We start from the raw sequence: 53,683 nt of genomic DNA, 5'->3' as shown, positions 1-53,683 counted from the left end.
TGAGTATATGGAGGGTGAGCTGAGCTCCCCAATTGAGTATTTACTGTGTTTACAGGTCGGGTGAGTCAAAAACTCCCCGTTGGTAGGCCCACTTTATGGCCGGACTCTGTCCGGTTGATTTCTTGAAATTGGGCCCAAATGGGCCTTAGAGTTAAATTAATGAATAGTTAGGCTTACTACGGGTCTCGGGGGCTTTAGGCTGGCCCAGGTCCTAGTGCCGGTCCGGCCCATAGGTTGGGTCGTGACATAAATATTTTTATTAAATTATTAGTATAATAATATTATATAGGCTTCCTTTAAAATAAATAATCTGCAATGAAAAAAATTTAATTTAATTCTCGCATATCATATATGATTTATATTTTTTTAAATTAAAAAAATTAATTAAATTAAATTCTTATAAAATTTTACCTTCCAAAATAAAAAATTTGTAATTAAACAAATTAAAGAATTTTATCTATAAATTTTAATTAAATAATATTAAAATTATCTATAAAATATAAAATTATGAATTTAATAACAATCAGAATCTTAAAAAAAAAAAAATCCAACCACCCTATCTTCTATAATTTCAAGTGAGAATCAAACCCATGAACACATTCACATGTCATTGGACATCTAATTAATTAAATCCAATATATTTGATGACCTAAATCTTCTTTGATTGATGTTGGAGGGCATGTATGATATGTCCCATGCCTTTGTCTTTGTAAGACAAATTCAGGAATTTCACAAAAGCAATATATATTTGTAATCAAATTTATTATTATTATTATTATTATTATTATTATTTTTTTAATCTCAATAAAATGATGAATTATTTTAAAAAAATGAATGTTAAAATTTAATTTTAAATTATTTTTAATTAATATATTTAAAAAAATATTTTTCTTAACAGCAACTTTAACAATAATACCAAATAGATCTTAAATCTAAGAAAAATTACAATGTAATGAACCCTATCACTATTGATGAATGATTAGGCAAGATGAGAGAGGTTAGCATGTTCAAATAATTAGAGAGTTAGTAATTAAAATTAAAAAATATTAATTAAAATTAGTAAAATTGAATTGAAAAAATGGTCAATCCAATCAATGAATTCTGTTTTGTAATTGATTTATTACTTTTTATTTGATTTCAATTTTTATACATAACAAGTTTTTGTTAACTGAATCAAATATTATTTAATTTGATAATATTTTTCTTATTTTATAGTATTTATAAATATAATTTATTTTTATTTTATTTAGTAACACTATCTCTCCATGTATTTGTAGTTTTTAATTCTTAACAATTGAATTTTATTATAATTAAATGTGATTTATTTTAATTATAGAATATGATTGTATAATATTTTTAGCATTGTAGTTTTTTTGTATTATTATTACTCTATTTTTTTACAATCAATATTATCACATTAAGTTAATCTTTTACAATCAATCTTAATTTGAAGCTTAGACTTAGCCTTTTATAGTCATAATTACTATTATTTTTTTATTAATTTTCCATATAATATAAAAATAAATAAATTATTTTAATTCAATTAGTCAAATAAATTGTTATAAAAATATTTTAAATTAAAAATTTACTAAAATCAAATTAGAATATATTTTTCTTAACTTATAAATTAGTCAAATTTATTTATAAACTCTAAATATAAATTAATTAATTTATTTATAATAATTTTTTAATTTATAAATTAGTTAAAAAAAAGTTAAGGATCCAATTTTTCATTTTAATTTTTATAAACTTATATTATATTAATTTGATTAAATATTTTATTATATTATTTTTATTTAATTTAAAAAATTTTATTATAAATCATATTTAATATTATTTTTAATATTTTAATAATAAATATATTAATAAATTACCTTCTACAAACGCCTAAATTTCTTTTTTTATGAATTTCTTGATTATAAATAAATAAAAAAAGAGAATTTATTTTTTTAAGGAAAAAAATAGAATAATGTGACATCTCAAGTGATAATTAAACGGCGGAGATGCACACGCAACTGTTGTGCACGTACTCATTTATGATCAAATGCTGCTTCCCCTACAGAAAATCTAAGCCCAACAGTCGAAAACACCTGCTATTTGATCTTGGCCATTCCATTCCTGGGGTCCACATTCCGTAATCTAACATTGACACGTCCGCATGCCGAGATCTTCGTACCACCCACTTCGATTCTCTACTAAGCTTCACTTGTTGAATTACATTCTTACTTCACTTTTTTAAATGAAGAAAATATGTCTTTTCTTAGTTCTATTTGTTTTAATAAAATATTTTATTAAAAAATAATATTTATATTTTTTAATACTTGAGATATTTAAAAAAATTATTAATAAAAAATATTTTTAATTAAAAAAATTAAATCATTAAAAAAAATAATTTTCATTTTTAAAAGAAAAAATTATTTTATATTTTTAAAATTTTAATAATTTTATTAAGTGAACACACTTATATATACATGAAATAAACACATATTATGAATTTAATATTACAATTGAATAATAAAAAATATTTTATAAAAAATAAAATATTTTTTAAAAAAATATTTTTCTTAAAAAATATTTTTTAAATATAAATTATTTTTCATGAAAAAAATGAAATTTTAATTAGAAATAAAAAAATATATTATAAGGAATTATTTGAACATTCTTAGTGAATTACTTTAATTAATTATTAATTTTTTAATAAGGAATTGAGAAAATATGACTCAAATTTAAATCTGTCATAATTAATATAATTTTAACTACTGAAATAACTCAACATATATTTTTTTTCTTTTAACTCTTATTATAATAGTGACATATTATTATGTGAGATATATTATGCATATGTTGACATAATAAATATTTATATTTTTTAAAACGTAAAGTTTTAATTTTATTAAAAAATTCTTTTGAACTTTTATTCCTTTTAGTCCAATAACAGTTTTTAAAGTAATATTAAAATAATTTTTTTATTTATTTATAATATTTATATTAATGTTTTGATTAAGGTTAATTAAACAATATTTTTAAATTTAATAATTATTTTTATCAAATATTTTTATTTTAACAGTCAACTATTAACGGTTAATACCTAATAATTAATAGTTAGTGCAACTGTTAGCCGGTATTAAAATAAGTAATATTACTAAACAAACTAAAATTGTCCCTTTTTCACCTAACATCATGCTAATTTCACAGTTAATTAGTTAGTCTTAGCCTAATTAAAAAATAACTATCAACTTTTTTAGAAGAATCATGAACAATTTTATAATAATGTGAAGGGCATGAATGCATATTTTATAATAATGTGAAGCGCATGAATGCATTTTTAAAAAAAATTTACTATATGAATATATTCAGTTTACATAAAATTTGATATAAACGATAAATTGTATAATGAACAAGCAAATAATTAGTGCTGATCAGAGCCTATAAATATTGAGCAGTGATCACTGAACACTTGGATCTTCTCCAGTGGTGCCATGGCCAAGAAAGGTACGCTTACCTAAATCACACTTCCATTCTCTCTTCTTGCCTAGGAGAAAGAAAACAACTCTACTGGAAAAATTACTGTAACCATCCAAGAAAAGAGAGAAAATGTTTGCCGGAGAACATGGTCTACAAGGAGACCCAAGATTGAAGGCCATATCAGATGCCATAAGAGTAGTACCCCATTTCCCTAAGTCAGGTACTGTTTTTTGGTTTTCGGTAGCTTGTTTCTTTTCTTGCAGAAGCAAAAGCATTTTGTTTTTTTGTGCTTCTTTCTTCTTCTAGTTTGTGGGTTCTTATTCTTGTCAGGAATTATGTTTCAAGACATAACCACACTGTTACTTGATCACAAGGCTTATAAAGACACTCTAGATATCTTTGTTGATCGCTATAGAGATATGGGTATCTCTGTTGTTGCTGGTACTCTCTCTCCCTCTCTCTGTCTCTCGCATACACATACACGTACACATTTTATAAATTTATAAAGTTGGTGTAATGGGATCTCCATATTTTGTAGTGGGTGAGATTGGGAATTTTTCCTATGCATATGTGTTTTTATCACTAAGTACACCTGATAAAGTACCTAATTGTTGCTATACGTATATAATGTCAATGCCAAACATCTAATATCAGCAGAAGTTTGAAAAATATTTATCAAAATCAGAATATTATTTGGATATCTCTCAATGAATTATGAACATTACAATGTACCTCTTATTCTTTATTCCATTGATAATAATAAAGCCATGATGATCTCTCGAACTGGATGCTTTGGCTTGTTAGCGTTTCCTTCTAATGTGGAACCAGTAGTGGCCAAATATGATCATCTTTCTGCATATTCCTTGATGTTTGTTACAATGTGAAGATGTTTTTCTAGGAGTGGAAGCCAGAGGTTTTCTGTTTGGCCCTTCAATTGCATTAGCTATTGGTGCTAAGTTTGTTCCTCTGAGTAAACCGAGTAAATTGCCTGGTATGTTATTATATGAATTCTGCTACTATTAAACTAGATGATATAGCAAAATCTGGGGTAGAAGTTCTTGTATATGATTTTGCTAAAATGTGATGAAGATGCCCTTTGTTTAAGAAAAACTTCAGGATTGGATCTGATTCTCTTAGAATTCAGTACATGGAGAAATTCTTAGATGATCTTTGGAATGCATTAGGAATTTGATCTTATTTGTGAATTTAAGAGAGAGAGAGAGAGAATTGTAACCTCCCTTTTAAACTGCTTCAAAGTCTTGCTACTCTGTCTCTCAGAAAACAAGAATGGCCAAATAGGTAGTATAATGGTTGAATGGTGGTGAAGATTGTCCTATTTCATTCTTTGTTATAGAATTAGGGAAATGGGATCATAAAAAAATTGGAAATTTCTTCTCTTCCGTGCCCATTTTCATTAATCGTGTTCAAATGCTCAGTACATTCTGCTTATCATCAAGTTAAACTGTGTTAGACCTTCAGTATTTGAATATCTAGGAGAAGTCATTTCTGAAGAATATGTACTTGAATATGGAAACGATTGTCTTGAGATGCATGTTGGAGCTGTTAAACATGGGGAACGTGCTATAATCATTGATGATTTAGTTGCTACTGGTGGAACACTCTCTGCAGCAATAAGACTATTAGGTAAGCTTTGAAAGTACTGGTAGTTTCTTCTTCAGTTTCTTTTCAACACTTATATTTTTCTGTTAGTGTTCTAGTTCCTGGCTAAATGTTTATATATTTGGATTCGCCATTTACTAGAACGCGTCGGAGCTGAAGTTGTTGAATGCGCGTGTGTTATTGGGCTGCCTGAGTTTAAGGTAATGGCAATAGGTTTTTTACATCGATGTCATTTCAATCTCCTGGCAGAAACTTTGGCTGCTTCTTTTCTTCCCCTTCTAGTGTATGGTTTCCTTATAATTTTGGATGTATTAAGTTAATATCTACGCAGGTGTTCTGTTGGCAAAACAATGGCTGGCAATATTGTTGTGGACATGACTTTTCTGGCTACATATGCTTCAAAGATCTTTCTAGTTACTTCTTATCATGAACTCACCGAAATGGATGTTGTCTTGTTGCAGGGACAGTTCAGGCTAAATGGGAAGCCACTATACATTCTTGTGGAGCCGCGTCAGTAAACGAATTGATCTGGCATATTTCCATGTTTCCTTGATGCAAAAAGCTTAAACCATTAGGATTAAGGCTTAGTTGAATCCAGTAAACATCAACGCTTAAATTTTCTGGATAAATTGCACCAGCCATTATAACTAATGTTCATCCTGATAAATTCACTTTCTTTCTCCAGTTTACAGAATTAATTGTGCACAGTTAAAACTGAAACCCCCCATTATGTGCTCCTCTCCACCGCTTTGAACAAAGCCTACTTGCTTTCTGATAGTTATTTCTTATTCTTCTTCTTCTTTTGGTGTAATTCTCCCTTGATATAACTGTCAAGAAGATGCATTTAGGCTTTCAGTTTTATGCACGTAGTACAGTTTGTGATGTACCTTCCGTTAAATCAAATTGCCAAATTTCAAAATTCACTTCTTCATAAGCAATATTCCTAGGCGGTGACCTAGTATTGAACAGCAAGATGAGATGTGAAACTTGATTAGTTCACTTTATGACGCAACTTGCCGACATGAAAATGTTAAAATAGTTGAAAATTTTTAATTTCTGGTATAATGATTTTTATGAAATCAAATTAAAACTTCGTAAATTTATAAAAGAAATTAAAGTTTAGTAACTTTTACATAAACACTTATAACTGTGTGTGATAATTACTCTAACATGGTCACTTGGAGGATGAAAGTAGTGTACTGCCTGAAAGTGGTAATAGGCTTGTTAAGGAACACCAAAGACTTAAAAATAAATCCAAATTATGAGACAGGTCACCTGGAAATTTAAACTCCTTAACCACAATTAAATATGTATTGAATCTCTTCTGCCAATTTAGGGTTGAATAAAAATACTAGCAATCATATGTCAAAAATTATGATAGAGTTCTTGTACAAAACTCAACTTAATTAAGTCTTTATCTAGAAAGGGTCGGCTATATGAATTCTCTTTTTTCACTCTAAAAGATTTTGGGTTAAACTCTTGTACAAAAGAATGGCTTAAATGGTTTAAATGTAAAAAACCTAGAAATGCAGAGGGTACATTTGAATGCTATCGTCATTTCATTCTACCAGATCAAGTGGCTCATCAATTCCCTCAGCTGACAATGATACAGAGCTCATATTGTCAAAGTGAACCAACATAAGAATTTTTTTCCTTTTACCTCTCAAAAGAATCAATTCTCATGGAAAAATTCGCAACTACAACTCTAAATAGACTTATATAAACAAGTTGACAGAATTCACTGCTTTCTTTCTGATTGTCATCTATACACTGATTTGGAAGAAGGGCAGACATTCTCATCTTCACAGAGTTTGCGCTTTTGACCCTTTATCTGATCATCGTTAAGAAGTATCTTTTACGTCAAACATCAGTGCATAAACAAACCAAACAAAACAATCATATTAAAGCAAGACAAGTTTGAAACATTGATACCTGTAATTCCTTCCGCAATGCCATATAGTTTCTCCAGCTGATTTACTCTGTTCTTCCTGGCTCTAGCTCTCTGTAGAAACTGGCTGTTTTCCTGGTCATAAAAATAAGAAATTATGACATTAATGTAACTGGCCCATCTCACTGCAGGAAAGATTCCATAGATTTCTGATTAACACAATAAACATTCCATTTGAATCAAGAAACATCCTTGTTTTGGGTTGGGGAAGGTCAGTGAATCCTGAAGGAAGAGCTCATCAAGCAAACAAACCATTTCTACTTGGTTAGGTGAGTTAAGGAAGCAAAGTTTTGAGTTGGAAGAAAAAAAAAAAGAAAGACCGGAATTCTTATTAATATCACCATCTTATATTCCCACACTTCAATTCCTAGTTTCATCCCAAGGATTATTTGGGTCCCATCCCATAGAATGCCCTATATTCAATTGAAAGAAGTACAAACAAGAAAATTATTTCACTAATATTTTCCAAAAGAATTCATTCCATTGGCTCATTCTGTCATAAAAGTAAGCTTCAGTAGTTATCTGTTGAATACTTGAATGCTAGAAATGAATGTCCTCCTGCCCTGATTCATTTCTTGCATGCATGAATGAGATCACAACTGAAAACAGGCATAATTATGCAACTTAACATGAGAAATTCAATAAAAATTATTTTTAATTCAACACATTGTGAATCTTATAGAAATGCAACCCATTGCATTCTCCTTTCTAAATCCATGCTAAATACAATCCTTAATAGCAGCTTAAATTAAAACCTTGAGGAGGTGTCAACAATTTGGCAAAAGCTATTGATTTGACATGAGATCAATCCCCCCCTTAATAAAAAAAAAACCTCTCTTCCAGTTGGGGAGGGTTTTGAAGAAAGGGGCAAGGAGGAGGAGGGATGTGTGTGTCTAATGCGAGGGAGAGCGATCTCCAAGCATCAAATTGATTAAATTCTTGAAGTGATCAGTCAGATTGTACATTTTTGTCCTCCTTTGAAAGTGGGATTTATATTTCAATACACAAGTCATTTTTACCTCTTAATGTCACCAGGGACATCCCCAAAAGCAGACACAATTTTATTTTCTGAAGACCATGACTTCAACTCTTTACCTCCCTGCAAGATACACAAATGAACAAAATTAAGAAGCTAACATAGAATTACAGTCATCTAACAACAAAAATTCAAGAAAAGAAACCCGCGGTAATGAATTAGCAAGGGAGAAGTACATTGTGAAAATAAAATATTTTACTACACCAAACAATTAAAATATATCAAGAGAATGATTGCAAAATTTAATCAAGCAGGATTCTCTCGTCTAATCATATTCAACATTGAGTAAAAAAGAGCTAGTTTAGAGAACTTCTAGAACATAAAAAGTTGTAATAAAGCCAATAGTTGCTTGCTGACTCATACCATTATCCACTCCATCCTTTTCATTTCTATAACTGATTTTTCTTGTGAAGTTTTTAACAAAGTCTCAAACATAGGCATGATAAAAAAATCATTCAGCCCCATCCTTACTAATACAACAACAACTAAACCTTAATGCCAAAGTAGTTGGTGTTGGCTACATGGATCTTTTTTCTGCACTATAGCTTTGTTTGAAACCAATTCCCCATCCCTACTAACAATACACATATTTTGTCCAATTCCACGAAATGCAAACACATGCACTTATGTGCATATACACACATAAGAAATGTACATTGCCCATGGATTCACTCAATTAACACATAAGAAACCGATACTGTCACAAATGTATGAAGAGGTGACCTTCCATGGAAAGTGGACCTCACTCAAAAGATGATAATTAAGGATTACATAAAATCACAGATGTGACTGCTCAGTATGTTTATATACACATATATATTATATCAAAGATAAATGCCAAGTAAAGTGAGACAAGCTATCTAAGCAAGGAAAATCGAAAATGGCAAGTACAAGGTAAATTGCACCCAAAAAAAAAAAAAAGATGTTTTTAATTTCTTCTGCTCGCAATAACAAAGTTAGACTTTTAAATTTTGAGCCTCATGAAAGTTCAAGAGTTTAAAACACACCCATGATATGCTGCCCAATCATGTAAACAGCAAAGAAGGAATTGTCATATGATTAAAAATAACTGATAAACATTTTGTTTTCTTTCTTTTTGCGTGAGGTCAATAGAGAATATGACAACGTTCTGACAACAATAAGAGATTAGGAAGGTCAAACCTGTCTCCAACATGGTAAATATGCTTTGTTGATGGCTGACTATCAAGATAGTGCAATGTGGCGGTCAGTTTTTCAATTTTCTGCAATAAAATAACATAATTTTCATCATTGCTATGACATAACAGAAAGTCTTCCAAACCCGAATTATCCTGAATTCCGATATAAAACAGCAATTTTATCAATCACCCACCTTCTTTTCACTTGGCAGTTTCTGAAGAACATACCCAATATCCTTTGTCTTCATCAACATTAGTTCTTCGTGAGTGTATTTATTTGCTTGGCTCCTAAAAGAAAATGGAAAGACCAAGTGAATAAAAAATAAATAAAATAATAAGGAACAAAATGAGAGTAAGTAAATGAGAACAAATGTGAGAGAATATGTCACTCTGGTCTATGAACGCCGTGGACAGTTCTAGTTTTAGTCATCTTGAAGTAAAATTCATCAGAATTCCTGGAAGCAGCCCTCTCCTTGAGCCTCTACAAAACAGGCAAATGCAGAATGAACATAAATCAAATCACAAGCAACAAACAAAAAATTACACAGAGCAAATCTACACTACCCCTAAAGTTTCCTCTTTCTTGTGGAAAACTTTTGCACGTACGACATAGTTCTTGTGTTTCTCAAGGAGTCCATATTTCTTCCTTGAGTGCCTGACATGACATTCAAATTGGAAATCATAAAAAAACGGGGAACAGAAATAGTATCATATGGAGAGAGTAGCCAGAGAATCACCGCAAAAGAGGAAAGGAATTGTCAATGACTCACGGTTGAGATCGCTCCTTGGGAATGATCTAAATCTCCAGTTACCTGAGAAAAAAGTTTTTCTTTTTTTTTGAAGTGAACTTCTTGATTTTGAATTCATCTCTTCCTTATGTACAATTTTATGCTCAAATTTTACTTTTTAATCAAATTTCCTCATATGGATATCACTAAACTATTATGAAATTTTTTCACTTCAAATTCCAGATGTAATCCAATGAGGAACCTCACCAACAACAACATCACCACACGTCTATGAGCAATCATTTCCCCATAGATTTATTGCAAAGATTCACGTCAGCGATTCATAAAAGTATGTAAAGAAACATAAATAGATGTTGTTGAGCTAAGCCTGATCCAAGAGCTACAAAGCTCACTCTATCATCTTCAGTTCCAGATCTCATTAATTAAACCCAGCCAAGAGATAGTAGCAGTGTTGAGTACTAATCTTGTAAGGACTCATTCTTTACCAGCAAAGACAGCAAATGAGGGAAGGAATAGAAATGACATACAAATGCCTAGGATAATGAAATATAAAAGGAAATGATCAGAGAAACAAGGAAATTTGAAGTCGCATAAGGATAGAAATATGGGTTGGGACAGTGGCAGATCTTAAAAAAAAAAATTTCTGACATCAATGTATTAAAAAAATTATGCATATTAAAAATAAATTTTTTAAATAAATTTTTAAGTATTAAGAATTTGATATTTAAAAATTTAATAATGTAAAAATTAGTTAAAGAAGAGAGTATTCATTATTTTGATGTTTATTAAAAGGAATTGAGTATACTTACTATTCAAGGATAAAAACGTCATCGTTTCATGCCCCCGGAATTTGGAAAACCCAAGTACCAGAAAAACACATCCACGCGCCCATCTTGTCCTTTTAAAAAATGCCACCGCTTTTCTTCTTCTTCACCGTCATCAGCGCTATATGTATATACACGCATTGCATACAAAAAATAAAACCCCATTACCCAAAAGCAGAACCAACAGACCTAATCCACAAGCCAAACTCGATCAGCCTACCCTAGAATTTGCCGGAAAATGTCAGCGGTAGTTTGCGGAAGCAAGAGATCCTTTTTTCTGGAGGACCTTCCCTCGCCTTCCGTTCCCAAAAGGCTGCGCTGCAGTTCCTCTTCTACTTCCCCTGTTCGCTTCTCTCCTCCCTCGCCTCTCCATCAGCTCAAAGTTCTTTTCCCGCACCTCGATTCTCTGGTCTCTCTCTCTCTCTCTCTCTCTCTCTCTCTCTCTAGAGAAACCGATAGCGTGAGTATAGTGGATAATCTATGCAGTGTTTTGTTTTCTTATATGTTGGAATCTAGTCTCATGAGTAGAGTGGGTTTATATTGATGAGAGATGGAGAATTTATTGACATAACTTGTATTGTTACATTGTTAGGCTTCTAATTGACATGGTGATTTCTGTTGTAGTTGTGTGTAAAAACTTTATTGGAAATCTATTAGTTTTGGCCCTTTAAATTAAGTTGGATTTCACTCAAGTTTAAGTCTGCCATTTTCTAATATCTTATGAGTTTGAGGGAAATCCAGTGTTAGGTCCTTCTTAGACGGTAGGATAACCCTTCTGGAATTTAAGATTTAACTCCACTTCAAATATGCTCAAGCTTTTATTTTATTTGATCACATAGTTTTTGTAATGTACTGTTATGTCATCTTGCAATTCACATTTATTTGTAGTGATAGCACAAATATTTTTTTCAAATCAGTCGTTTACTCTTTAACTGTTATGGGCTTTGGAGGCAGTGATTGGTGAGGTACTGTTTCATGTCATCTATTTTAGTGGTTGTTGTTGTTGCAATCTCATCTATTGAAATACTGGTACACATGCAGTGCATCTGCGTCCAAACGTCATGTCCAAATTTCATATATTCTTCACTTATGTTTAATATTCATTTTTGTTAATCTTTTTTTTTTTTTTTTTTGGTTTCACTATGATTGACATGATTTTTCCTTCTCCTTTATTGTCTTGTTCAGATATATATAGTCAATTGGGACCTTTTGGTGGCAAAATATCGACATCACTAATAGTGTTATATTATAAACTTGCAGCTTCTTGAGGGGGCACTGGAAGAATCTTGTAATGATTTGGACTCTGCCATCAAGAGCCTGAATGAGCACTGTTTAGAATCTGCTGAGCATAATTCAGGTTCTGCTGAAGAAGCTAGCATAAATGTGGAGCAAGGTATGTTAATTCATTACATGTAGATAGAAAACTGTGCCAACAGTATGAATACAGATTCTTCTCTCTCCCTCTCTCTCTCTCTCTCTCTCTCTCTCTCTCTCTCTTTCATTTGAATCGTTTGCAGTTTAATATGAAGTTATATTTTTGTTGACATCACTTGCATTTGTTAGTAACCACTAACTAGGGATAGGAACTGAATTCATTTTAATTTTCATAAATTCTGGCTTTGTTTTATTCACATGACATGTTTTTAATCCTGTTCATTGTAAAATGGAGTTTGAACATTTTGATATCTTCCATTCAAAGCATGTATCTTGCATGTCTTGTAGGTATATTTTTCTCTGGCTTTACAAATATAATTCTGGGTTTATTTTATTCTCCTAGCAATCTCTCCCTCGGTCAAGGAATATAATTTCACCAAACAATTAGATATATGATTTATTTGTCTCCTATCCTCTCTAAAAGTTGGATTGGCTTGTCGTGGACATGATCAATTTTAGTTGTGTGGCATGCTTGTGAAGATGCATTCTCTTGAACAGTTTATTGTTGTAATAGGAGCTGCATTTGGCTTTGAATGGCATTATCATTGGAGCTGAGTTGTTGCTTACAGTGTCTCCTACATGCTTTATTGTTTAGTTTGTTTAATGTCAAATAAATGAAAAATGAATGTCACAGCTGCTTGCACAATTGCCAGGTACACTGCCCAATGATGGAGATGCTATTGCTTCTGACAATAAATCAATGCCAAGCAACCTTCCTGTGAATGGTGCAGAGTGGGTGGACTTGTTTGTAAGGGAAATGATGAGTGCTACAAGTGTTGATGATGCCAGAGCCCGTGCCTCAAGAGTGCTGGAGATTTTGGAGAGGTCTATCAGTAAGCATGCTGCTGAAGATACAGAACAGAGTGTACAGAAGGTATCTATTTGTGCTACAGACCTTTCTTTTTATAGACATAATGCTCAGTCGTTGATGCTGCACTACTTGAATGCTAAGGTTGGTGATAGTCTTTATTTGCATAATAGCTATAAATATAACTGTGGTGAACTTGCCATTTCTTGACCTCTTTAGTCTTCAACATTTGGTTAATGTGAACAACTTAGAGAAATGCCTATGGGGACCTTAGGATGGCCTTACCTTTTTCATGGATTGAATTGTTTGTCTCATTTCCTTTTTCCAACAAATCAAAAGGATGGTTAAACGAGTTGTTCTTTTTCTCTGTTAATTACCTTCCCCTGCTAAGTACTAGCCAGCATTAACCGTTTACAGTTAGGTACATGTCTACTCTCACCTATGTGCTAGAAAATAACTAGTAGAATAGAAGTGTTATGGTAGTGTTCTTTCATCTTCTTGAAGAAAGTTAAAGGTCAATCCATTGTATTTCTTATGGTTAGCCTGAAATATTTCTTGTGGTTAATATTTCTTATGGTTATGGTGTCATTATCAATATGATTGAGGCAGAAGTATTGAGGAAGGAGGAAAGAGGGAACTTTTAAGTCAGCAGTTGCTAATTGATTTTACTCAGGCTAAAAGTCCAAATTAATAATCCAACCTTGTCACTAAAGTCAATTAGACTCATATTTTTATTTGGCTGTATTAGGTCCTTACAGAGTTTGACATTGAGCAATTAAGCTCTATTTTCTTCAAATCAATGTACAGTTGGCAGTTGAAATGTAGGAATGTTAGCCTAATATAATTTTTATAATCTAAAACAAGCATTAAAGATATATATAAAAAAAAAATCTCCAAATTAAGGTTAATGTTTAAAATTTGAGGATCTTTATTTTCTCCACCTTTAAGATGTGTTATAGATAATGGATGTCATATTGAACCAATTTATGTTGGTTTCACATACCATTTGTGCTGTAATTTAAGGAGAATAGGGCTCAATTGGTTAACCTCGGGCTTTATAAGGTTATAATTGAGCCAAGTTGAAATATGAGATCTTAATTAACTTTTACGGTGAAGTTGGAGGGCTAAATTAGCCTTTTGGCCTTTTATTTGCAATGAATACAAATATTATAATGGGAACATTCTTTCGGAATTCAAATTAAATCATGGTTAGAAGTTAGTAAGTGATATTTTCCTTAGAAGTATAGTTTAGACATTCTTTGTCTAAGAATTCTTTGCTCCTTAGTAGGAGACTCTGTGTATATTTTTGGCATCTTTTTTAATCTTTTAGCCAATTTGTTAACAATTTAGTTTAGAACTGAACAAAAATTTAGTTGACTGAAAGCTTTAAATTGTCACAACTCACAAGTTCTATTGTTGGAGGACTTAGTTATATGAAATTATTGTACAAGTACCACATTATAAAAATGTGTAAAATTGAAGGAAAAATCTTGAATTTGTGTCATTAGACATAGTGTTGTCAAAGGCAAAAAAAGGCGCTAGGTAGGGCGAGGCGAGGTGAGTCCTCCCCGCTGAGATGAGTCAACTTGAAAGAGGCAAGCGCTTGAGAGTGCTGAGGCGAGAGGCGTGGGGCGGCCAAGGTGACGCCTGAGCGAAATAGTGTCAACTTTCCCTTTTCTAAAAAATTTTTTTTTAAACAGAATAAAAAATAAAAATAAAAAACCCTAAACTAACACTTCAACTCACACTACCTTCAGACTTGGAGCATATCAGGTATTTATTCCTTCCTTTCTCTCCTCCTCTCCTCTACTCTTCTTCAATACTTCCTCTACTCTTCTTCAATACTTCTTCTCCCCTCTCACCTGCCCATTCAGTCATGCCATTTTTTCTCCTCTCTTACTTCTTTTCCTGCGTTTTCTTTTTTTTTTTTTTCACTTTTTTTTTTCCTTCTCTTCTTCTCCTCTCTTCTTCTATGCTTTCCTCTCACATACGCTGTCATGCCATTTTTAATTATACAGCAGCAACACTTTTGTTTTTTTTAATTTATTTTTTCATTGTTTTTATACGAGTATTGTATTGTGATATGCAGTTTGTTATTGTCAATTGTGATATGATTGTTATTAAATGGATATTGTGAGTCTCATTTCGAATGGTTATTTAATTTAATTTTAAAATGGTTTAGGTCCTATTAATTGGAGGTTTGATATGCTCCACTTGGTTTAGGATAAACGAGTATTATGTGTTGTCAATTGTGATATGATATTTATTAAATGGGTATTGTGTATTTGCAAGTGGTTATTTAATTTTAAAATGGCTAGCTCCTCTTGGTTTAGGATAAATAGGTATTGTTAATTTTAAAATGGTTAGCTCCTCTTGGTTTAGGATAAATAGGTATTGTCAATTGTGATATGATTTTTATTAAATGAGTATTATGTATTTGCTAATGGTATTTAATTTTAAAATGGTTTAGGTCCTATTAATTGAAGTAGACACAGTGCAAATAATTTTTTTCTTTTTAATGTGTTTTTTTTTTTTTTTACCTATTAAACTAGTTAAAAGTATGAATTTTTATGTTAAAAGAGAGTGTGTGTGTGTGTGTGTAAAATTTCGTCAATTTAAACTATGGTGCCTCGCTTTAAAAAGGCCCTTGCTTCACCTCTTGCCTCTCGCCTAAGGCCCACCTTGTCAGCTTTCACCTTGATAACACTGATTAGACAACATATTTTTCTATGCATATATGAGTACTGCTTTTCTATTTCAGGAAAACTTGATGCTAAAAGAGCATATCGAAGTGCTGATGCAAGAGAACTCCATCCTAAAGAGAGCTGTGGCTATCCAGCATGAACGTCAGAAAGAGTTTGAGGATAAACATCGAGAATTGCAGCAGTTGGCATCACAATATCAACAACAGTTGAAAACTCTTGAGGTCAGAATCAAAACTTTTATAAACCTTTTTTTTTTTTTTGGCTTTCTCTGCTCCATCTCTTGTTATGGCTTTGCCAAGTTTGTTAAGCCTGTACCAGTGGCATGGAAGAGGGGAAAAAAAGATATAGATGCATTAAATTATATGCGGAAAGAAAATTAAGTTCAATTTTTGGTCATCCTAACGAGTCTGCCATTGATGGTTTTGCTTACAGGTGAATAACTATGCATTGATGATGCATTTGAGACAGGCCCAGCAAAGCAGCCCCATCCCAGGACGTTTCCATCCTGATGTCTTTTAGTAAAAGATATAAACCGAAACATGATATGTCTACCAAATACGTGCTTTGTTTCAACTGCATTCTGAGTTGAGTTTGCCATAGGTTGTGATTGTTAAGCAAGTAAAGGTTGCCATATATGTTTCCCAATTCAATGGATATGGAGGGCACTAGCCTAGTATGGCATTTTACAAAGAAAGGCAAAAAAAAATTAATTGGTTTTTCTCAAATTTATTTTTGCAGCAAATAATGAAACAGCACGGTACCTCATAGTTTTTCTTCTATCATGCATCTTTCTATTGTTTTTTTTTTTTTCCTGAAAAATCCTGAATAACAAGCCCTTGAGAGGATCTGAACCTAAATCAGTTCTGTTTATGACTTCTTCTTTTGATTATGTTACCCCACTTCTGGATCCCTCCCAATTACTTGAAACTTGATTTAGAAAGCATAAAAGTGAAAGAAGAAGATTACCAATCTCCTTTTATTGCGCATACGGTCCAACTAGTTAGAAGGGAATCAATATATTTTTTTTCGGGGGCGATTAACCATTTCTAAACGCGGCATGCAATTCTTTGTTGTACTCAGCATACAATTCTTTATTGTACTGTACTCTTCAAGTGTGCTTGTTATCTCTTTCTTTTTTACCATGGCAAATCTTTTTAAAATAATTTCAATGAGAAGAAAAAAAAAAAGGCATTAAGAGATCTTCTTGGCTCTACTTCAGACACTCTAAATTCCTTTTTAAAATCTGCTCACGTTTCGAGTCAAGGGATAGATAAATAGGCACATTTCATTGCACTGATTGGGGACGCTCGTAGTGACTGAAGGGGTTGAAAATTAAGAAGTGAGTTAGTTATTAGTTAAGTATTCTTCTTACAGTTATATTTAATCTCCTGATTCCTGCAGAAAGTAAAAAGAATTTTACCTTAATTGTAATTTTCTCTAAACTTTCAGGAAAAGCTTGAGAAAAAAAAAAAAAGCTCAACTAAGTTTTATAAATTTTAAATAATATTTTAAATGGTAAAAAAATAGTATTTTTCTAAAGAGAAAGTTTGAATCTCAATCTCAATTAGGTTCTAACTTCTAAGCTAATGAAGAGATTAAATTGTTTGCATACGAAATTGAGTTTGACGTTTTGCAAGCGAAATTGAGATTAACCTATCTAACTGACTTGACGTTTTGCAAGCGAAATTGAGATTAACCTATCTAATTAACTTAATATTACAATTATAGAATGTATCCATTTAATTTAAGTTGAATTTTATATGAAAATGAGTTTTTTTAATAATAATTATGTATGTGCTTGAATTTATACATAATTAAATATATGAATAATTAAAGTGTATAAAATGTATTGTAAATGTATGTATTTATATATAAAATTTAATCTAATAATTATTAATTTTTAAAACTCATCTTAATAACTCATTTTCTTTTTTTTTTTAATTAAGTAAAATAAAGGGTAATTTATTTTAATTAAATAGCATTTTATTATAATTGTAACACCCCTGATTTTTTATATATTATTATTGGGCTTCGTGTAGGTATCCTCAATTCGCGGAAATTCGACAGTTGTCCGGATCTGTGAATTTCCGAACATGACTACCACCGGAAAAGTCTCCGAATTGGATCGAGGTTTTGGCTACCCCACCATTGTCAGGCATCCCGAGCGCGTTCCCGAAGTCGGAATCGGCAAAGGTAAACCCGAACCTTGCTTTTTCGTAATTTTCTAGTGCTTAAATATGATTAAAAATTCATAAAATATTCGTGGTAGCTTAGAAAATTACGATTCTTTTTGCAATAGCTTAGTAATATTGCTAAGGACCGCGGGGCAAAGTTTTATAATTTTTAGAGCTTGTTTGGGCAATTTTTGCAAAAATGATCAATTATAAGGACTAAATTAAAATTTTTCCATATTGTGATGAATGATTGATTTGATGGGCCCAGGATGGGCTGTGTGATGTGATTGAGTTGTGGATATATGGATTGTGGATATAGAAGTGTGTTTTGAGCCCTTTTGCAGGTTGGGTAGGTCCTAGGTATAGGGAGACTCACGATTTTCGGCATGACTTAGGACGATTTGGTCTTTTCTTTATTTGTATTGAGTCATTTGTGTTAAATAAATGTAATGTAATTGTCAGTGAGCCATGACCTTCTTCCTCCGCCCAGCCGCCACAGTGATTGTCGTCAAGTCTGTGAGTAAAATATTAATTTTAACTGTAATTTCGATATTATTATATGTTCAGCATGTCCATGCATCACTTATATGCATATATTTATGTAGTTAAACTCTAGGCACGAATTATGTTGCATTGATAACTGTTAATGTGCCATGAGTATTGTTGTGGTAATTTGGAGCAGTGTGCGTGCGTTGGCGTGCGTGTGATGTGGTGTGGACTATGGATAGGACGGGTAGACACGGCTTGAGTTCTTCTGGGACCGGTCCTTCGGGTAGACACGGCTTGAGTTCTTCACTGGGACCCCGATTTGGTATTTAAGTGGAAGTCCGAGTGAGTTCTTCACGCACAGATTGGATTTAAGAGAGTCAGATAGGGGATCAGCACCCATATACTATGAATGATGTTACAGGGTGTGTGAGTGCTCCAAATTACCTTTTTGATGCTATGATGTGAATATGATGTTGATGTTGCATTTCACTCTACAGGTTGCATTAGTTTCAGATAGTTATAGAGATTATAGTTAAGATTGATATTTTACTCTCTGAGTCGAACGCTCACTCCTGTTCAAAAATTTTTACAGGCCGCAGGAGGATATTTTATTCAGATTAACTCGCTTTTATACTTCGCAGGTTGTTTATCAATATTGTGTAATTTTAATTACTCCTAGAATTTCCGCATGTGTTAGCAGTATTTATTTGAATTCGGTCTGTAATATTTTTATCATGTTGAACCTGTAAACTTAAATATATTATGCATGTTGATGGATTGGATGAGGGAGCTGAGCTCCCATTTATTTTATGTTGATGAGTATGTGGAGGGTGAGCTGAGCTCCCCAATTGAGTATTTATTGTGTTTACAGGTCGGGTGAGTCAAAAACTCCCCGTTGGAAAGTCCATTTTATGGCCGGACTCTGTCCGTTTGTTTTCTTGAAATTGGGCCCAAATGGGCCTTAGAGTTGGGTTAATGAATAGTTAAGGCTTACTACGGGCCTCGAGGGCTTTAGGCTGGCCCAGGTCCTAGTGCCGGTCCGGCCCATAGGTTGGGTCGTGACAAATGTGGTATCAGAGCCGGACTCCCTCCAGTACGAGTGGGTGCGAGGACGCCCCCAGCGGAAGCTGGTGGGTTGTAACGGACTGTGGGGACGGCGATACGTAACGCCTGCAGGTGCCGCCCGTCCCACATCGGAAATGGGAGAAGGGAATCTGGGCCATATATGTGGGGTCACCCTAAACTGGTGTGGCGCTTTTGGGAGCGAAACCTCCCAAGGGACAAATCCGTGAGGCCCACGGGCCAAAGCGGACAATACTGACTGGGCTGGGCTGGGTCGTTACAATTGGTATCAGAGCTTAGGCTCCAGATTCTTAGGGAATGTTGTCTAAAGTGTTGGGAAGAGTCTAATAGGAGTCACATGCGGAAATATAGGGTCCACATTCGTCTTGCATTGTCATCTTTGCTTCTAGTTTCTGCTCCATATGTTATGTATAAATATGAGTCTATAGAGCTGTATAATGTGCAGTTTTGAATGTTGTGGGCTAATGCTGCTGAATTTCAGGAAAATGCGTAGAAGCAGGAGAGCTGCCACTGCACCAGAACCAGATGTGCCTGACGAGGTGTCGGCACAGGATGAGGCGCCTGCCCCGAGGAGGCGGGGTAGGAGGCCTAGAGCTGCTCAAGTAGAGGAGCAGCCAACCCCAGTACAGGAACAGTCCTTTATGGCACAGGGTCCCATGGACCCCATGGCAGCTACTCTAGCTGGTCTGCAGAGAACCATCGACATGATGGCTCAGTATATGGTCCATCCTCCACAGCAGATCCACCGCACCAAGAGAGGAATCTTACAAGCATCATCAACTTCAAGAAGTTGGTGCACGTACCTATGATGTGTCGACGATGCATATCGGTTTTGGATTCTCGCAGAGCAGAAATGTAATTACAGATTGGTGATAGAAGACTGATAGAGTGTATGCAGCACGTCATGGGGCCCATGCCTAGACAATGGATGAATGACTACGTGTTACCTCGGATGGAGGGTTTGACATGGGCTCAGTTTGTGGAACTTTTCATCAATCGGTTCGTGCCAGAAAGCTTCAGAGATCAGAAACAGTGGGCCTTTGAGGCCTTAAGACAGAACGGCAGGTCTGTAGATGAATATGCTCTGAAATTTACGAATTGAGCAGATATGCCCCTGCAGCAGTAGCTACAGAAAAGATGAAGGTGAAAAGATTCCTAAAGGGGCTTGACAGGAGGTATGCGAACCTGGCCATGATGTCTGATCAGTCTTTTGATGTGGTGGTGGATCGAGCCAGACAGATTGAGGTTAGCTATGCTGTGGATGACAGCGGAAGAGCAAAGAAAAACAGAGCAGAGGGTTCTTCAGGTGTTCCCCACACGGGTACTATGGATAGTGGTGGCCAAACTACTTACAGAGGAAGAAGCAGAAATAAGAGGAGTGGTTTTAGACACAAATCCCGAGGGTTCAGACCAGGGTACGGATCCAGCAGTGGTAACAGTTCAGGGCAAGGCAGTTCTGGCTCTGGTTCAGGATCCTCTTTGGCACCGTGTGCACAGTGTGGAAGAGGACATTCAGGACCTTGTTTGATGGGGTCAGGAGTATGCTTGTGTGTGGCCAACCGGCCACTTTGCTAGAGATCGCCTGCTTTGGTGAGCCACAGATGGGGTCACAGGGTTCTGTTGCAAATGTTCATCGACACTTGTATCCGGGTGCTTCCAGCATGGCAGGCAGTCAGAACAGTGGCCAACAGGGCCGAGGACCAGGGGGACGTGGATTTGGAGGCGGTCGAGGTAGAAGTCGATCGTGGTTCGCCACTGGGGTAGGGGTCAAGCTCGGGTTTTCACCCTGACCCACCAGGATGCTCAGGCTTCAAATGCAGTTGTGGCAGGTATTCTTCTGGTCTGTTCTTATGAGGCTCGTGTTTTAATAGATCCGGGTGCTACGCACTCATTTGTCTCCCCTGTGTTTGCCATGAGATTGGGTAGAAACCCTACAACTTTAGAGTGCCCTTTGTCAGTAGCTACCCCACTTAGTGACAACATAGAAGTAGACATGGTATTTCCGGGTAGCCCAGTGGTAGTGGATGGAAAGATCCTCCCAGCAGACTTGGTTCCTCTACCAGTAATGGATTTCGATGTAATCCTGGGGATGGACTGGTTGGCAACTCATTATGCCACCTTAGACTGCAGGAACAAAAAGGTGTATTTCCACATACCTGGTGTGGAAGAGTTTAGCTTTGATGGTGACAGGAGCGTGGCTCCATATAATTTGGTGTCAGCAATTAGTGCTAGAAAAATGTTGAGGCGTGGATGCCAAGGGTATTTGGCATTGGTGAGAGATACCTCTGTAGAAGGTGTCAGCATGGAAAATGTTCCTGTTGTCAGAGAATTTATGGATGTCTTCCCAGAGGAGCTTCCAGGGTTGCCACCAGAAAGGGGAATAGAGTTCTGCATTGATGTTATTCCGGGTACAAACCCCATATCCATGCCACCTTACAGGATGGCACCAGCAGAATTGAAAGAGCTGAAGGAGCAACTACAGGAGCTTTTGGACAAGGGTTTCATACGTCCGAGCACTTCACCACAGGGTGCTCTGTTCTATTTGTGAGAAAGAATGATGGGTCATTGAGATTGAGTATCGACTACGCAGTGAACAAGGTCACCGTGAAGAACAAGTATCCACTTCTCGGATCGATGATTTGTTTGATCGGCTCAAGGAGCTAGATTCTTTTCAAGATAGACTGCGATCGGGCTACCATCGCTTGAGAATCGGGAATGAGGACGTGTCCAAAGCGGCTTCGTGACAAGATATGGTCATTATGAGTTCTTGGTGATGTCTTTTGGACTCACTAATGCACCAGCGGCCTTCATGGACTTGATGAACAGGGTGTTCAAGCCATTTTTGGACCGTTTTGTCATCGTATTCATAGATGACATTTTGGTGTACTCTCGGACCGAGGAAGAACACGTGTGGCACTTGAGAATGGTGTTGCAGACGTTGAGGGAGCACCAGCTATATGCCAAATTTTCAAAATGTGAATTTTGGCTAGAAAGCATCTCATTCTTGGGACACGTGGTTTCTAGTGACGGCATTCAAGTGGATCCCAAGAAAATTGAAGTCAGAATCGATTGGCTTAGGCCTACAACAGTCACTGAGGTGCGAAGTTTTCTGGGTTTAGCTGGCTACTACAGGCGTTTTGTACAAGATTTCTCCAGAATAGCGGCTCCCCTAACTAAGTTGACCAGGAAGAATGTTCCATTCATTTGGACAGATGACTGTGAGGTGAGTTTCCAAAAGCTCAAGGAGTGTCTAACCACTGCCCCTGTGTTGACACTACCTGTGAGTGGTGAAGGATACACCGTGTATTGTGACGCCTCCAGAGTTGGCCTAGGGTGTGTTTTGATGCAGAATGGAAAGGTAGTGGCTTATGCTTCAAGGCAGCTGAAGAGGCATGAGCAGAACTACCCCACCCATGATTTGGAAATGGCGGCTGTAATCTTTGCACTAAAAATCTGGAGACACTACCTGTATGGTGAAGTGTGCGAGATATACACCGACCATAAGAGTTTGAAGTACATCTTCCAACAGAGGGACTTGAACTTGAGACAGAGGAGATGGATGGAGCTTACAAGGACTATGATTGCACCATCGGTACCACCACTGAAAGGCCAATGTTGTGGCAGATGCCTTGAGCAGAAAATCTTTTGGCAGTTTGGCGCACATTTCAGTAGAGAAGAGACCACTGATTCAGGAGGTACATGAGTTGATGGATCAAGGTTTAATCCTAGATCATCGGATGAGGGGTCTTGTTAGCTCACTTTTCAGTGAGGCCAGACTTGAGGGACAGAGTTAGAGTTTCCCAGCACAGAGACCAACAATTGATGAAGATCATAGAAAGAGTACAGCAAGGTGAAGGTGGTGAGTTTGGGTTTGCCAATGATGGCGCCCTAGTGCAAGGTTCTAGGATATGTGTGCCCGATGTGGACAACCTCAGGAATGAAATCATGCGAGAGGCACACTATACACTGTACAGTATCCACCCAGGTTCCACCAAGATGTACCATGATGTGAAAGATAGCTATTGGTGGAATGGCATGAAGAGAGACATAGCCGACTTTGTGTCCAAGTGCTTGACTTGTCAGAAGGTGAAGTTTGAACACCAGAGACCGTCAAGGAAGCTGCAAGAGCTCCCTATCCCAGAATGGAAGTGGGAAATGAGTACTATGGATTTTGTGACTGGGTTGCCTCGTACCACGCGAGGATATGATTCGATATGGGTAATTGTAGACCGCTTGACCAAATCAGCTCACTTCTTACCTGTAAAGACTACATACTCTGTGGCACAGTATGCCCGGCTCTACATTCGAGAAATAGTCAGATTGCATGGAGTTCCGGCTTCCATAATATCTGACAGAGGGTCCCAGTTCACTTCTCGGTTTTGGAGAAAGTTGCAGGAGGCACTTGGCACACAGTTGAACTTCGATCGACTTTCCACCCTCGAGCAGACGGACAAATCAGAAAGGACGATCCAAACATCGAAGACATGCTTCGCATGAGTGTTTTGGATTTTGGAGGTCAATGGGATGAGCAGCTAGCTTTAGTGGAGTTTGCCTACAACAACAGTTATCACTCCAGCATAGGGTTGGCACCCTATGAGGCACTATATGGAAGAAAGTGTAGGTCTCCTCTGTGTTGGACAGAAATGGGGGAAGCAAGGGTGCATGATGTAGACCTAGTGCAGTACACTTCAGAGGTAGTTCCTTTAATCGAGCAGCGAGGGCGGCTTTCGATGAAGCAGAAAAGTTATGCAGACCCCAGACGGAGGGATGTGGAGTTTGCAGTGGGCGACTATGTATTCCTGAAGGTATCTCCAATGAAGGGAGTCATGAGGTTTGGAAAGAAAGGCAAGTTGGCACCTCGGTATATCGGACCTTTTGAGGTTACTGATAGAGTTGGAGCAGTTGCCTACCGGTTGGAGCTACCACCCAACCTCTCTCACGTTCATCCCGTGTTTCACATCTCCATGCTCAGGAAATACATTCCCGATCCTTCTCATGTACTGCAGCCGGATGTGATAGAACTAAAGGAAAATTTGACATTTGAGGAGCAGCCTGTAGCCATAGTGGACTACCAAGTGAGACAGCTGAGATCCAAACAGATCCCTATGGTCAAGGTTTTGTGGAGGAGTCGATCGGTGGAAGAGTGCACAGAGTCGAGCGGGACATGCGTAGCAAGTACCTTACTTGTTCAATGTATAATCATGTACTTTATTCGCCTTGTGTAAAAATTCGAGGACGAATTTTTACGTAAGGGGAAGAATGTAACACCACGATTTTTATATATTATTATTGGTATTCGTGTAGGTATCCTCAATTAGCGGAAATTCGGCGGTTGTCCGGATCGTGAATTTCCGGCATGAACAGACCACTAGGAAAAGTCTCCGAATTGGATCGAGGTTTTGGCTACCCCACCATTGTCAGGCATCCCGAGCGCGTTCCCGAAGTCGGAATCGGCAAAGGTAAACCCGAACCTTGCTTTTTCGTAATTTTCTAGTGCTTAAATAGGATTAAAAATTCATAAAATATTCGTGGTAGCTTAGAAAATTACGATTCTTTTTGCAATAGCTTAGTAATATTGCTAAGGAACTAGGGGCAAAGTTTTATAATTTTTATAGATTGTTTGTACAATTTTATGAAAAAATGATAAATTATAAGGACAAAATTTAAATATTTACAAATTGTGATGAATGATTGATTTGATGGGCCCAGGAGGGGCTGTGTGATGTGATTGAGTTGTGGATATATGGATTGTGGATATAGAAGTGTGTTTTGAGCCCTTTTGCAGGTTGGGTAGGTCCTAGGTATAGGGGAGACTCTGCCGGATTTTCGGCATGACTTAGGACGTATTTGGTCTTTTCTTTATTTGTATTGAGTCATTTGTGTTAAATAAATGTAATGTAATTGTCAGGTGAGCCGGGACAGCCTTCTTCCTCCGCCCAGCCGCCACAGTGATTGTCGTCAAGTCTGTGAGTAAAATATTAATTTTAACTGTAATTTCGATATTATTATATGTTCAGCATGTCCATGCATCACTTATATGCATATATTTATGTAGTTAAACTCTAGGCACGAATTATGTTGCATTGATAACTGTTAATGTGCCATGAGTGTTGTTGTGGTAATTTGGAGCAGTGTGCGTGCGTTGGCGTGCGTGTGATGTGGTGTGGACTATGGATAGGACGGGTAGACACGGCTTGAGTTCTTCATGGGACCGGTCCTTGGGGTAGACACGGCTTGAGTTCTTCACTGGGACCCCGATTTGGTATTTAAGTGGAAGTCAGAAATGAGTTCTTCAGGCACCAGTTGGATTTAAGAGAGTCAGATAGGGGATCAGCTCCCATATACTATGAATGATGTTACAGGGTGTGTGAGTGCTCCAAATTACCTTTTTGATGCTATGATGTGAATATGATGTTGATGTTGCATTTCACTCTACAGGTTGCATTAGTTTCAGATAGTTATAGAGATTATAGTTAAGATTGATATTTTACTCTCTGAGTCGAACGCTCACTCCTGTTCAAAAATTTTTACAGGCCGCAGGAGGATATTTTATTCTGGATTAACCTGCTTTTATACTTCGCAGGTTGTTTATCAATATTGTGTAATTTTAATTACTCCTAGAATTTCCGCATGTGTTAGCAGTATTTATTTGAATTCGGTCTGTAATATTTTTATCATGTTGAACCTGTAAACTTAAATATATTATGCATGTTGATGGATTGGATGAGGGAGCTGAGCTCCCATTTATTTTATGTTGATGAGTATGTGGAGGGTGAGCTGAGCTCCCCAATTGAGTATTTATTGTGTTTACAGGTCGGGTGAGTCAAAAACTCCCCGTTGGAAAGTCCATTTTATGGCCGGACTCTGTCCGTTTGTTTTCTTGAAATTGGGCCCAAATGGGCCTTAGAGTTGGGTTAATGAATAGTTAAGGCTTACTACGGGCCTCGGGGGCTTTAGGCTGGCCCAGGTCCTAGTGCCGGTCCGGCCCATAGGTTGGGTCGTGACAATAATTTAAGTAATTTTCATTTATATAATTTTAAAATTATAATGTCTCACCTTGCTGTACCCTATTGTGTTCTTGGAGTGATTAGTTGGCTATCATTGAGCAATAAGTAAAACTAGCCACTATTGTGATAAGTTTTTATTCCTTTACTTCCTATAGGCTATTGATTATACTATACGAATTAAAGAAGTAGTCCATTCATAAAATATTTATACCCGTTATTTATTATATTTAGTATGTTTGCTTATATACAACACTTATTATATTTTCAAATTAGCTTGCTAAGCCCATACTAATATATATTCATCTTAATGAACATATTAACATGAGATTTTATTAACTAATTTATCTTGAAAGAGTTCAAGTCAAGTGCTACATAATTTTAAAAGATTTTTATACTACAACTATCGATCTGTGATGATGAATAAAATAAACAAAACAAATATATGAGATGAAACTTATAAGTAATACCAACACAATCCCAATTATTAGCAATTATTAATTACTATATTAGAAGTAAAGGCACGACTATTATAAGATTGATGTTAAATGATAATAAATTTCACAGCTATTGAGTTTAATATTTATATTTAAATTTATATATTTATTATACATTTTAATTAATTTTATATAAATTTTAATGTAATTATAAGATAATTAATTTAAAAGTTATAAAATTTATTTTTATATAAAATCAGATTTATATTAATTGCAATTAATAATGATGAAATTTTAAATTGGAAAGTGAGTCTTGAAAAAAACAAAAAAGAAAAGTCTGATTTGGCATTAAAAAAAAAAAGAAATTTCCCCTTTTTAATTTTATAGGAAAAAGGAGAAATGTAAGGACGCAGAATTGAGCACGTGTACAGTGCAAAGAGTTGCACCGACCACAAACGCTATCTTCTCGCCCTCTTGGTTCCCGCTCCTTCCTCTCTCTGCTCTCGCCTCCTCTTTCCGTCTCTCTCTCCGGCGGCGACACTGACCAGGCGAGGCAATAAAATGAATGATAAAACAAACTTCTCTTAAAACTCAATTTCGTCGACCGAATTCTCCTCCATGGCCGCCGCTGCTACGACCACAACTCTCTCTCTCGTCCCTTCTCTCGGATTCACTTCTCCTTCCTCCTCTTCTTCGTCTTCTTCTACCTGTTCTAACTCTTCTACCTCATCATTATTCTTTGCGGGTGGAAGCCACCTTTGGTCCCATAAGATTTTTATCTCTGTTTCTTTAAAGTTCAGGACCAAGGCCTCCACCAGTCGTTATCGACTTATGATTAATGCTTCCAGGGATTACTATGCGACTCTTGGGGTTACTAAATCTGCTACCGGTAAAGAAATCAAGGCTGCTTATCGAAGGTTAGCTCGCCAGGTATTAATTTTTAATTTCTTGTAGCTGTTGGGTTTTATTGCTGGTTTTTTTGGTTGGTTAGAAATCTGAATCACAATGGGCAGGTTTTAGGTGATGATATAGAAGAAAACTGAAAATGTTGACAAGCGAATCTGTGTTACAATGAATTTTTTTGAAGAAAAATTTTATCATTAATTTGGAAAGGAAATGATAAAAGCTAAACTAAACTTTGTAAATGGGTACTTTGTTACAGTCTATTATTGCATCGTATTGTTAGTTTGGAATTTAATTGTATAATATTGTTAGTATTATATGTTTTTTTGTATTATTTTTAGTTGGTAAAATTGTATTTGTTTAATAATGAATTTGCGATACAAGATTCGAAAAATAGAGTAATAGTGATATATATATATATATATATATATATATATATATATTAAGCTTGAACTTATTATTATTATGAAAATAAATAAATCATTTTGATCAATTGAATTTTTGTAAAAACAACTTTGAATTAAAAACAACTGAAAAAATGATCAAAACTGAATTTATCTGACCGGTTAACCACTTGACCTGTTTGGTTTCAGTTTGCATTTTAGGAAAACTGTTAGATTCGTTTTAGTTTGTGACATGGCCATTCGGTTTTGTTAACTGGTCTATGCTCTCACAATGGTAATCTAATTGAGTGTTTCTTTTTCTCTTTCTCTTGCTTGGAATCCTGAAATTTAAGGTTTATTGTGATTCCAGTACCACCCAGATGTTAACAAGGAACCTGGAGCAACTGAAAAGTTCAAGGAGATAAGTGCTGCCTATGAGGTATGCATAAAAATGTTGGACTCAACCTGTCCAGTTGTACTTCTTTTTGACTTCATGTTTTGAGATGGTAGCATCCTCAAATTAATAGAACTTTATGCATGAATTATATAGTCTATTTTTTATACTGGGGACAACTATCGTCCATCTGTTTGTTGTGCAAGGGGCAACTTTCCATAGACCGCCTCAAGCATGTAAGTCCAATTTCTCTTGCCTTTTCTATAAGGTGTATCGGATGGATTACTGGATTCTTAGTCTAGTAATTCTGTGGTCCTTTCACTTTTGGCTGGATTTATAATCCCAGTCTTTCTTTTCAGCTTAAGGGTTGACAAACTGTCTGTAAAGCACCTTCCATGGTCTCACTAATTATTCCAGAATTCATCCTGGCTTGTACATTTAATATTTCATAATTTTTGCTTGACTGAATTATAGAATTAATTTCACCTATTCCTTGATTCAGATGGATATTTCGTTATCATCTCTAACTTTAATTTATTTTCCTAAAAATCTGTCAACTTTAATTTAAATAAAATTTTTATGACCTGATATCACAAATTTTCACGTGAAAAAGGGAAATTATCAAACTGCTCTTCTCTTTTCTCTTTTCTCTTCTTTGCCCTTTTTTCCTCCCTCTCTTCTTTGTCTTTCTCTTTTCTTGCTGTTCTTTGTCCCTCTCTTTTCTCTCTCTCTCTCTCCTCTTTGCTCTCCCCATCACCTCTGGCTGGAGTTTGACATTCTTGCATAGATAGACACAAGACCACCACCAATTGACTACTTTCCTCTTAGGCATCTTATTTTCAACCAACACTTGCCCCTACCATTGCCGAAAATGGAATAATTGAAGATGGACGGCCAAAATGCTTTTTCTTCGATTCTTGTGTTTATGGAGATGGTAGAGGCTGGGGGTGGTCAGAATGATGCCCAAGAGAAGAGGAGTCGATTGGTGGTGGTATTGCGTCCATCTAACGTTGGGAATACAGGAGTCCAGGCAGGTCTTCTTCTCAGGTCGCATTCTCCCCTTTTTGCTCCAAATCAACACTACTGGGTGTTGTGAGGGCTGGGGGAGGGTTGATGGAGGGTAGGGAGGTGGTGCCACCTTCATCAAACATTGGGACACCTGAATCTGACTGATTCTTCTTTGCGGGTCGCTATTAGTATTCGTCTCTTTGCGCTGATGGTTTACTCCAAATCAATGCCACTATGCATTTCTGGATTCAAAGGAGGGTCTCTGGAGGGTGAGGAGTTGGTGTCAATGTTGGTGGGGCTGGGTGGCAGTGGTGAAAGAGCAGGCCGAAGGGAAAGTGGAGAGGCCGAGAGGGGTAGAGAAGAGAGAGAAAAGAGAAGGGCAGTGTGTGTACTGTGTAGGTGGAAGGATAGTAAGGTAATTTTTCTCCCTTTTTTGCAAAATGCGGCCAGGTCAGCAAGTTAACTTGGAAGCTTGTAATATCTTGTTACAATGACTTTATTATTACTCAAATGTAAGTTCACGGATTTTTAATAAAAAAATTAAAGTTGAGTGACAATAATGAAATAATTACCTAAGTTGAGGGATGATGGGCGAAATTGGCCCTTGAATTCTGTTTTGCAGTTAAAGTTTTTGAATTTCTCATATTGTCGTTTGAATTCTGAAGTACAATGCTGTCAGGTGCTATCAGATGATAAAAAGAGGGCTCTGTACGATCAGTATGGTGAAGCTGGAGTTAAGAGTACAGTAGGCGGAGCATCAAGTTCTTATACGGTACTGCATCTTGTTTTTGTGTGTTATAAGTTGACAAAGTTGCTTGATTGATGTGAGTATCATAAACATTTATTCAAACTTTATCTTTTGTGAACAATTATTGGAGGGTGACCCAGCTTTGCTGTTTGATATGCCAGTTAGTTTCTCCTGTAATGATCTTATATGCGGTAGGGTTGCCAATTTCTAAATCATATGCTTCTATATCTTTCTGAATAGAAATTCAATTTTTTTGCGTTTCAGTGAATTTTATGCTTAAAATTGTATTTTTCCAGAGATGTGCATTAAGATATAACTGAAGTTGCATTTTGTTTGTCATGTTTGATTTACTGTATGAAATTGTGAGATTGATGTATCATTCAACTGTTTTATATGCTTTGGTTCTTTTTAGTAAGACTCTTTGGCATGCGGAATGGTACACATGCCCAAAGGTCTTCTGGATTTTTTTTAAAAGGATTTTTTTTTTTTTAAATTCTTGTTCCTGATGAAGATGAAAATTAGCAATCTTATAAATAAATGGAAGCACAATATTGGATATAATAGATAGAGATTTAGTAAAACTTACAAATTTACTTTTACTTCTGCAGACAAATCCTTTTGATCTATTTGAGACATTCTTTGGGCCAACCATGGGTGGTTTTCCTGGCATGGAAACTGGGTTCAGGACACGCCGCCGAAGTACTGTTACAAAGGGTGAAGACATACGGTGAGTGAAGGTTAAGTTTTTCTGATGGAAATCTGTCTCAAAATTTTGCAGCATCAAGTGCAACACAAATGTATGAACTGGTTTTATTTCATCATCTTATGCAGTCTTTATCTGTATTTTCACTTCATTTAAACATCTTCTGGTTAGAAAGGGGAAAAGAGGAAAAAAGATGGGGAAAGGAGTACTTTTGCATTTGTATACAAAGCCTTATGATGTTAGTTAGTTGCTGCTTGTTCTTTGCCTCAATACCCCCGCTTCTCAGTAAGCATCTGGTAAAAATTTAAGGGCCTATCAATTGGTTTCTTGTCTATTTTTTCCCCATCCTTAAGTATTTTATGTTTGATCTAATACAAATAGTGATTTACCCTTTAATTTTATTTTGATAGCATGTGTCTTAAATTAATCTCACACTATTAACTCATAGTTTTAAAACTTTTGGATTATCTATAGTGTCTAACTTATATGTTGATCTCACTTGTTGATGTAGAACAAAAAGGACAAAGGGACGAAGAGAAACTCAACTCAACTCAACTCAACTCAACTAAGCCTTTATCCCAAAAATTTGGGGTCGGCTATATGGATTCGCTTTTTCCACTCTGAACGATTTTGGGTTAAATCCTCAGAAATGTGTAATGCTTCTAAGTCATGCTGTACTACTCTCCTCCAAGTCAATTTAGGTCTACCCCTTTTTTTCTTTCTATCCTCTAGCCTAATGTGCTCTACTTGTCTAACTGGGGTCTCCGTATGTCTACGCTTCACATGACCAAACCACCTCAATCTCCCTTCTCTCAACTTATCTTCAATTGGCACCACTCCTACCTTTTCTCTAATACTTTCATTACGGACTTTATCTAGTCTAGTATGGCCACTCATCCACCTTAACATTCTCATCTCTGCAACTCTTATCTTAGATGTAGGACTCTTTCGCCCAACACTCACTACCATATAGCATAGGTAAAATTTTCCTTTTAATTTATTGGGAATCTTACGATCACATAAAACTCCGTGGCACGTCTCCACTTCAACCATCCGCTTTAATCCTATGACTAACATCCTCCTCACATCCCCATCTACTTGAAGGTGAGCCTAGATATTTAAAGTGATTACTTTGGGACAGTGCCACTCCATTCAAACTAACTCCTTCCCTATCACCTGGCCTTCATTGAACTTGCAATGCATGTATTCATCTTCGTTCTACTTAACTTAAAACCCTTTGACTCTAGAGTACTTCTCCAAAGTTCTAGCTTCCTATTGACTCCTTCTCGTGTCTCATCTATCAGAACAATATCATCCGCAAACAACATGCACCAAGGAATACTCTCTTGTATATGTTTTTCATCTAAAACTAATGTAAAAAGGTAAGGGCTTATGGCTGATCCTTGGTGTAATCTAATTGAGATCGGAAAATCTCTTGTGTCCCCTCCCACTGTGCGCACAATAGTAGTTGCTCCTTCATACATATCTTTCAATACTTGTATATACCTAATAGATACCCTCTTTTGTTCTAACGCATTCCATAAGACCTCTCTTGGAACACTATCATAAGCCTTCTCCAAATCAATAAAAACCATGTGTAGATCTTTCTTCCCATCTCTATATTTCTCCATCAAGCTTCTAATGAGAAAGATCGCTTCCATAGTTGAACGACCATGCATGAAACCAAATTGATTGAGAGAGATAGAAGTATCATGACGTAGTCGATGCTCCACAACTCTCTCCCACAACTTCATAGTATGGCTCATGAGTTTAATTCCCCTATAGTTTGAGCAACTCTGTATGTCTACCTTATTTTTAAAAATAGGTACTAAAATAATCTTCCTCCATTCATCCATTTTCTTTGAGTTTAGAATCTTATTAAATAATTTAGTTAACCATGCCACTCCCATATCTCCCAAATACTTCCACACTTCAATTGGTATTTCATCGGGTCCACAGGCTTTACCTACTTTCATTCTCTTAAGTGCTTCCTTTACTTCTAAAGATCTAATCCTTCTAGTATAATTTACATTCTTTTCTATTGTTCTATAATCTATATTCACGCTATTTCCATTTTGACTATTATTAAAGAGATCATTAAAATAATTTCTCCATCTTTCTTTAATGTCCTCATCTTTCACCAACACTTTTCCTTCTTTATCCTTAATGCACCTAACTTGATTGAGATCTTAACATTTCCTTTCTCTACTCCTTGCTAATCTATAAATATCTTTCTCCCCTTCTTTAGTTCCAAGTTTCTCATATAACTTTTCAAAGGCCTGCTCTTGCTTGGCTAATTTTGCCTCTTTTTTTGCTATCTTGTACTGTTCATATGCCTCATTATTATCACATTTAGGTAATTTCTTATACCATTCCCTTTTTCTCTTCACTGCCTTTTGTACTTCCTCATTCCACCACCATCTCTCTTTTGAGGGTGGTCCATGTCCTTTAGACTCCCCAAGTACTTTTCTAGCTACTTCTCTAATCTTTGATGCCATCTGTATCCACATATCATTGGCCTCCATATCTAGCTTCCATACTTCGGACTCAAGAAGCTCATTTTTGAACTTCACTTGCTTTACTCCTTTGAACTTCCACCACTTTGTTCGAGCTACACTATTTCTTCTGACCTTACTTGAATTGTTCCTAAACTTGACATCCAAGACCACCAACCTATGTTGACTTGTTAAAGCTTCTCCTGGAATGACCTTGCAATCCTTGCATAGAGCTCTATTTGTCTTCCTGGTTAAGAGGAAGTCGATTTGGCTTCTATGTTGCCCACTTTTGAAAGTCACTAAATGTGACTCTCTTTTTATAAAGTAGGTATTTGCTAGTATTAGGTCGTATGCCATAGCAAAATCCATGATGCTTTTTCCCTCCTCATTTCGACTGCCAAAACCAAAACCTCCATGCACATTCTCATAACCTTGCCTATCACTTCCTACATGTCCATTCAAATCTCCACCAATGAAAACATTCTCTTCATTCGGTATGCTTTGCATTAAATCATCCATATCTTCCCAAAACCTTTGTTTACTCTCACTGTCTAGTCCTATTTGTGAGGCATAAGCACTAACTATATTTATTGTTTCTCCGTCTAGTACTAGCTTTACTAGTATAATTCTATCTCCTACTCTTTTCACAGCTACTACTGTGTCTTTCAATGTCCTGTCTATGATTATACCCACTCCGTTATTGTTTCTCTCATTTCCGGTAAACCACAATTTGTACCCTGAATTACCCACTTCCTTACTTTTCTCTCCTACCCATTTAGTCTCCTGAATGCAAGCAATATTCACCCTTCTCCTTTCCAAGGTATCCACAAGCTCCATTAATTTTCCTGTAAGTGATCCAACATTCCAAGTACCAACCCTGATCCTCCTCCTATTCTGCTCCTTCCTAATTGGTCTCCTTCTATGATATCTTCTATTATTTTCTATGTCTATCTTGTGTTCTGTTCCACTATTTGTTCTATTATATGTCTTATGGACTAACTTCTTTACCCACACCCGTCCATGATGTGGGAACCCTTGCTCACTTAACACCACACCCGGCGCGGCATGGCGTCGCTGAACGCCCTACACCCTTGCATATTTATCACTACAGTAGCGCGTCGTTAGTAGAGGACGCCCCAACGTTTATATCATTTGAATCCATATCATAGGGTGTGACGAAATTTTTACGCTGGTTGTCACCTACCGCAACCCTCCTCCTTTATCCGGGCTTGGGACCGGCTAAGCGCAAACTACTTAGGCGGAGTTAAAGGGACGAAGAGAAACAAATTTTCAAAATTCAAAGGAAGAGAAACAAATTCTATATGATAAACTAATTCTCAATCAAAAACTTCATATAATAATCAATAACAACATCATAATAATCAAAGCGAATAATAATATACCTAGACATAGGTATTTATAGACCGGCGAACCTACAAATATTAGGATTAGAAAACCCTAAAAGAATAAACACTAAATCAGTACTAATTAGGAGTCCCAAACAAACTTAGACTAGGAAAATAATAATAAATCGAATAGAATTATTAAATAATAGATTCTAAACCAAATAGAATTGTAAACCTAATAAAATTCTTAAATTTCATAATTCTACAATGACTATGATTCCTAAGTTTAATCCTCCTCTAATACTTGCATGACTTGTGTTTGGTGCAAGTTTCACCAAATGAACACTTTAGACAATGATGCAATTTATTACCCCTTCACTTCTAATATTTTCCCATTTTCCTTGCTTTTCCTTGGTGTACTTCATATTGGAAGTTAGTTTTCTCATCTGAGATTTTTTATGTTCATCTTTCCCAAAGTTGAGATTAAATTGACATTTTTGCAAATTCTCAAGTGAAGCTATAGAAGATCTTCAACCAAAAATCATATACAGAAGGGACATTTTTCTTTTTAAAAAGTATTTTTCATTTATAAAAGATATTATTTTTGGTCCTGTGAATTCAGGTTAGTAGAAGCCCATTAATAAATTTGTATAACTGGAATTGCTGTTATATGCTCGGAATGGCTGACCATTGAATTGTCTTGCAGTTATGACATCACTTTAGAATTTTCGGAGGCTATATTTGGATCTGAAAAGGACTTTGAGCTTTCACATCTGGAAACTTGTGAAGTTTGTGCTGGTACTGGAGCAAAGATAGGCTCCAAAATGAGGATATGCTCAACATGTGGTGGCAGGGGTCAAGTTATGAGAATTGAGCAAACACCCTTCGGCTTGTTCTCACAGGTATTCAGGTTCTCCCTGGCACTCCTAGACATTTATGATTTTTTCTTTGCTAATTTTTGTTTGACACCAAAGTTCAAGAATAGATTACAAAATTTTAGGACTTGTTCTCATATTTTCTTAAACTAGAGCTTTCTTGACATCTTCACTGAGTCAAAATTTTATGATTTGGTTTGTTGTATGGACCAGAAGCTGCACGATTGGTTCTATGATTTTATCATAAGTTCAATGATCTATATTAATTATCCATGGAAGAAAGCAAACAAGTTGTTGCAAGGGTTTTTCCAAGAAAGTATAAAAGATTATTGAGTGATTAGACAAGAAATGAAATATAATGCATTCACGTATAATAAGGTGCAACAACAAGGATAATTTGAGCAAATGATTTACAATATGCACATAATAGCTGCAGTAGTTGCACTAGGGGCATCTATATTATTTAGTTGGACACAACATGACTTGAGTTAGCAACGAGCAGAATATAAGAGTTTGATAAAAATGAAATTGTATGAGGAAAGAAAATGAACAAAGAATGCACAATCAGAGATCCTTCTGCAAGAAAACAATCTTAAAGAATAGGGCTCTCTGATCCCTTTTCATATCAGCTACAGAAATTCATCTAAAGAAATTATTAGGGGAGCACAAAAGAGAAGACTAATACAAATCTTATCCCACAATATTTGTGGTGGCAAGTGTTGGCAAGTGTTGATTTTTAAAGACTATCAAAGCTCTTCAACCAAAATACATGATCATTCCAAAAACTGCACTACACAAGCGCAAAACTTTTACTTCAGCATGGGGTTTAATATAAAGCTGAATTCTATAACAGATTCTAGAAGTTTGTAACTTAGTTGACTTCATGAATGTTATAATTTGATTTACTTTTCTTTGCTTGCTTGTTCTCCAGTCACAACTTTTGACATGAGAGATTATGTGATACTTATATGCTTATGTATATTAGGTTTCTGTGTGTCCCAATTGTGGTGGGGAAGGTGAGGTCATTTCTGAATACTGTCGAAAATGCTCTGGTGAAGGGCGTATTCGTGTTAGGAAAAATATCAAAGTCAAAGTCCCTCCTGGAGTTGGCACTGGCAGTATTCTCAGAGTTGCTGGAGAAGGTGATGCAGGACCAAGAGGGTATGTTGGTGAACCATTTCATAGTTTCAAGCTTCACTAGGTTATTTGGTATATCATTTTAAGGAATTTTAGTTGTTCCTTATATTGTTATTTTATTGGCCCTATTCCCCATGAGCCGCAATAATTATAGTACGTATTAAAGTAATCTTTGATCTTTCTGAAAGGACTTGAAATTATAGGAGAAAATATTAGGCTTTAGTATATGAAGATTATATAAAAATCTATAGTTGGAGTAGATTAGCTATTGCCTCAATTTTTTTGTACAATTAATCAAATGATTAGTTTTTTTCTTTTTCAGGTTTTGAAAGTTTATTTGATTAATGACGAGTATAACCTCAATGGGCATGGAACTTTACAAACCATCATTAGCTTGCGTAAAAAATTGTTTGACTTATTGATTTCCCAAATCTTCGATAATCAAGGGAACTAAAGCATGCTTATGTTTGTGATGATAGGACGTTCTCCTAACATTTTAGGAGGCATATCAACTGCATATGAGTGCAATGTCAATGCTACAAATGATTAAGCAGTTTTTAGGTTCGTTTAAATTCTCTTAATTGGATTGTTCGTTGTTGTCATTTAAGCAGACGCAACTACTTCTCATCTTTCCAAGTTCTTTTGACATATACTTATCGTCTGTTTTGTGTGTTTTCTCATTTTCCGCTAATTTTTCTTAAACAATATTACTATTGTGTTTTCATTGTTATTTTTAGTACTGAATGCTTGAAAGCTACATATAATCTCCCTTTCTGACAATATACACTTATTGATTTCATGTGTAGTGATAGTAGTAGTATCCAACATTCAAAATGTTTGGTCATTTTAGTATTTCAATATCTTTTCAGATTTATGCTGATCTACACAGTTTTGAATCACTAATTAATTTTTATTTCTGCAGTGGTCCTCCAGGAGATCTTTATGCTTATCTGGATGTTGAGGAGATAGCTGGAATCCAAAGAGATGGCATAAATCTCAAGTCAACAATATCTATCAGTTATCTTGATGCAATTCTGGGGGCAGTAGTTAAGGTCATCTTTTAGTTGTGTTTGTTAATATTGGTTTATTAAATATGTTTTGTGAATTTGTGACTATATTGACAAACACATACATAAACCTTTATTCACATATTCACAAACCTGTGACTAGCAAATTCAAGTTTACATAAATATTAACCATAACCCCTTCTAAAGATCACCAGTCAGTTATCCACCATTTGTTTGTTCAATAATAGTGCCACAATCTGAGTCAAACTTTAATTAATTGAACTAACCTTTAGACTATTTAAAATAACATCCCCTCATACTCCACAAGTATAGAACCGTACTAAGAATAAACTGGAAATTAAAAGTTACCTTATTGACCAAGAAAAAGGTAGAGGCAAACTCTTTTTCTTCTTTTTTGTTCTCCTTTTTTATTCTATAAGATTTAGAAGGCTATTTTTAAGAAAGAAACAATCTAACTGAAGGAAAGTATTCTAATATGTTTCTTGCCAATGAGATCTTTCCAATTATATAATTTGCCACCCTTTCACCTATCTCACTCAAATGGCTAACGTGCCTCTTTCACTTGTCAACGTACCTCAAAATTTTCAAATTTTATTTTCATGTATTTAGAAAAATTTTGGGATATTACAGGATGGAGTGGGTTTTACCTTGCCCTTCTCAATTAGGTAATTGAGTGGGGATGAAGTGGGAAAAAAGTGTGGGGCGGCAATGGTTATCACCATCTTATTTTCTATAAAAATCAATTTTATGTATATATATATATATAAGAAAAAAATGTATATTTTAAAAAATAAACAACTTTTTCCATATTTATACAAGTTAAAATTATAATATAAAATTATACTTTTTAAAGTCAAGGCAATATTAGGGTGGGTTGGGCTTGCCTAAACCCATCCTTGCCCCATTGTGTTTAGCAAGGTAGGGATTCTCCATTGAGTTTGCTGGTGGATGGATTCCTAAAATTTCCATCTTTAATCAAAGGCTAAAAAAACCATAATGAGAACCAAAACTGGCTGTTGAGGTGGGTGGCTTTTTGGTTTCACAGTTAGACGTATGCCTTGCAATGAATGCACTCTTCTCTAAATGGTGAGTACATTATAGCTGTTAACCTTGACAGGATAACTGGATGGGTTGTGAGCTCAACACATTTTCTGCTTTCTTGGAGAACAAATATGCATAAGAGGAGGAAATAAGTTATTTAAATACATAATAAATATACGATGATTGTTGGTCTGATGGAGCTAGAATCTACTTTCATATCTCCTCCACAAAATGAGAATTAGGTGCTATTGTGTCTTTCAAACAACGGAGAGACAGAGGAATCAGTGCACCATTACCTGGTATAGATTAAAAGGGGGGAGCATGTACTATTACACTGATTGACCTGCTAAAAATGTGTCATCTCATTCGTCTTATGTTGGATAGTAAATTTACTTTAATCTGCCAGCATCTGCAAAGTCCAATTCCTCTGCAGTAGACTGAATTGAAATTTTGACATTCAAACAGGTAAATACAGTTGAAGGAGTAAGTGAACTTAAGATTCCAGCAGGTATTCAACCTGGAGAGGTGCTAGTCCTGGCAAAGAAAGGTGCACCTAAACTGAATAAACCATCTATACGCGGTGATCACTTATTTACAATTAATATTACTATACCAAATCGTATAAGGTATGTATTTATGTTCTTTATTTATTCTAGTTATCATTATTAGCTCAATGTGATTGTTAAGTAATTATTTCAACTGTTGATATGCTACTCTTTTTGTAGTTATTCATTTGTCTTTTGCATCATTCTTCTAGATTCCTGGTTTATCCTCCGTGTAATACAGCATAACTTTTTCCCTTCTTCTTTGTTCTTCTAATTTGCAGTGATACAATTTTGTTTTTGTTTTAAATATCACAAAGCTCAAACTGGATCATGATAGATGTTTACTTAATTTTTGGCCCTTTCATAATAGATTAGTTCAGAGTACCAAACTTATTTGATAATTAACTGTGATATACTCTGATACTATAAATAGTTCACATAATTTCTCAAGCTTGTCTCCATGGTTTTTGCTCACATTTACAGTACCAAAGAACGTGAGTTACTTGAAGAACTTGCTTCTCTGAGTGATACTAGCAGCACTCGATCACGAACTCACTCCAGAACTCAACCTGCAAGTAAGCAATTGTTTCTCGTTTGCAGATGATTTGTCATTGTTTCTACCTGATGAACTACCAAATGCTGATTATTTGATTTACCGCAAGCTGTGCTTGGGTAAAATTTTGAATATCTGATTTAGTATGAAATTATAATTTTAAATACTTACTGTGGTGGTCTGGGAGGTAACCATTATGTTTTTCTTCTGTATGTACAGAAAGTCGGCTGGAAACCGATGCTGAGAAGAGTGAGGAATCAGGGCGCCAAAATGATGTATGGCAGAAGTTAAAAGATTTTGCTGGGTAATATTCTTTTCTTAATTTAAATTCTACTGATCATTTACTGAATATTTGTTGGGTTACTCTTTAGCTTCACTGCGTGTTGTCACATTTGTAGATATGCTCTTAAAATTTTGGACTATTAGCGTCTTTAGGGGTGTACACTGTTTCAATTTTGGAGAATCAAGAGCCTATAAACTACCCTGCTTGGAATTTTTTTTTTTTTTTTGTTTGATCTAGCAAACGAGATGCTTAATTATGTAAAAGTTTTATGAAGCATGTGTGACTAGGGTTAATGGCTTCAGAAGGAAATCATTAACTGCGTTGGCATATCAAACCTTTCTATTTGAAATATTTTTTCTTTCACGTTATGTTTACTTTTGCCGATTGAAGCACACTTTTTTTATGATATTTCCTTTCAATGTTAATGAAACCTTTCCATTCATTTCCTGCATCATCAATAAATTTAGATGCATTAACTGAAAAAAGTTATCAAATTTACAGGTCTGTTGCTAAGGGAGCTCTGAAATGGGTAAAAGATAACCTCTGAGATTGAAGCCTTCTATAGGTTGCCTTTTCACATCCGAAGTCTCTGAAATTAGCCACTAGATTTTTTGTACTCAATACATGTTCCTAAGGACCAAGCCATTGTTTACTTGGATTGCTTTGATTGATATTTCTCGGCATTGTGGAGAAGAAAATTCAATGGCACCCCAGCGGAGATTCTTTCATTTTTCCCCGTAAATTTACGTGTATTTGCAAGCTACTACATATTAATCTTATCCTGAGTAGTGTATGAGCAGTTTAGAGCATCAACTGCGAGTACATGTAAGCAATATTTGAGGACTGTATATTTGATTTTGTAATTTATGAAGTTAGCGAGCCGCAAAAGCTTGAGCTTCTTTCACTGTTTGGAGTAATTTTCTCTAATGTTCTGCTCATTGCTTACGTCCTTGAAGATGGTGAGAACACAACAAAAATTTGATAACTTCACAAAATCTTGTTTCTTGAAGTATAAACGCCAGCCCTTTAGTACACTGGCACGAGTTCAGCCTCAGTGATGGCTTCAATAACTAGAATACTGCCAGAATCAGTCAATTGGGTGAAAAAATAAAAGGCAACATAGACCGACTGGTTGATTTTATTGGCAATAGAGATACTTATGCATGCAAGTGCCGTCAAAGGAATTTCGTCCATCTTCAACCTTTATTTCTCATCCAGATACTATAATAAAATCTTACAATCAACTGATTTCCTCTTAGCAATTACGTGTTTCAATTTCTTTCTGGAGGATCATATTTGCAAAATTTTCCCTTCATGAATGAAAATATCTAATCATTTAATAATATACCAAAATGTTTCAGAGTATAATTCTGTACCAATACACAAGAAAATGGAATTCATTCACTTTTTATGACTTTGGTGGATCAAAATCAATGGCAAGAATTACAGGAGTTGATACCATAATCAAAGCTAGGAGGATATTGGGTCTTGCTATTACAGGAAAAAGGATGCTTCCATATTTTATCAGAGCTGCAGCAGCAACAGAACCAGCTCCTAGTTTCCACAAATAGTTCAAGTCCTCCTGTTCACATAAAAATGTTATACATTATCCTCTGCCCTTTCCCTTCCCTAAATACATATAAATAAATTTTCCTTCTTCGCTAGCAATCTTTGGTTATGTCTTTTCTTTACCAGTGACAACCAATTCTACACACAAAATCCTCGGCAAGAAATCAAGAATCACCGTGCATGTTCTACCCAATATATCCTTAGAGAGAGAGAGAGAGAGAGAGAGAAATGACCTGAGAGATGGTGTTGCTGTTATTCATGCTCGAACTTTCTTCTTCTCTTGGAGAGTTGGAGGCGTGGATAGGATGATACGGTCCTTTTTTCGTTGCATTTGATGAGAGATTCGGGGCATTGAGGAAGAAGAACTTTGAGGAACCCATGAGATTCTTTTTTGTGGGTTTTAACAAAAGCTTGTGATTCGAGGAGTATGAGTCGCAGAGCTTAGGAGCTACCCTTGCCATGGTTGCCACTGCCATTATCTGCTTACCTCAAGTCTTCTATTTTTCTTCAAAATGTCCTCCTCTTATTATGGAAAATTGGAAACACTTTACTGACTGTAAATCCAACTTCTTTTTCCTTTTTTTCTAGTAACTTAAAATTTTTTTTTTCAATACGACATGCCGTTTACATACATCATCATTCACAGTTACAGGCTATCAATTTCATGAATGAGAAGCAATACGCCTCGTTGCTTTTTTAATCGATTCCAGGATTTCTACCTCCCTCTTCTAGTCTTATATATCAATTTCCTAAAAACCTAATCCCCAATTTCTCTCTCAGAAACCCTAATTGTGAGAATCTTGTAAAAATTTTCGAAAATGGTGTTGGCACAGTTGGGAGGGAGCATATCCCGGGCAATCCAGCAGATGAGCAATGCCACAATTATCGACGAGAAGGTTTTGAATGACTGCCTCAACGAGATCACCCGAGCTTTGCTTCAATCCGATGTACAATTCAAGCTTGTCCGCGACATGCAGACTAATATCAAGAAGATTGTGAATCTCGATGATCTCGCTGCTGGTCACAACAAGCGCAAAATCATCCAGCAGGTAATTACAATTCTAGGGAAACTCATTTGTTCAAATTCAATTTCTGGGGCACTTGCAGATTTTGATTGAAAATTTTGGATTTTTGTGCTATTTTAGGCTATTTTTAACGAGCTCTGCAAAATGTTGGATCCGGGGAAGCCATCTTTTACCCCGAAGAAAGGGAAAACTAGTGTAGTTATGTTTGTTGGTTTACAAGGTATTACATACTGGTTCTTTTCTCTTTTCATGGATTATTATGCTAATTCATCGCGAATTGGGGTGATTAGTTTTATTTATCCGATCTATGCAATATTCTAAAACTTTTTCAGGGTCCGGAAAAACCACTACATGTACTAAATACGCATATTATCATCAGAAAAAAGGTTGGAAACCTGCTCTAGTTTGTGCTGATACATTTAGAGCTGGTGCTTTTGATCAACTAAAACAGAATGCTACCAAAGCTAAAATTCCATTTTATGGAAGGTACTTATTTTCATCAAATTTCCTTCTGTTGTGATATCAAACCTTGACAGAGATGCAGTGGTAGTTAAGTCGTAAATTATAAATGTCATGGATTATATTTGTATTTTACAATTTCAAATATATTTGGCCCTTGCCCACAGTTATATGGAATCAGATCCTGTGAAGATTGCTGTTGAAGGAGTGGAAAGATTCAAGAAGGAAAATTGTGATCTTATAATTGTTGATACCAGTGGGCGCCATAAACAAGAAGCTGCTCTTTTTGAAGAAATGCGCCAAGTTTCTGAAGCAACGGTATTTTCTGGTATTTTCTGCTCTTATTGATTTATAGGCATTGGAGGTGCTAAAATCTTTTTTTCCCCTTCCAGAAACCAGATCTTGTCTTATTTGTTATGGATAGCAGCATTGGTCAAGCTGCATTTGATCAAGCTCAAGCATTTAAGCAAAGTGTTGCAGTTGGAGCTGTGATTGTTACCAAAATGGATGGTCATGCAAAGGGTGGTGGTGCTCTTAGTGCGTAAGTATTCTTGTGATTATTGTAGCCTTTTCATCAATGTTTTTAATTGAGTTAAATGCTTTAGGACATGAAATTAGTTTCTAACTACCTTGAGTTTGATATTCCTGAAGACCCAATGCTTTGAGACTTTTTTGTTAAGGTTTATTTCTCTCATGATCTTGCAGCATGCTTTCCGATTTTCTTGGAAGGAAATTTATTTATCTGAAAGAAAATAATAGTTTTTAACAATTAATAGTGTCATTTTAAGATTTATATTGATGCTTTGTCTCATTTAACTATTGTAGTAATGTTGATTTCTGTTTTGCATACCATCTGCAGTGTTGCGGCAACAAAGAGTCCTGTTATATTTATTGGAACAGGAGAGCATATGGATGAGTTTGAAGTTTTTGATGTTAAACCTTTTGTTAGTCGCCTGTTAGGTATTGATCTCCCATCAGTTTGACACTAATTGCTTTGACTGTGTTCTTCTAACCTCCATAAATCCTTATGATTAGATTTGGTTAACTTAGCCTTGACTAATAACCTAAATCTTCCGTCTAGGAATGGGTGACTGGTCTGGATTCATGGACAAAATTCATGAGGTTGTTCCTATGGATCAACAGCCTGAGCTTCTGCAAAAACTCTCAGAAGGAAACTTTACCTTGAGGATTATGTATGAGCAGTTCCAGAACATACTTAAAATGGGTCCCATTGGCCAGGTTCTCATCTTTCTGTTCTGTTAGATTGAACCTAGAGCTTGTTATGTTAACGTTGTAAATAGTTGTATGATAGGAAAATGAATGACAGTGATAGTAACAAATTTAATAATTAGTGAACTACTGGCTTTTAGTTGAAAATTCCCGGGGTATTTTGTGTAGGTATTTTCTATGCTGCCAGGATTTAGTGCTGAATTAATGCCAAAAGGTCGTGAAAAGGAAAGCCAGGCAAAGATTAAGCGTTATATGACTATGATGGATTCAATGACAAATGAAGGCAAGTCAAAGCTATTTTATGCTTTATGTTTTGTATATTACCTCTTGTATGGCAAAAATATACATTCTTGTTAAAGTTGTTAGTTTGTTCTTAATCTTTATTTGGTTATTTGTTGCAGAGTTGGATAGTTCTAATCCTAAGCTTATGAATGAGTCACGTATTATGAGGATAGCACGGGGTTCTGGCCGCCAGGTTAGAGAAGTGATGGAAATGTTAGAGGAGTACAAGCGTCTGGCCAAAATCTGGAGCAAAATGAAGGGACTTAAGATTCCTAAGAAGGGTGAAATGAGTGCTTTGTCCAGAAATATGAATGCACAACACATGAGCAAAGTCCTTCCTCCACAGATGCTGAAGCAAATTGGTGGCATGGGTGGCCTGCAAAATTTGATGAAGCAAATGGGTTCTGCCAAGGACATGATGGGGATGTTTGGAGGAGGGGACAAGTAGAGTGTGATCGGAACTGCATTATTGAGCTGAATTGGGTTCCAATTAAGCATAAGCTTGAGAGGACCAAACATGGAACAGGCATATAAGCAAAACAATGCTACTGACTGTTTAGCTTCTTAAAGGTTGATGCAATTTGGCTTTTTTCCCTGGTATACCAGCATAAATAGAGAGTTTTTTAATCAGTGTTCCAGCAGATGTATATTTTTTAGAATTTTGCATTGTGGGGACGTTGAGAATTGTTGCATTTGCAATTCCCTAATCTGTTCAATGATAGTTGCTCAGGGATTTCCACAACCGTCCGGTTCATTTTGTCCAAGACAGAAATTGTAGGTTTTGAATATCAAAGAGTTGAATGTCCAAAGCTTTTATGTGGTTTAAACCCTAGTGGACTTCAGAGTTTAGATTGAGCAATTAAAATCATGTACTGCCGGAATCCTCGAATCAGGTTACGTGATTGGAAAATCTTTCATATATTAAGGCTGTTTGTGAAAAAGCTTTCCATGAAAATATTATTAGTGTTTATGTTATATATATGATAAACTGTTTTCATATTATTAAAATTTATAAAAAGAAAAATAATTTTGTTAAAAAATAATTATTTTTCCTAAAATTGATTTAATTTCACTAACTTAAAAAAAAAAGTGGAAAAAATATATATTTTTTTAAAACAAACGAACACAAAAACGAAATTTAAAAGATTGGAATCATGCAAATTTGTTTTCCATTGTCTTGTTTCTGAGATTATTTCTTTGGATTCTTGCTGCTTATAGTTTTCCACAGTGCAAATGTGTTTCAGCAGGCAAAGAACCAAACATATAATATGAATTCAGGTTTATTTTAATAGGTATTACATGAGATTTTTTTATTTTCAGTATGTAACGTACACATATAAATCAATTTATTCTTATGATATACGTATGAAAATACAAAATTATGGACAACGTCTGCTGCATTTACATCATGGCATGAACTATCAAGTACATGGCTATAATTTTGCATGTTTATACTGACATGTATGGGTTACATAAAATTACATATTATCTTTCCAAGAACTTGCTTAGAACTGTTTTTCTCATGGGATTTTCCTCATCATCATCATCTTCATCTTCATCTGACCTCAAACGTGCATTTAAAGCACAGCGAATCACTGAATTGACTTGCATTCTCAATCTGGCATTATCAACGAATACTTCTGTAAGCAACTTCCTCAACTCATCATCAACTCTATCACTGCCATTTGTATTGCAAGTTTCGTCCAATCTTGCCACGGAATTTTCTACATCTTGTGCAAGGAGCTGTGCCTGTTCATGTTCATGGAACACATAAAATTGGAGTTAATACACACCAAGATAATGAGAAAAAAGATGGTAAAAGGACAGAAGTATGCATGAAAATGAAACGGCAGAAACATATTCAACAAGTAGTCCATAGTATTATAACATCAGAAGGAATGAGGGTGAACCCATTCACAAAAGGAATATTTCAATTTTACTAGTCCATGATCCTCGTGAAATTGATCACTGTTTTTCATAGAGAATTACTCTCAGAGATATCTTCATACCATTCCTCAAATTTCTGACACAAATGTTCAGACTGACAGAAATTAAGATTAAGATTGTCAAGAAATTAACCATTCACATGATTAAAAACAATACAATAGAGAATAGTTGAAACTGAAGTACTCTTCGATTGGGCACAAAATGTTCCTACTTCTCATTGGCCATTAGCAAATCTAATTAATGGCATACATCCTGAATCATGCACATTTAAAATTCAAATCTCTATCTCTATCTTTTCCTCCCTAGCCATGAAAGCAAGAATGCATGAAAAACAAAGACTCAGATAATAGTTTAACCATATGCCATCTGTCAAGCCTGTGGGAATATGATTATTACCAAATAATTGACTATGCACATGGACATGCACACAAATTCAAAACATATCATATAAAAATACAAATACATACAGGAATAGAATGTTAAAATTACAAAAGAAACACACAAGTAAATTCATTTAAAAGAAAACAGCAAATGGAACTTAGTCCAAACAAAATTCTATAATGAGTTTCCTAAATATCATTATGCACAAAACAGACTCCAGGTGCCAAGACTTCTTCATTCTTGGGTAAAAGGGAAAACATGGAATTTACCTCTGCAAGAAGAAGTCCAATTCGATTATCAGATGTTGTTAACAAATCCATGGCATCAGATGGCGAAGAAGTGTCCACAATCAGTTTATCTTCCTCTTCAACGAGGAAATTAACACTACATTCTTCAAGTCTACTGCGAAGAATTTCACATTCGTGCAACAACTTAACATTAGCAGCAGTCACAACTTGCATTCTTTGCTTTTCCTTTTGAAGACCCCTCTGAAATCAGACATATAACACCAAGAAATTTATAGAACTTTTCGCAACAAAATTTAATTCCAATAAAACAACCAGCAAGAAGATGCCTCAGCTAGCGCTAAGTGAAATTAAATAGATGCCATCTTCTAGAGAAACCTGTTAAATTTACTCTCCCATGATAAGGAAAAACTACAACTCTCTATTAGTTGCTGCAGTACTCCTGCTCTTTTTTGGCACTTGCTTTCTTTCCCTAACATTGGACTTACCATTAGATAATTATAATTTTCATAAAACATGCCACTGGCAGCACAAACGACGTTGTCTAATGTTAGGAAAAGAGGAGTATGTACAGGTGAATTTTCTGTACATATAAAAGCCATTAATGTAATAGTGATGGTTGTCATTTGGCCATTACAACCATTATATGTATAAAAAGCCCCTCCCAAAAAAAAAAAATAAAATAAAAATGAATCAAAATCAGTAAAGTATAAAACTTCTCCAGCCACAATGTTCATGTTTCTTTTAGCTATCTTGAACTTAAATCCTTCTAAACTCTTACCATTGAAATTTTCGCTTTGATTTCACTTTGCAACAAGGCAAAAATCAAGTAGAGTATAATTTGGCCTTTTCACTTTCTTTAAATGCGGGAGTAAATTTTAACCATGAGTTAGTTGCTTTTCCTAATTTTAGTCCAACTCCTTTAGATATCTCCCATTTAATGCATTTTGCAATTTTACATGAGATAGAGAGAAAGAGAGGCATGACATGCTGTGATGACCTCGTATCTATTACACAGCAATTTAAAATAAATAATACCAAGAAAGTGCAAAAGAAAAGTGATAAAATACCTCTATTTCTATTTTTTCTTTCATCAAACGGCTAAGCTCCTGTTTCATATCTGACTGAGAACTCCGAAGAGTTTTCACCTCCTTAACAAGAAGCTTTACATCTGCTTTTGACTTCAGCTCCAACTCTTCCTGATGCTTATGCAACTCTTCAAGCTCTTCTCTAGCAACATTCAACTGCTGCAGCAACATTTCATTCTCCTGAATGATAGAAACTTTTGCAGACTCAGCACGCGCCCTTTCATCCTGGAATGTTCTCGAACATTATTCACTAATATCATCATAAAAAATATAGAAAAAAAGTTACTAGTCAAAAATAAACCTGTTCAGATTTCAGTTTCAGCTCCATCTCTAAACACTGCCTACGGAGTTCTTCCACATCCCATTGCATCTGAGTAAATCTTTCCCTTTCAATCAAAACAGCTTGCTGCATGTTTTCTTTACAATTATTCCTAGTAGTCTCAAGATCCACTTCCAAATCTTTAACCTTCACCAAAAAAAAAAAAACTCTAAATTAGTTATAGCCACGGTATTGAAAGTTTGAAACTGCAGTGTCTTTAACAATCATGGTCAGCATAAATGAACAATATTACAATGCTTAGACAAATAAAAATCCAAGTTTCCTATGAAGCTAAGAAAGTGGTCAAGCATACCTTTGTTGTCAGAAATTGCCTAACAGCAACTTCTTGATTTAATCTGGCTATTAGGTCCTCCATGTCTGTTTTAGCTGTAGCTAGTCTCTGTTGCATGGTGTTAAGAACCCTACTCAACTTATGGCGCTCATCTGATAGAAGGGCAACTAGTATGTCCCTCGGGAACTGTGAATTTAAGCTTACAGGAGCATCATTTATTTTGTGAGTTTCAGCACCCTCCATAAGGTCAAGGCAATCATCACCAAACAAATTACCCACCCTTAAAGAACTTAAGTCACTCCCAATACTTTCTGTTGATAATCTACGGACATGGCCATCCAATCTCTGATATTCTAGTCCATGCAAAGGTTCATTTCCATCCCCAAGAAAAGATGCAACTCTAGATATGTTCTCAGCAAGTTTATCTCCATTTACAATATTTTTCTCTCTTCCAGTACGCATTTTCCGCCATGAAAAATTTTCAAGGTTCCCCATGATAGATTTCTTGTTAAATATACCATATTTAACAGTTGTTTCCATAGGATCAGTTACATTTTGTTCAGAAGTTGAAGTCTCCATGCCCAAATCAACAATGCTGTCTTTTGCAGTCCTAGGAGTTCCAAACTCTGATATCTCAGGAGAATCATTGCCATTATCTGATGCGATTGACAAACTACAATCCAACACAGAAACATCTGAGTTGGCTTGTAATAGAGCTGCTGGAACTATGTTGCTGGCAGAAGCATTTGCATCTATGTTTTGTTGATTTGCATTATCAAAAACTGAAAAGAATGCCAACCACATCTCAATTTGAAAAGTGTTATCATTTACTTAATTATACTCTTTAAAATGCCACTTTAAAATGTCACTTGAGTTCACTTAAGAGTACCAATAAAGATAAGAATTTGTGACCAGATAGTTGAACTTGTGATGCAGTCAAGGAAGAAGAATTATTTTAATTTATGTTTTCATCCTAAAATTAGGAAAATTAGATTACTATTAATTAGGAAGTTTATATTATCTAGAAATTCTATTATTATTTAGGAAGTTTAATTAGTTTTCCATTCCTAATTAGTATTTGATTAGGCTTTTCTTATTTAGGGTTTCTTAATCCTAATAATAGTAGGATTTCTAGTCTATACCTATGTTATTTTGGTATTTTTATCAAAGAGATATCATTATTGACTATCACTGAGAATTAGTAAAAATAATGAGAACTAGTTCCTCTAGAGAACTTGTTTCTCTTTTGTGTCTTGAGAATTTATTTCTCTTGATTCTTGTTTTCTTCAGCATCAACTTGCCTCTTTTCTAAAATTTTTATAGATTTTAAACTAATTCTATGTTTCAGAGTCAAACCCATATCCAAGTCTCATTCTCAAATATGCCAGGTAAAGCCAATAATTGAATGTGTATATGAATATGAATATGAATATATATATATATATATATATATATATATAACACTAAAGATTGAAGATCAAAGTTTCAACAAGATAATGTGAGGTTATTTTGAAGATGTATCAAGAAACACCTACATAACCTAGCAGCAGCTTCTAGTTCAAGAAACGTTCCAACGGGAGCACTTCTAGATACATCAATATCTGATAATAGCTTTTCCATCCAATCCTCCAAAGAACATCTTCGCTGCAAGATACTAATCATTTTGAGAATATCATTATCATAATTTAACAGGGAAGAATTCAAAGTTAGATTCAGAAGAGAATATGCATGCTACTCAATGTCAGCAAAACCATCATGTAAGATGCCATTTTTTTGGGAGTAAATAAATGAGTGGAGAAAAAATAAATAAATGATTGCTCAAAGTATAAAAATAAATAAATGATTGCTCAAAGTATAATCAAAATTGTGAAGTTTTAAATACATCATTAGTTCACAGAAGAAAAAGAGAAGGAGGACAACCCACATAAATAAAGTTCACAAAGGATGAAAGGAAAACTAAAGGAGCAAATTAAATAGTGAAGGTGAAGAAGAAGAAGAAGAAGAAGAAGCAGAAGCTGCTCCATAGATCCCTTGAGGTCCCTTAAGTCCTTGGAAATAGCTAAACGCATGGATATATCCTTTTTGACATGTAATTTGGAACTGCTAGCAAAGGAAATGGCAGTATACACATCCATATGTCATGTTTTTTGTCTGTGTCTGTGTCAATGTGTTTATTTGTTTGTTCTTTTTCCTTTTGTTGTTTTTGTGCTTTGGCAGTAAGGGTGAGGGTGAAGGAATAGAAAGAGAGAACATAAGAGAGATATTCAGCAATTCAAACCACAAATTCTCTTCATACGCATGGACAAAAATCTTTCTATTTAAAAGAGCCAATTCAAAAAAAATTACATATATAATCCATTGCAAATTTTAAAAAGTGATAACAATAAATTAGGGATCTTTAAGATTCTAAATTCTAGACTATCAACATAACATAAACAACCAAATAAAGAAGAAAAATAAGGAGGACAAAAAACCCTACCTCTTCCAGCAATGTCCTGCTTTTCCTTCTCAAAATCTTCTTTGGAGGAGCTAGAGGCAGAGTTTTCTCAGGAAATGCTTTTTTAAGCTACAAAATATAGCAAAAATGAATTAACCAAATGAGATGGGAATGGTACACTTGCACCAAAAACAGTAACTCAAGAGCAAACTAAAACCCTAGCAAAACAAATGTAAACTTGAAAGTTCACTCACTTCAGAAAGTAGGTTTAAGAAATCACTATATCTTCGCAAAATCCCTCGAGTGGTGGATATCCCTTCTGGCGATTGTATACCAACTTGGACTCTGTAAAACTGCAGTGTCCTTGATGAATGTTACAACTTACAACAGAAATTTGTAAAAGATAACCATCATAAACTGATTTAATAAAAAAAAATGACGCTATAAGATACAATGTCGCCAACAACATAATTAAATTTGATCGTTCAATCAACCAAACATGTAAAGTCAAAATCCCTTAGTCTACTGTTGTTACTGGAATTGGATCCACATGAGAAAGTTCATAAGAAAATTTTATAGCTTCCAAAGAGAAAATTAAAGATAAATTTGTAAAGGGGCTTAATTTGACAACAAACAAATGAATACAATGTTGAGAAAAAGCCTACCGCAACAGGATCTGAACCTCTTGACTTTGGTAGAAGAATCCAAGAAGGAACTGTAACACAGTAACTCCATCCAGTATGAGGATCATGTGGCCAAATAGTATCCCGTCCATCCTACATTGAATGCTAGAATATATTATAAAATAAGACCTACGGAATGAAAGCCTATGTGAATACATGTTTTTGTTAAAATCAAATTATATATTTCTAAATCATTCAACCACTGATATCGTCTTAAGCAGATCTGCATAAGCACTATCCAAGTTTAAAATAATTAATCTGCTCCTACCCCCAAACCACCCCAACAGCCCTCCCTCCCGAAGACCTCTGAATCACTAGAAGCTTAAGGTAACCAAGAATAAAAGATTAGACCAATGTTCGCATTAAGTTACAAGCACATATTATAAATTTCAGGTTCGAGCTATCACCAAAAATTTTCTTCTGCTTGCACTCTGCTATACGCCTCTAAAAACCACAGTTTTTAAGGGCGAAAACACAGTCTTAATTCTAAATTCCAACAAATGTCACATAAGTGATAAATGCTACAATATTTAAGATACTACAATCTGCTACTATTAAAAAAAATCCACATAAATTACAGCTTAACACCAGCAATAATCAAGCGAACAAAGCAATCCACACAACCATAGATGAACTATTCAATATCCCATCAGGTAAAAAAAAAAAAATCCAAAATTAAACACATACCCATTTGCGAGGAGGGAGACTCCAGTCCATCCCCAAAGGCAGAGGAGAGGTACCATCATGGCGGTGCCTTGGCGGGCTCTTAGGCTTGGGAATAACTAATTTATCATTGATTTGATCCGCATTACTCGTATCATCATGCTCATCTTTATCATGATATCCAAGGATCAAGGAATTGGGCGATGAAGATGAACTGGGGAGACCATGGTGGTCAGAGAAGGAGATGGAGTCGATGACGGGATCAGAGAAATTGGCAAAGTCGAAAAGAGAGAGGTCGTGAGCATAAAGATTCATAGTTGAATTCGATTTCTGTGTTTCTGTTGGGACGAAGTAGATATTCTCTTCTCCAAGGATTTTCGTTTCTAAACAGAATTTTGATCTGTTCCTTCCTGGCTTTCTATCTTCATTCCTCGGTCTCAATCACTGGGCTCAATAAGTTCTATTATTGGGCCGGGTTAAGCCCACTTGAAAAAACGGTTTTAAACTGGCTCCGCCCCGCCTCGAATTGGATTTGGATCCGCTGGAGATTCATTTCATATATACACACACTTTTTTTTTTCAATATTTAATTTTTTGAAAAATTAAATATAATTTTTAAGTATTAGGTTTTATTTGTTTCACATAAAATATTTTTTTGAAATATTTTTTACATTTTTTAACATTTGGA

The 53,683-nt window shown here is 35.3% G+C and overlaps 6 protein-coding genes, 1 long non-coding RNA gene and 1 pseudogene across 16 annotated transcripts; 5 read left to right on the top strand and 3 right to left on the bottom strand.

Annotated features, from left to right (window-relative positions):
- The first annotated feature begins 3,400 nt into the window (after window positions 1-3,400).
- On the top strand, window positions 3,401-5,940 carry LOC110634855 (adenine phosphoribosyltransferase 2-like). 8 transcript variants are annotated; one of them, XM_021784002.2, is made up of 6 exons: window positions 3,401-3,685; window positions 3,796-3,906; window positions 4,364-4,456; window positions 4,960-5,109; window positions 5,227-5,285; window positions 5,547-5,940. In XM_021784002.2, the coding sequence occupies exons 1-6, from the start codon at window positions 3,595-3,597 to the stop codon at window positions 5,601-5,603; spliced, it is 561 nt and encodes a 186-aa protein (XP_021639694.2). In that variant the 5' UTR covers window positions 3,401-3,594; the 3' UTR covers window positions 5,604-5,940. The 8 variants fall into 8 exon arrangements, with proteins under 8 accessions (XP_021639694.2, XP_058004809.1, XP_058004802.1 ...); XM_058148826.1 differs by having other exon boundaries at window positions 4,945-5,109; XM_058148819.1 differs by having other exon boundaries at window positions 3,772-3,906.
- Window positions 5,941-6,621: 681 nt separating this feature from the next.
- Window positions 6,622-10,940, bottom strand: LOC110634856 (probable U3 small nucleolar RNA-associated protein 11; annotated as a pseudogene).
- Window positions 10,904-16,471, top strand: LOC110634873 (uncharacterized). Its single transcript, XM_021784023.2, has 5 exons — window positions 10,904-11,208; window positions 12,060-12,192; window positions 12,887-13,107; window positions 15,803-15,967; window positions 16,179-16,471. The coding sequence occupies exons 1-5, from the start codon at window positions 11,038-11,040 to the stop codon at window positions 16,263-16,265; spliced, it is 777 nt and encodes a 258-aa protein (XP_021639715.2). The 5' UTR covers window positions 10,904-11,037; the 3' UTR covers window positions 16,266-16,471.
- An 8,400-nt stretch (window positions 16,472-24,871) lies between these two features.
- LOC131180780 (uncharacterized) lies at window positions 24,872-26,289 on the top strand. 2 transcript variants are annotated; one of them, XR_009149474.1, is made up of 3 exons: window positions 24,872-24,951; window positions 25,401-25,458; window positions 26,026-26,289. It is a non-coding gene; the product is annotated as an uncharacterized LOC131180780 (long non-coding RNA). The 2 variants fall into 2 exon arrangements; XR_009149465.1 differs by lacking the exon at window positions 24,872-24,951 and having other exon boundaries at window positions 25,211-25,458.
- Window positions 26,290-27,331: 1,042 nt separating this feature from the next.
- Window positions 27,332-41,279, top strand: LOC110634869 (uncharacterized). 2 transcript variants are annotated; one of them, XM_021784017.2, is made up of 11 exons: window positions 27,332-27,863; window positions 28,590-28,658; window positions 30,301-30,393; window positions 30,978-31,096; window positions 35,620-35,815; window positions 36,774-36,949; window positions 37,848-37,977; window positions 39,460-39,620; window positions 40,023-40,114; window positions 40,312-40,396; window positions 40,877-41,279. In XM_021784017.2, exons 1-11 carry the CDS (start codon window positions 27,552-27,554, stop codon window positions 40,920-40,922), a joined length of 1,479 nt encoding a protein of 492 aa, XP_021639709.2. In that variant the 5' UTR covers window positions 27,332-27,551; the 3' UTR covers window positions 40,923-41,279. The 2 variants fall into 2 exon arrangements, with proteins under 2 accessions (XP_021639709.2, XP_058004747.1); XM_058148764.1 differs by lacking the exons at window positions 27,332-27,863; window positions 28,590-28,658 and adding an exon at window positions 29,295-30,036.
- A 391-nt stretch (window positions 41,280-41,670) lies between these two features.
- On the bottom strand, window positions 41,671-42,420 carry LOC110634864 (uncharacterized). The gene is made up of 2 exons (XM_021784012.2): window positions 42,178-42,420; window positions 41,671-41,957 (listed from the first exon to the last, which is right to left on the bottom strand). The coding sequence occupies exons 1-2, from the start codon at window positions 42,418-42,420 to the stop codon at window positions 41,784-41,786; spliced, it is 417 nt and encodes a 138-aa protein (XP_021639704.2). The 3' UTR covers window positions 41,671-41,783.
- Window positions 42,421-42,661: 241 nt separating this feature from the next.
- On the top strand, window positions 42,662-45,767 carry LOC110634863 (signal recognition particle subunit SRP54 2). The gene is made up of 9 exons (XM_021784010.2): window positions 42,662-42,993; window positions 43,090-43,189; window positions 43,302-43,455; window positions 43,596-43,746; window positions 43,821-43,969; window positions 44,288-44,388; window positions 44,510-44,667; window positions 44,827-44,941; window positions 45,060-45,767. The coding sequence occupies exons 1-9, from the start codon at window positions 42,763-42,765 to the stop codon at window positions 45,386-45,388; spliced, it is 1,488 nt and encodes a 495-aa protein (XP_021639702.2). The 5' UTR covers window positions 42,662-42,762; the 3' UTR covers window positions 45,389-45,767.
- Window positions 45,768-46,319: 552 nt separating this feature from the next.
- On the bottom strand, window positions 46,320-53,435 carry LOC110634870 (PX domain-containing protein EREX). The gene is made up of 10 exons (XM_021784018.2): window positions 53,020-53,435; window positions 52,315-52,425; window positions 51,904-52,002; window positions 51,692-51,778; window positions 50,748-50,856; window positions 49,234-49,994; window positions 48,903-49,067; window positions 48,584-48,826; window positions 47,538-47,756; window positions 46,320-46,689 (listed from the first exon to the last, which is right to left on the bottom strand). The coding sequence occupies exons 1-10, from the start codon at window positions 53,308-53,310 to the stop codon at window positions 46,426-46,428; spliced, it is 2,349 nt and encodes a 782-aa protein (XP_021639710.2). The 5' UTR covers window positions 53,311-53,435; the 3' UTR covers window positions 46,320-46,425.
- Window positions 53,436-53,683: the final 248 nt, after the last annotated feature.

The sequence above is a fragment of the Hevea brasiliensis genome, chromosome 1 (genome assembly GCF_030052815.1).
Source record: "Hevea brasiliensis isolate MT/VB/25A 57/8 chromosome 1, ASM3005281v1, whole genome shotgun sequence".
NCBI classification, from domain to species: Eukaryota; Viridiplantae; Streptophyta; class Magnoliopsida; order Malpighiales; family Euphorbiaceae; genus Hevea; species Hevea brasiliensis.
The sequence above is the reverse complement of the archived record's forward strand: the minus strand, read 5'-3'. Positions and strand labels throughout refer to the sequence as shown.

What these genes read in the sequence shown, in the direction of transcription:
- LOC110634864 (XM_021784012.2), bottom strand. Translation starts at nt 42,420, where the DNA reads ATGGCAGTGGCAACCATGGCAAGGGTAGCTCCTAAGCTCTGCGACTCA. An exon ending in ACAGCAACACCATCTCTCAG is followed by an intron (nt 41,958 to 42,177) that starts GTCATTTCTCTC and finishes TTATGTGAACAG; the next exon opens with GAGGACTTGAACTATTTGTG.
- LOC110634873 (XM_021784023.2), top strand. Translation starts at nt 11,038, where the DNA reads ATGTCAGCGGTAGTTTGCGGAAGCAAGAGATCCTTTTTTCTGGAGGAC. An exon ending in CAGAACAGAGTGTACAGAAG is followed by an intron (nt 13,108 to 15,802) that starts GTATCTATTTGT and finishes TTTCTATTTCAG; the next exon opens with GAAAACTTGATGCTAAAAGA. An exon ending in AACAGTTGAAAACTCTTGAG is followed by an intron (nt 15,968 to 16,178) that starts GTCAGAATCAAA and finishes TTTTGCTTACAG; the next exon opens with GTGAATAACTATGCATTGAT.
- LOC110634869 (XM_021784017.2), top strand. Translation starts at nt 27,552, where the DNA reads ATGGCCGCCGCTGCTACGACCACAACTCTCTCTCTCGTCCCTTCTCTC. An exon ending in CCTTCGGCTTGTTCTCACAG is followed by an intron (nt 35,816 to 36,773) that starts GTATTCAGGTTC and finishes TATGTATATTAG; the next exon opens with GTTTCTGTGTGTCCCAATTG. An exon ending in AAGTTAAAAGATTTTGCTGG is followed by an intron (nt 40,397 to 40,876) that starts GTAATATTCTTT and finishes TCAAATTTACAG; the next exon opens with GTCTGTTGCTAAGGGAGCTC.
- LOC110634870 (XM_021784018.2), bottom strand. Translation starts at nt 53,310, where the DNA reads ATGAATCTTTATGCTCACGACCTCTCTCTTTTCGACTTTGCCAATTTC. An exon ending in GAGGTTCAGATCCTGTTGCG is followed by an intron (nt 52,003 to 52,314) that starts GTAGGCTTTTTC and finishes AGGACACTGCAG; the next exon opens with TTTTACAGAGTCCAAGTTGG. An exon ending in AAGAAAAAATAGAAATAGAG is followed by an intron (nt 47,757 to 48,583) that starts GTATTTTATCAC and finishes GTCTGATTTCAG; the next exon opens with AGGGGTCTTCAAAAGGAAAA.
- LOC110634855 (XM_058148812.1), top strand. Translation starts at nt 3,595, where the DNA reads ATGTTTGCCGGAGAACATGGTCTACAAGGAGACCCAAGATTGAAGGCC. An exon ending in GGGTATCTCTGTTGTTGCTG is followed by an intron (nt 3,907 to 4,363) that starts GTACTCTCTCTC and finishes ATGTTTTTCTAG; the next exon opens with GAGTGGAAGCCAGAGGTTTT. An exon ending in TGCAGCAATAAGACTATTAG is followed by an intron (nt 5,110 to 5,226) that starts GTAAGCTTTGAA and finishes GCCATTTACTAG; the next exon opens with AACGCGTCGGAGCTGAAGTT.
- LOC110634863 (XM_021784010.2), top strand. Translation starts at nt 42,763, where the DNA reads ATGGTGTTGGCACAGTTGGGAGGGAGCATATCCCGGGCAATCCAGCAG. An exon ending in TATGTTTGTTGGTTTACAAG is followed by an intron (nt 43,190 to 43,301) that starts GTATTACATACT and finishes AAACTTTTTCAG; the next exon opens with GGTCCGGAAAAACCACTACA. An exon ending in AAAATTCCATTTTATGGAAG is followed by an intron (nt 43,456 to 43,595) that starts GTACTTATTTTC and finishes CCTTGCCCACAG; the next exon opens with TTATATGGAATCAGATCCTG.